General features: G+C 35.7%; 10 protein-coding genes and 1 long non-coding RNA gene across 19 annotated transcripts in view; 6 read left to right on the top strand and 5 right to left on the bottom strand.

Moving 5' to 3' along the window:
* The window catches only part of LOC130999786 (pentatricopeptide repeat-containing protein At3g22470, mitochondrial-like), a 2,801-nt gene extending 2,336 nt beyond the window's left edge, over positions 1-465 (bottom strand). Inside the window, exon 1 of the mRNA XM_057925425.1 lies at positions 1-465. This exon is cut by the window's left edge and continues 1,874 nt beyond it. Within this exon, the coding sequence (XP_057781408.1) occupies positions 1-288 (288 nt within the window). The 5' untranslated portion in view covers positions 289-465.
* A 2,192-nt stretch (positions 466-2,657) lies between these two features.
* LOC130997020 (endochitinase EP3-like) lies at positions 2,658-5,020 on the bottom strand. Its single transcript, XM_057922299.1, has 2 exons — positions 4,639-5,020; positions 2,658-3,197 (listed from the first exon to the last, which is right to left on the bottom strand). The coding sequence occupies exons 1-2, from the start codon at positions 5,018-5,020 to the stop codon at positions 2,920-2,922; spliced, it is 660 nt and encodes a 219-aa protein (XP_057778282.1). The 3' UTR covers positions 2,658-2,919.
* Positions 5,021-9,201: 4,181 nt separating this feature from the next.
* Positions 9,202-18,178, bottom strand: LOC130999792 (endochitinase A-like). 5 transcript variants are annotated; one of them, XM_057925433.1, is made up of 3 exons: positions 18,046-18,178; positions 10,011-10,332; positions 9,202-9,735 (listed from the first exon to the last, which is right to left on the bottom strand). In XM_057925433.1, exons 1-3 carry the CDS (start codon positions 18,106-18,108, stop codon positions 9,329-9,331), a joined length of 792 nt encoding a protein of 263 aa, XP_057781416.1. In that variant the 5' UTR covers positions 18,109-18,178; the 3' UTR covers positions 9,202-9,328. The 5 variants fall into 5 exon arrangements, with proteins under 5 accessions (XP_057781416.1, XP_057781417.1, XP_057781415.1 ...); XM_057925434.1 differs by having other exon boundaries at positions 10,011-10,323; positions 18,037-18,171; XM_057925432.1 differs by lacking the exon at positions 18,046-18,178 and adding an exon at positions 13,509-13,608 and having other exon boundaries at positions 10,011-10,360.
* Positions 10,577-13,056, top strand: LOC130999800 (uncharacterized). Of its 3 annotated transcripts, XR_009093588.1 has the most exons (6): positions 10,578-11,650; positions 11,998-12,116; positions 12,222-12,302; positions 12,460-12,594; positions 12,675-12,748; positions 12,871-13,056. It is a non-coding gene; the product is annotated as an uncharacterized LOC130999800 (long non-coding RNA). The 3 variants fall into 3 exon arrangements; XR_009093587.1 differs by having other exon boundaries at positions 10,577-12,116; XR_009093586.1 differs by lacking the exon at positions 12,222-12,302 and having other exon boundaries at positions 10,580-12,116.
* Positions 18,179-21,064: 2,886 nt separating the features above from the next.
* LOC130999795 (chitinase 5-like) lies at positions 21,065-22,751 on the bottom strand. Its single transcript, XM_057925440.1, has 2 exons — positions 22,277-22,751; positions 21,065-21,571 (listed from the first exon to the last, which is right to left on the bottom strand). The coding sequence occupies exons 1-2, from the start codon at positions 22,563-22,565 to the stop codon at positions 21,171-21,173; spliced, it is 690 nt and encodes a 229-aa protein (XP_057781423.1). The 5' UTR covers positions 22,566-22,751; the 3' UTR covers positions 21,065-21,170.
* Positions 22,752-26,116: 3,365 nt separating this feature from the next.
* On the top strand, positions 26,117-28,082 carry LOC130999785 (spermidine hydroxycinnamoyl transferase). The gene is made up of 2 exons (XM_057925424.1): positions 26,117-26,579; positions 27,083-28,082. Exons 1-2 carry the CDS (start codon positions 26,160-26,162, stop codon positions 28,007-28,009), a joined length of 1,347 nt encoding a protein of 448 aa, XP_057781407.1. The 5' UTR covers positions 26,117-26,159; the 3' UTR covers positions 28,010-28,082.
* Positions 28,083-29,297: 1,215 nt separating this feature from the next.
* LOC130997019 (receptor kinase-like protein Xa21) lies at positions 29,298-31,277 on the top strand. Its single transcript, XM_057922297.1, has one exon. The coding sequence runs from the start codon at positions 29,298-29,300 to the stop codon at positions 31,275-31,277; it is 1,980 nt and encodes a 659-aa protein (XP_057778280.1).
* Positions 31,278-31,363: 86 nt separating this feature from the next.
* LOC130999784 (probable LRR receptor-like serine/threonine-protein kinase At3g47570) lies at positions 31,364-33,056 on the top strand. Its single transcript, XM_057925423.1, has 2 exons — positions 31,364-31,958; positions 32,517-33,056. Exons 1-2 carry the CDS (start codon positions 31,364-31,366, stop codon positions 32,864-32,866), a joined length of 945 nt encoding a protein of 314 aa, XP_057781406.1. The 3' UTR covers positions 32,867-33,056.
* A 671-nt stretch (positions 33,057-33,727) lies between these two features.
* On the top strand, positions 33,728-38,970 carry LOC130999783 (eukaryotic translation initiation factor 2A). Of its 3 annotated transcripts, none has more exons than XR_009093585.1 (13): positions 33,728-34,272; positions 34,353-34,539; positions 35,208-35,442; positions 35,523-35,591; positions 36,060-36,161; positions 36,284-36,324; positions 36,778-36,911; positions 37,060-37,123; positions 37,202-37,298; positions 37,376-37,482; positions 38,381-38,403; positions 38,481-38,646; positions 38,719-38,970. XR_009093585.1 is itself a non-coding variant. In XM_057925421.1 (12 exons), exons 1-12 carry the CDS (start codon positions 33,881-33,883, stop codon positions 38,575-38,577), a joined length of 1,548 nt encoding a protein of 515 aa, XP_057781404.1. In that variant the 5' UTR covers positions 33,728-33,880; the 3' UTR covers positions 38,578-38,970. The 3 variants fall into 3 exon arrangements, 1 of the variants encoding a protein (XP_057781404.1); XR_009093584.1 differs by having other exon boundaries at positions 33,756-34,272; positions 38,716-38,970; XM_057925421.1 differs by having other exon boundaries at positions 38,481-38,970.
* Positions 38,971-41,044: 2,074 nt separating this feature from the next.
* Positions 41,045-46,320, top strand: LOC130999779 (putative disease resistance RPP13-like protein 1). Its single transcript, XM_057925417.1, has 2 exons — positions 41,045-44,325; positions 44,417-46,320. The coding sequence occupies exons 1-2, from the start codon at positions 41,157-41,159 to the stop codon at positions 46,240-46,242; spliced, it is 4,995 nt and encodes a 1,664-aa protein (XP_057781400.1). The 5' UTR covers positions 41,045-41,156; the 3' UTR covers positions 46,243-46,320.
* A 332-nt stretch (positions 46,321-46,652) lies between these two features.
* LOC130999782 (disease resistance protein At4g27190-like) lies at positions 46,653-56,893 on the bottom strand. The gene is made up of 3 exons (XM_057925420.1): positions 56,728-56,893; positions 47,517-50,760; positions 46,653-46,916 (listed from the first exon to the last, which is right to left on the bottom strand). The coding sequence occupies exon 2, from the start codon at positions 50,757-50,759 to the stop codon at positions 47,562-47,564; it is 3,198 nt and encodes a 1,065-aa protein (XP_057781403.1). The 5' UTR covers position 50,760; positions 56,728-56,893; the 3' UTR covers positions 46,653-46,916; positions 47,517-47,561.
* Positions 56,894-57,888: the final 995 nt, after the last annotated feature.

Below are 57,888 nucleotides of genomic sequence, written 5' to 3'. Positions count from 1 at the left end.
AAGGGCAAAAGAATACTGCTCAATCTTTGCAGTAACACTCAAAAGATTGTTGTACATTCGAACAGAAGGCTCCCGCCGCATACTCTTCATTTTTCGAAACAATTCAATAGCATCGTCAAGCTTTTTAACACAATTGAAATCGATTCCGGACTGCTTAGGTTGAAAAGCCTTGGAAGAAAAGAGAGAGAATACAGGAGAGAGAATACCCGATTTCTGCGAGGATCGATTGAGAAATCCTCTTCCATGAATGAGATCGATTGCAGAAACAGCAGCTCTTCTGCTCATCATCCTTAATCGACGGTGAGATTGGATCTGAAGAAAGGGATGAATGGAGTTTGCGATTTTACTGCAAATTTTATGCTGATTTTTTTTTGTAGTGATTCACTGCCGATTTCTTATAAGTTATAATGTGCTAAAGGCTTCCCTACAGCATTTTGGGCTTCAATAATAACCTTTGGGCTTCAAAATGTTTTGAGCTTCAATAATAAGTTGGCCCAAAGTTACTTTTAAGACCCATTTTCAAAGTTACTTTAAATTAGGGGCACAGCTTTAAGATCATGATAAATATCTTTAGGAGTATAAAATACATAAATAAATTTATGTTTGTATATTTTTAATTTGATATAAAAATTATAGTAATATAACATTTTAATTGAAGAAGTTATAATCATTCAAAGATTCTTTAATTAATTAAAGGAATTGTTGTTTTTTCATTTTCTATATTTTCTCTCAACTCACATTCATTTTTTTTATTATTATTATTAGTTTTGGTTTCTTTTCTATTTTGATTTTATTTCATTTTTAAGATTTTTATTTATATTTATTTTTATGCTTTTTAATATACCTAATTTTATAATTATGATAATTTAATGAACTAGAGTTTAGCAAATTATATTGATTCACTTTAAAACTCTTTAACCCTATACATAAAATTTCTAAAATGAAAATTAGTATTAATTCTAATATAAATTTGTAAGAATGAACAGTTTGTATGCGAATCTCAACCACTCGTCCCTCAACTCAAGAAATTGAAGAAAATAATTCAAGAAAGAAAAAAAAACATTTTCAATTTTAATTTATACAAAAAAAAACATTGGAACTATAGAGAATAGTAATTTTTTTTTTATTTTTTTTTAGAGTGCAAGAGAAAATATATTTCGATAAGAATTTAGCCCAATATAATTTGGGCTGCGCCATAATTTGTTATGTTGGAGTTAATTTTTAACTCCATAAAACTTTCCTAAAGTTTGGTTTGTTTTGCCTTCTTCACGTGTGTTTTGTAGGTATTCGACTAAGTCAAAGAGAGGACAAATGAGTCGGCTGGTTACTAGAGAAAGTGGAGATAAAGGAAGAGAAAATAGGAGGTGGTTAGTAGCTCCTACATTCAAGGAAAGAAGTTGACAAAGTGGAGCCTATACAACAAACCATCAACGGCCACTTATCCAACTACATTCCCACGACTTCAGGCCTTGGAGAACAAGATTGAAAGATCTATAAATACCAAGGAGAAGTCTCAATTCAGATGGCAGAGCTTACAAAGAGAAATCAAGCCATGTAGGGCAATTGTGTACGAGTGTGATTCTGTATGTTGGGATGACATCAGTGTCAACACTCGTTGTTTTATTTTGTAAGGTTTCGGAGTATTACTCATGAACCGAGTTTTGTTTTTTAATGAGAGTGTCGTTTGTTCAATACCTAGAGTCTTGTAAAGGTATTGAACGTGAGTTGTTCATTCTCCCTTTAGTCATTTTGCCATAAGGCATCTTCAAGTTATATATTTTATAACTTGAAGAATTTTTGTATCTCCTTGTGTCTTCTCTCCCATTTTTATTTCCACTGCAATATTTCTCTGTGTGCACAGGTGTGTTTCCTAAACACAGTGCGTCACATCAAGTTTTCCACTGCTGTTTACTCTGTGTTGTTGTGCGTGCTGTTCCAACACTCTGCACAACATTTTGATCCAGACGAAGCAACACTATCATGTTACAACAAAAGATGAGAGGTTAAATCAATATTAAAAAAAATGCATTTAATGTGCTTTAAAAAAATATTATTTGTTTACAATTGTTCTATTTTGTCTTTATTTATTACTCTGAAATATATATTCACAATCATTAAAAATGTGTAAATTAGTTAAAAATGGTAGGCCTACATTTTTTAAAGAGTTAAATTTTTTCGATTTACGAAAGCAGATAATTTATAATAGGACAATTCAAAATAGAATACGGACCGACCACTTTTAACGGACGTAGGGAGTAAAAAAAAAAAAAAAACTTTCATTCTCACCATAGGTTAGCAAATATCCTCAGCCTCAGCTCAGAATCTCATGAAAGATTGTACGGGCAGTTGCAAGAGTATAGCTTTCGCAATATCGTTTTTCATAACTTTATGTTTCAATATGGTATAATTTAATTTGCATCTAAAAACCCGAGTTTGAAATATGTATTTGGACGTCTACGAACTGTTCGACAGAACGACCAAAAGAGTTAGGAAAGGACCGCAGAGCACTATGCAGTGAACAGTGAATCATCCATACCAACTATTCGAGAAAATGTCTACATGAAAAAACAAAAAAGAGTAAAAATTAACTTCATCATTAATTTGTTGATACGAACCTCACACAACTTCGAGCCTCTGCCTACTCCTTTCACCTCAACTTTCGAGAAGAACTTGGATTATATTTTCATTCATTGAAGAATCAAACCCTAGCATACAACTCGATATTTATAAACATAAGAAAATTTATTTAGTACATGCAACACACAACACACGCACGTATATCACTTCGCGAGTGATCAAATTCACACTTAGTACATGCAAGAGACTTCCACTTATTTATAACACAACAAACCCTAACTGCAAGCAGGCTTGGTTAATAGCTCTTGCAAGAGGCCACGCTTGTGTTTCCAACAATCCCTCCTAACAAAGAAGATTAGGGCCGGGATTAACTCCAAGTTGGCTGCAGTAGCTTTTATAGTAATTAACACGAGCAGCCACGGCGGCTGGATTCGCTCCGTTGCATTCCTTGCCGTTAATAGCCCTGATCGTCGCCCCAAAACCCTTCCCCGATGTGATAGCCGTGCGCGCGTTATTGATCATCCAGAACCTCAACGCAGTCTTGAATGAGATAGCGGGATCTTTGGTCTCCACATCAAGATTTTTCAATCCATCATCAAAGCTTAAGGCTTGGCACAGGTCTGGATGGGAAACAAGTAGGAGTATGTTATATGTAACAAGACCATTTTGTATGAATGATTCTCTTTGTATATATATCACGAGTAGTTTCATACTCTAGTTCACACATTGTGTCTCATCTTGTGGTCCAAGGCCAAAGAGATAAAAAAAACTAAAATACATATTATTCCTAGAACTATTGTATCTTCACATAAAGACATCATCAATCATGATCAATTATTTGTTCTAGACAATCATAATGTAAAAATTATACAAATTAAGTGACACAAGGGGGTGTTTTAATAAATATATGAGTAAAATGTTTAAGAAAAATAATACTCCCTCCGTCCCAAGAAAGTTGGCCACATTCTTTTCGGCACGGAGATTAAGAAATAGATAGTTAGTGGAGATTAAGTGTGGTCCAATAAAATTAAAGTAACAAATTTTCTGGCTATGCGACGGCGACGTTCTTTAATCACCCCAGATTAAGTCGTTCTTTTCCGGCCGCCGGCGACGCCGCCGCCGGCGACCGCGACGCCGCCGACGACGACAATCACCCCAAATCAGACGACGACAATCAACCCAAATCAGACGGCACCAAAACCAAATCAGACCCCAATTTCCTCAAAACCAAATCAGACCCCAATCAAAACCAAATCAGACCCTGTTTCTCGCCCCAAAACCAGACGCCGCCGCCGCCGCGTACTCCTTTCTGAACCGCCGCCTACTCCCTTCCGGCTCCAGCCCTTGCTCCTAACCCCTCTTCCAACGATTTTGCCTGAGCTGAGAGGCGGCGCAGATCAGAGAGGCGGCGGCCATGGGGTCGCGGTGCAGACAGAGGGATGACGGCCATGGGGTCGCGGCGCAGACAGAGACACGGCGGCCATGGGGTCACGCCACCTCAGATCTGGGCGAACTACCCCTGAATCGCGCGAATGGGGGTAGAGAGGGAGAGGCGGCGGCGGCCATGGGGGTTGCGTCCGCCGGAGAAGAACAGAGGGGGAGAGAGGGAGAGGCGGCGGCGGCCATGGGGGTTGCGTCCGCCGGAGAAGAACAGAGGGGTAGAGAGGGAGAGGCGGCGGCGGCCATGGGGTTGCATCCGCCGGAGAATAAGAGAGAGGCGAGAGGGAGGTGCGGTGTGAGAGAGAGAAATATGAGTGATGATAGGTTAGGTTAATAGTTGTAGATTAGTTGACTAATTATAGAGTTTAATTTGGTGTAATTTTTACCCAAAAAGGAAAGTAGCCAACTTTAGTGGGACGCCCAAAAAGGAAATGTGGCCAACTTTAATGGGACGGAGGGAGTAACCAAAAACTGTTTTTATGCAAAAAAAAAAAAAAATTTAAAGATCGTCTGACGGTGAACTTAAACATGAGTACCGCTAGACCAGCACATACACAAAATAACAAAGTAATAGAGCTTTTTTATTTTTTATTTTTTATTATTATTTTTAAATACACTTACGTCCACTCTCATGCGTGACATGCGCGAAGAACGCCGCAACTTCCCGCTTAGAGTCATTGGCGGAGCCGGTGGCGCCGAATTTCGGGAACGGCCGAGTTGCCTCAAGGAAGGCGGCGCATGTGTACAATCCCTTTCCGGCGCAGCCCTCCGCCGCTTGATTAGCAATTCCGTTGAAGAAATTATCCGTCACTATGTCACCAACTTTATTTGGGTTACATGGCCCTTCCTGGCAGCCGGGCCCACAGTATTCATTGCCTTTGCCGCAGTAGCCGTATTTGCTGCAGCAGAAGTTGGCAGCGCAGCCGCAGTTTTGGCCGAAAACGAATTTTCCGGTGGCCAGAAGGAGAGCAAGAAGGGTGTAGATAGTGAGAGAGGGTTTCATCCACTAATTGTTGTCCTAGGTGAAGTGTAAATTTACACTTCACCTAGGACAACAATTAGTGGACGGAGGGAGTACAATGGATGAGTTCATTATTGACTTTAATTTGGAGTAGGATATTTAATCTAGAGTATATACTATGTGTGGGCTATAAAAAGTGGAATAGTCAAAATTTGTACAACTATTAAGAGCTAGTGAATTTAGTTTTAAATGATAACTAATTAATTGTTATCAAAGTTATCAAATGGTTTTCTATTTTTTGTTTGGATATATGACTATATATAGGGTAATTAGTCCCTCGAGTTGCACTCTACGTAATTAAATTAATAAAGTTTTCCGCTTTTGATTTATCTAAGTTTTATTTTTGTAAGTGAAATGCATTGTATTTTTGTGTTAAACTATATCTATTGCTATTTTACGAAATTATAATTTGACATGTTCGAGATAGCTATATATATTTATCAATAAATTAAGAAAACTAGATATAAAATAATCAAGGGATTATAGCCAAAAAATACACGAACTTTGATAAAAGTTGCAATTTTCACCTGAACTTTCAAATTAGCCAAAATATACATGAACTTATATTTTTTGTTGTAAATTCACTACAACAAAATTCACCTAATAGGACTCTCGTGAGTGTCCTAATATATGACCTAATAGGAGTTTCATTACTATAGGACTTTCATAAGGAGAGTCCTATTTGCGCTAGTCACAATATGCATAATAGGACACTCGCAATGATAGGACTCTCACAAGTGTCCTATTATGGGAAGCTTGAAAAACTCAATTTAGGACACTCAGGAGTGTCCTATTACAGTTTTGTGTGAAAATACACATATTTTTAGTTGATGTGCATCCTATAGCTCATCAAATTACCAGCTCCTCCACCAACAATATTATATTATCATATATAAAAGATGAAACCAACATAAAACTGAAGAATAAGTACATTATACTCTAGCCAAAATAAATCAATTAAATTAAAAATTAAAAGTGATACATCAGCCTATCTCTACTAAAGTAAACAAACAAAACATGTATTACTAAGGTCTGAACTAATAGAAATAAATTAACTAAATAAATAATAGATCATCTTCGATACATCAAGGGGAGGCAAAAGCTCGCCAAAGTGCATCTTCACTCCCCGAAAAGATTGATATCTTCAAGCGTGACTTCAGAGTCACAACAATTTTCTTTACAGTATTATAGTCCTTGAACTGCATTGATCATATGAAAAAGAATAAATTAGCTTTTGGGGGGAATTAAGAGAATTATGCAGATTCTTGGAATAGAGAAAAGTAACACATGTAACCAAATCTCTTGACTAAATATATTTTAGAGGGAGTCTCTCAACCAAAAACTGGTATATAGAGTAAAGAGACTAAGATTTAAAAGGTGCTTTGGCTTCCTTTTTCTACGCAAGACTCTGACATTTTTTATTTTCCACATGTCCCATAGCATAATACATACTCCCTCCGTCCACGAAATGAGTACCCATTTGTGGAGGGCACGGGTTTTAAGAAATGTATGGAGTGTAGTGTGAATAGTTTAAGGGTCCCACTTTTTTAGTGTATTAATTAAAGAGATGTGTGGGGTACACTTGCCAAAAAGGGAAATGGGTTCTCATTTCGTGGACGGACGAAAAAGGAAATATGGGTACTCATTTCAATTTAATTTATTTTAAGGCAGCGCAGAAATAGTATAATTCATAGTAGTGATTAGATTGGATAAGACATTTTTGAACAAGAGTCCCATTAAATATAAAATAGGACTCATAACCTGAAATAGTCCTCATATAAGCATCCCCAAAGGCTGATTTTGTTGTAGTGATTTCACCTGAACTTGCAATGATTGAACTCCGTCGAGGTGAAATTTACAACAAAAAATATAAGTTCAGGTATATTTTGGCCAATTTGAAAGTTAAGGTGAAAATTGCAACTTTTATCAAAGTTCGTGTATTTTTTTGCTATAATCCCAATAATCAATGATAATGGATGTTATTTTTATTGTCTAGCTCTTCTCATTTCTCATTTTGGTAAACACAAGTTGTTGCGCTGTGTGAATGATTTAGCTCCAAGCGATTATTATTTGTTATTCTTTTATTTTAATTATTTATAGTTTATTATTTACTATTGTTGGGTTGGGTTAAATCTGTAGACTAGACTATTATGTGTAGGAGTTATAATTAGGTATCAATCAATAATATTCATGTTTTGAGAATTTTAAGGTTTTGGTTGGCCTTGCGTGATCATGAAAATTGGATTTTTTTATTTCACGAGCTTATCATGAATTATTAATCCTATCATAAAACAAGATCGTTTTCAGTGTAATATATACACACAAGATCAAAGATTTAAACCTTCTCAAATAGAAGACAATTAAATGTATTTAATGAAAGTGGGGTTGATGAAATATGAACAAGGAAAAGCAAATGCTAGCTTAAGTATCTTCTATTTCTCAATAAATAAAACGTTCAGAAAATCGTTTTACTACAAAACCTTATAGTATAAATTAGTTATTTGGAACTAAATATATATTGTGAGATATATTGTGAGATATATTGTGAGTTATATATTGTGAGATATATTGTGAGTTAAACCAAATATATCAACAAAACCAAATATAAGGTTTTACTACAAAACCAAATACTACAAAACCAAATATATAGTTAAACCAATATATAAGGTTAAACCAAATATATAGTTAAACCAAATATAAGGTTAAACCAAATATATAGTTAAACCAAATATAAGGTTAAACCAAATACTACAAATACTACATCATTATAGTATTTGTAGTTAAACCAAATATAAGGTTAAACCAAATATATAGTTAAACCAAATACTACAAATACTACATCATTATAGTTAAACCAAATATAAGGTTTTATTACAAAACCTTATATATTGTGAGTTCATAGTATAAAAGCATTTGGAACTCATTTGGAACTCATTGTTTGTAGTCTAACCATATTCTATATATAGGATAGGGTTAATTAGTTATACTACAAAACCTTATAGTATAAATTAAAAACACTACAAAATGATGTATTTGATGTGAAGAAAATGATAAACTAAAAGAGGGAGAGAGGGAGAGAGAGAGATCTTTGACCTTTTAGAATTCTAAACTAAGACCAGGAATTGATTCAACAAATTATAATGTTGAATCAATCGTAAACTATAACATTATAATTTGTTGAATCAATTCCTGGTCTTAGTTTAGAATTCTAAAAGGTCAAAGATCTCTCTCTCTCCCTCTCTCCCTCTCTCTCTCTCTTTTAGTTTATCATTTTCTTCACATCAAATACATCATTTTGTAGTGTTTTTAATTTATACTTTAAGGTTTTGTAGTATAACTAATTAACCCTATCCTATATATAGAATATGGTTAGACTACAAACAATGAGTTCCAAATGCTTTTATACTATGAACTCACAATATATCTCACAATATATAAGGTTTTGTAGTAAAACCTTATATTTGGTTTAACTATAATGATGTAGTATTTGTAGTATTTGGTTTAACTATATATTTGGTTTAACCTTATATTTGGTTTAACTATAATGATGTAGTATTTGTAGTATTTGGTTTAACTACAAATACTATAATGATGTAGTATTTGTAGTATTTGGTTTAACCTTATATTTGGTTTAACCTTGTATTTGGTTTAACTATATATTTGGTTTAACCTTATATTTGGTTTAACTATATATTTGGTTTAAACTTATATTTGGTTTAACTATATATTTGGTTTAACCTTATATTTGGTTTAACTATATATTTGGTTTTGTAGTATTTGGTTTTGTAGTAAAACCTTATATTTGGTTTTGTAGATATATTTGGTTTTGTAGTAAAACCTTATATTTGGTTTTGTAGATATATTTGGTTTAACTCACAATATATCTCACAATTAATATATAACTCACAATATATCTCACAATATATATTTAGTTCCAAATAACTAATTTATACTATAAGGTTTTGTAGTAAAACGATGAACTCACAATATATCTCTTCACTATCTATGAGTTCCAAATGCTTTTTAAATTATATTTTAAAATGAGTTTATATTTATATAATCCCTATATATAAAACTATTTTTACGTCATCGATCGGTAACATTTAACTAGTTATGTGAGATTTGTCTATAATTTATTTATAAATTAAATGGTGCAAACTCCCTTACTTCAAACACATGTCATAATTATCATTAGCATCGATCAAACATAATTTATTCCAGCAGCCCTGTTTCATTTATTAATCAGCTCATGCAAGAGGCCACATTGATTTATTCTATAATGAATCCCTCCTAACAGCGAAGATTAGGCCCGGGATCGACTCCGAGTTGGCTACAATAGCTTGTATAGTAATTAACACGAGCAGTCACGGCGGTAGGATTCGCCCCATTGCATTCGATGCTGTTGATAGCCCTAATCGTCGCCCCAAAACCCTGACCCGATGTGATAATCGAGTGCACGTTGTTCATCCAAAACCACAATGCGGTTTTGAATGAGATAGCGGGATTTGTGGCCACGATATCGGGGTTGTTCAATCCATCAAAGCCTATTGCTTGGCCCGCCGGGCCGTAGTTGTAGTTATACGATATTTGCAATGGGCCGCGGCCGAAGTATTTTTGGCCCGGTGTACATGGCCACTGTGTATTGGTACTATCGCAATAGCTGTTAGCTTGATTTATCTCTCTTGTGTAGCATAAGTCTGCATGGAAAAAAAAAAGAATTTCATAAGTAAAATGTTATTATTATTATTATTATTATTATTATTATTATTATTATTATTATTATTATTATTATTATTATTATTATTATTAAGTTGGTAAGGGTATGTATTACCAAGTACTAAATGAGGAGCTAATTGTTAAAACAGGACCATAACTTTTAGTGTTTTTCAAAAAAATGACTATATGTTACAGAATTTGAAATTATTACGTAATTTATAAAATTATTTGTTCAACAACAAAAAAAAAAACTTACGTCCAGTCTCATGCGTGACATGCGCGAAGAACGCCGCGATCTCTTGCTTAGAATAGGCGGCGGTGCCGAATGTCGGGTACGGCTGAATCGCTTGGAGGAAGGCGGCGCGTGTGTAGAATCCCTTTCCGGCGCAGCCCGCCGGCGCCTGATTAGCAATTCCATTGAAGAAATTATCCGTCACTATACTAGCAACTGTATTCCCTCCCGACGAACCGGTGCACGGCCCCGAACGGCAGCCGGGCCCACAATAATCGTTGGTGGTGCCGCAGTAGCCGTATTGGCTGCAGCATAGGTTGGGAGCGCAGCCGCAGTTCTGGCCGGAAACGTAGTTTCCGGTGGCCAGAAGGAGACACTACAAGAATTGGTCACATAGACAACACAAAATAGACAATATATTTGGACAAATGTGTTGTTAAATATTATATAGACAACTATAATGGCTAAATCTGTTGTCTATGACCATAGAAAAATGTGGTCATAGACAACAGTGTTTGAAACATGTTGTCTATGAACGCTACTAGACAACATGACTTAATTTCTGTTGTCTATTAATAAAATAAACAATAGATTTTCCTAGTTTGTTGTCTTTATTCAAAGCATATAGACAAGTATTTTAAAAATCTATTGTCTATTACTATTACCTCATTACGCAAACACTTGTGAATTTTAATCAAAAAAGAAAAAGATAAAATGTGATGCATTGTAACCAAGAAAAAAAAAGTTAGTTTCTACTTTCTAAAACTACATTCAATTTCTGTCGCTCCTCCTTCTCCCTCCGCGGCTCCGCCGCTGCGCCTACCACCACCGGCTGCCGTCGCCATCAAATCACTCCAGCCTGACGCCGCCTCCTTCACCAGCTCAACGCCGCCCGATGCCCCTACCTAACCCACTGCGTGCACACCAGCCCTGAATCTCTCTCTTTCTCTCCTTCGGCGAACGGTTGCTCGGCGGGAACTCATTGTCATCACTCCCTCTACCACCGTCGCCCTTCCTCGCCGAAACGCAGCGGCAGATCCGTCGACATCTCCTCCATCGACGCCTTTCAACTGGCCCATCATCATAGCAAACCCTAGGTGCAATTGAGCTTTATGCAGCGCTCGATTGTGTGCGAATTTGGGATGAAGAAGGCGGATTCAATGGCAAAGAAGGCTCACCAATCGGAGAAGAGGCGGAACAAGGCCAAGAAGTTAGGACTCGGATAAAAAAGGTTTGTTCGTGATTTAAGGTTCACTATCTCAATTCATGAATTTAACATCTCTCAATATTTGTTAATCTTTTTAATTGCATTATTCAAATGGAATATGAGGATGTCTGGCAAATTATCTCTTGTGATTAAATTTGTTTTGGTGGATTTGCAGAATTTGGGTTTATTGCTGAATTTTTCAAGTACTTTGGACTAAATTTAGGATATAGTCATTTAGCTTCAAGGGAAAATTTGTGATGTAGTGGAGTTTGCAGCATAAGTTGTCAATGTCATGAGTTTTATCTGTTCATGATAAATGATTATGTTGCCTTCCCTCCTATAAAGAGGACTGATTCTTAGCATTCAACCTCACCATTAACTCTAGCTGGTTCAAGCTTCCCCACACATGTTCCTCTTGTTACCCGATCCTCTGTGTTCTCTTGAAAAGTTACACAAGGTATGTTTTCTTTCTTTCTAATTTCTGAATTCAAAGTATGTCATTTTGTTTAAATTGTTTGAAGATATGAAGTTGTTGTTAGTCTAGGAAAATTTGATGGTATGTTTCTTCGTGGTTTACTCCAAGCCTGCCCTAGCAACTTGCTTCTTCGTTCCTCTGTTTTCTGTGTATTGTATTCTGATTTAATGAATGTATATTTATGTATATGTTTAAGAATTAGTTCACGGATAAGTCGAATACCTCTATATCTGGCTGTTTCAAAAATTTAGTTGTCTTAACTTTTGTTGTTTGTTGTGACTGTTTCCAATGAATACTAATAATATTTTTTATATTTTATCTACTTAAAGAATGGCAAAAGGCATCATCACTATAGCTGGTTGGCTGAGTTTATTGATTTTTTCACTTGTTGTGATGAATGCTCAAGGCCCCGTTACTATTCGAGACGATGCCATCCCTAGAGGAGCAGGTTAGATATTATCTCTTAAATACTAATATATTTTTGCTTTGAAGTATGTATATATGTATGTGTATATTGACTAAATATAACTAGTTATTTCATTTGTTGTTATAGTTTGCTTTGATGGGAGTGCACTAGCGTACTCTTACGTTGAGGGATCTAGAGACAACTGATAGTTGGATTGTGTATCTGCAAGTAGACCATCTTTAACATTACTTCGAAAAAAAAATCATTACTATAAGCTCTAAATAAATCTTTATGTGCATGCTATGCTATCTTCTTATTCTTAAGCTTACATTTTCCATCTTTTATATTTAATGGATAAAAATATTTTCTTTTTTTTTATTTTAAGGTGGTGGATGGTGTTACAACTCTATCTGATTTATAACAGATCACGTACATATTCTTGGGGAGTAGTCACCTTATTGATTCTCAAACCAACTTCTTAGCGTTACTGGATTTAAATTGCACATATGATCTCATCTGGGTATAATATACATGTCCCTTTCAACTGATATTTGATCTTCATTTTATTGGATGATAATCTAATTTCTTATTCTTATATAGGTTTCTGCAGTTGGTAGAAGGTTTATATTAACTATCGTGATGACTCATCATTTATGTTAGATATATTGGACACGGTAAGTGTATGGTCATTTCTTAGTTTTTTATTTTTTTTAAGTTTAGAGATAGAAATCTTGACCAAATTTTGTATTTGACTTAGCTTGTTTATGCTACTAACACATTGATTTTTCTATTTTAGAAGACAAACATCTCCTTTCGAAGTGCAAGGATTTTCAGTAATACGATGGAAGAAATGATTACTAAAGGAATGGGACATGTTTGTTGGATAATTGAATTTGTTGGATGATTGGTGGTGAATGTTAATGGTTGAAGATTGTATTAGAAGTTTTTTTAGGAGAAGTTTATTTGAATGTTGAAGGCATAGTTAGAGACAATACAATTGTGGATGTAATATCTTTTGATGAAATACTAAATACGATGTTTGACTTTTATGATATTAATCGAGTTTTTATTTATGCCTTTTTAGTATTATTTGGTTATTTGATGTTTAAGTATTTTAATTTTGTTATAATATATTGGTATTATAAAATAGGGATCTAAATATATTATAAAAAAAAATATTTTGTCATAGAATAGACAATAGATATTTCATGTTGTCTATAACCATATAATATTTGTTGTCTATGATTAAATAGACAACGGATAATATTTGTTGTTTATTACCTTCCGTTTGTTGTCTATGTTTAAATTGACAACAAATAATATATGTTGTCTATTAGCACCCCAGAATAGACAACATCAGCCTCAACAACAGATGTTTTCCACATAGACAACACTAAATATCTGTTGTCTATGTGCTAAATTCTTGTAGTGAGAGCAAGAAGGGTGTAGATAGTGAGAGAGTGCTTCATGTTTGGAGATGAGAGAGGAAATGTTGTGTTGGTGTGGAGATTAAGGCAAGGATTTATGGGGTATTTATAGAGTAAATCAAGATAATGTGAAGCTAGGAACGTTGGAAATTTGTTACAATGGATGAGTAGATTAATTGACTTTTAGGGTCTGGGCAATAATGTTATATCAGAGTACCTTACAATATTAGGTATTTAGGTATTTGTTGAATTTAATGTGATAAAAATTTTATCTTATTTTGCGTTGGCTTTCAAAGTTGGAATTAGTCAAAATAGAGTTACACCACCCTAGGTGAATATTATCGATGTGTAATAATTTACAAATCACATAATGTAAATCTTATTAAGAAATTCCGGTGAAATTAATCTGTAATAATTTGCAAATCACGTTAATGAGACCTAGCTATGTCAAATGATAAAGCTGAAATACCCAAATACTCTCATTTATGAAAGGTTTTGGAGGTCATCGCCTGCTTGCGGGTGACTTATTTGATTATATAATGGATTACCACTTGTAAAAAAAATAAAAAAAATTTGCAAATCACATAATGTAAATCTTACTAAGAAATTCGAGTGAAATTAAATATGCTCGGTCAATATATGCATATCCACGAGATCAAGATTTAAACCCTTTCAAATAAAAGGCAAACGTATTTATGAAATAAGAGAAAAAAACATATACTAGCTTAATTCTATAGTCAAAAATAGTTAGTTCTAATTCTATATCTCAACAATAAGAAAATGAAAAATAATTAACCCATTTTAGTGCAAATATAATTCAGTTGACGTGGTCATGGTCAAGCCTAACAATTGACAAACACATGCCGCAATTCTTCAAAACCACACAATCACTCCTCCACAGATGTGGAGTTATTCCATAAAAGGGTTGCTCCAAATCTACAATCATCAGATGACTCCACATCAATTTACTCCTTTCACATCTCGAAAAGTAAATCGTCATCGAGCGTTCATCCTTTGCAAGAATCTCATCTTCTTCTTTTAGGAATTGCGAATAATAACTAGTGTTATGATTCACCATTGTGACAGCACGAAACACTTCATTCTTCATGTCAAAGGTTAGTATAATTACCTTATCATCTTTTTCTCGCGCTAGCCAGTGCGCAAAGTGGCCATTCTTGCACGACGACTTTATGGGCTTAACGATCTCCAATAGCTGAGCAAGCACGCCGCCGCCGCCCAAATCCCTCCAAGAATCCGTCGCTCTCGAATACAGCTGGGCGTGGAACTGGAGGTAGCTGTGTTCGGTGTAATACATCAGCTCCACCACTTTGTAATCTTCGTCGAAACCAATCCCGACGTCGCGCCTGACAAATAATCGGCATGATGGGGAAAGAAAAGATGGAGAAGTAACGAAAGGCGTTGTTGTACGACTCCAATGACTTCCCGTTGTCTAGGAGCTTTACTGATAGTTTCGGATCTGGATCATCGCGAAAAGGATAAGAAAATTGTAGATATACGGCGTCGTCTTTGTTGTTGTTGTTGTTGTTTTTGTTGGTATGCAATTTTCTGAAATATGGGGAATCGATGAGGTGACGCCAGAATTTGCAGACAGATCTGAATCTCAAGAGGGATTGAACGGATAGAAGCAAGAGTATTTGTGTCACGACGTCGTTGTCGGGTGGAATAGAAGCAGTCATTGCTATGTGTTTCAATAATCAATGACAAGGGTATTTATATGATAGGGTTTTATTGATGGAAGATATATGTAGGATTAATTTTGGCCTCATCATAAACATATATTTTTTTCTTATAAGCTTGGATATTAGCCTAAAACAAATTGGGCTTAATATATATCATAAACATAATTCTTTTTAGTTCATAGCCTTTTATTGTATTCTCCATAGCCTAACATAAATTGGGCTTAATATATATCATAAACATATTTCTTTTTAGTTCATGGCCTTTTTCTGTGTTCTCCATGGCAAAAAATAAATTGGGCTTAAAATATATAATAAACATACCGTATAGTTTGGGTGATTCTATTCACAGTCTCATTTTACTTTGTATAGCCCTCTATTTAAAAGATGCAATGATTATTGATCCAAAAAACCATTGTTAGTAGGTGTGTAAAATGGCGTTGAAACTGGTGTCATACAGTTTTTTGGCAGAAGTTTAATATGCATAAACATGTTTCTTTATCATATTATGATAAAGGGCTATAAATATTTTAAGATAAAACGATATAAATATTTTCAGATTATTACAATTGAGAGTTACACATATTTATTCTTTCATATTTATTTAAATGAAATTGTTAATTTATTATAAATTTAATTTAATTTGGGAACTATGAAGTATAGGATAAAAATATAAATTTATAATTATTATTCAAGATAGGAGGCTATAGAAAGTAAAATAGGGGCTATGAATAGAACCACCCCTATAGCTACTGTATTACCAGAAAATGAAACCTAAAATTATAAAAAAGTAGTAATAAACAAAAATGTAAAATAATACTATGAAAAGCGCATTTTTAACTGTGTCTATAATGCTTTAGACATCGTAATGTCATGCAACGATTTTACGATGCAATATTTTCAAGAATTCTTGTATATAACATTTTCCAGACCTTTTTAGTTATATATAAATAAATTTTAACTGACAATTTTTGTATCAAGCAATTAAGTATGTTCAAAGTGTTGGAAATCTGCTATGCTGGCGAAAACGTTCAGCAGAATTGACGCCTACAAAGTGCTCGACAGAACGACTGAAAGAGTTAAAAGGAAGGGCTGCAGAAATCTTCACACCAACTGTTTGGGAAAATGCCTTGAATAGAAAAAGGACTGCAAAAGTGGAGAAGCTGAACCGTTGAGAATACCCATTTCTATAAATGGTGGAAACTTCAATTCAAATACATTATTATCACCCTTAATGATCAAACATCATTAATTTATTCCATGCATGCTAATTAACTCTCCTAACAACGAAGATAAATGGTGGAAACTTCAATTCAAATACATTATTATCACCCTTAATGATCAAACATCATTAATTTATTCCATGCATGTTAATTAGCTCTCCTAACAACGAAGATTAGGTCCAGGGTTAACTCCGAATTGGTTACAATAACTCGTATAATAATTAACACGAGCAGTCACGGCGGCCGGCCTCCCGCCGTCGCATTCCCCGCCGTGAATAGCCCTAATCGTGGCCCCAAAACCCCGCCCCGATGTAATAGCTGTGTGCACCCTATTCATCCAGAACCACAGCGCGGCCTTGAATGAGATGGCGGGGTCCCGGGCCACGATATCGGGGTTGTTCAATCCATCAAAATTTAGGGCTTGGCCCGCCGGGCCGTAGTTGTAGTTCCACGTCAGCTGTAGCGGGCCTCTGCCGTAGTACCTCTGGCCCGGCGTGCACGGCCACTGTTTGTTGCTATTGCAATAGATCGCCTTGTTTATCTCTCGTGTGTAGCACATGTCTGCATGGGAAAGAAAATTATCAGATCGTCTGATGGGTCAAGATTCGTCACATATATTCATTAATAATATTAATCTTTGGTTTATGGTTGTGTTCGGATATAGACATTGAATTAATTTATGGATTCTGACTACCGTCTGACATGATATTATTTCCCTAGTTCAATATTGATTTCAACTCATATAAGTTGTGAGACAGAGAATCTCATCGAATTATCAATATTTTGTGTGAAGCATTGTACAATAGCGCTTCTAAAACCAAATTAAATAGTAAAAAATTTGTCTTTCGAAATCTCAAACTCAATACATGTGTGCAAGATGATTAATGCCCAAGGCCTGAAGTGCTAAATTTGATTCTACCGTGGCACGATTTTTAATTTATTTATTTAGTTGTGTAATTTATCAAAAAAAATTGTTTTGAATTTTTTTTTGAAAAAGATAGCTCCTAAGTGAGAGTAACAAAGTTAACAATTAAAAAGAAATGTGATTATATATAAAATTAAAATCTTTTAAAAAGTAAAATAAAAAATAAATAAATAAGAAAACTTAGTCCAATCTAATGTGTGACATGCGCGAAGAACGCCATGACCTCACGCTCCGATTCGTCGGTGGACACGAGTTTCGAGAAAATTTAATTATATCTTTGGTGAATGCAAAAAGGGTTCATACTTTAGAAAAAAATAGTGAGTGAATTTATGTGAGTCCATTAGTGATAATGCGTGTAAATATATGGTAATTTTAATTGTAATAATTAGTAACAATATGTTCGAAAATAGAGTAGGAGGATATTTTATGGAGGAATCAAAAAAGAAAATTAGGAAAATATTTCGTGGACTTACGCCCGGTCTCGTGCGTGACATGAGCGAAGAACGCTGCGATCTCACGCTTCGAGTCGTCGGCGGACCCCACCGTGCCGAAGTTGGGGTACAGCTGAATCGCTTGTAGGAAGGCGGCGCGTGTGTAGAATCCCTTCCCGGCGCAGCCCCGCCCCGCCTGATTAGCAATGCCGTTGAAGAAACTATCTGTCACCACGCCGCTGACATTGCCTCCGTTGTTTTGGCCGGAGACGTATTTTCCGGTGGCTAGGAGGAGAGCGAGAAGGGCGTAGATAGTGAGGGAATGGTTCATTTTGGAGATAGCTAAGAGTAGTGAGAAAATATTGTGTTGGTGTTGAGAAATAATGTGGGGATTTATGGGTATTTAAAGAGGGAAATAAATATATACTCCATTATTTTATTTTATCTTTAGAAGGATAATGGGAAGAGGAAGATATCTTGAAGCTAGGAAGATTGGAAGTTTGTTACAAATGGATTAATTAGTATATTATTGACTTTTGGAATGCCTTATAGTATATGATACTATTTGATTTTATTGTGGTGGAAATTTGTGTTGGATTTTCCAAAGTGGAGTAGGTAAACTTGACTTACTATTAAGAGTCAACTCATAATATTTACACCATAACTAGTTACTTGTAATCTAATTATATGCTAAAGGATATTGTTCACTACAAATTATACTTATAAGTTCAAATGAGAAGGTATATAATGTACTATAAATTAAAAATTATTTCAGTACTGAAAATGTGAAGATTTACTGTGAATTCATCACTTTGCTGAATGAACTCATAATTCATGGTTCATACTGAATTTAAATCTTAAAGGTGTTGAAAATTCATTTTCTTTTAATTCATTACTTTTCACAATGAATTCATAATAATTCATATATGAGATGTTTGATTTGAGCGATAAGTATGACTGATAAACAAGCCCAACTTAACTAAACATTTGGTTTGTATGATTCGACTCGTAATATAATTTGGCCCGTAATTTAATCATATAATAAAATGATCATTTATCACTTTAAAATTGAGTTGATTATATATAACTATATCCGACATTATAAACAATGAGACCAAATATATAAAGACTCCGAAATAAAAATAAAAAAACCACGAAAGTGTTTAATAAAAATGAAATAAAAGAAGAATATGAAAAACCAACATACTAGTGAGTCACATGATTCTCTAGAGTCTTTGGTCAATTCTATATCTCAATACATTAAAAATAATAAATATTATAGTCCAAACTTAGGGGGTGTATTAGTTCAATATTTATGTAGATTTTAAAAATCCGTGGATTTTAAAAGTCCATAGAATTCTCACAGATTCTTCATGATTTTGAATGAATTCTTGGTCGGATTTTTAATGAATTAGCAAGAATTTGACGTGATATTTTCGGACTTGAAATCCACAAACCCAATGAGCGCGGGAATTGAACCAGCGCTAGACCTACTTTCAGCGGCCGCTAGGGGCCCATGAGCGCTGGATACCTAGCGAGCGCTGGGTTCCAACGAGCGCTCAAACCATATATCACATCATTGGATTTGGTTGGTGCCTAAAATTTTACCGGTGGTGCACATATATTCCCAACTTTCACACTGTTATATATATTATCATATAGTATTTCAAACATGCATATGCGCCTCCCAATAACTGGATTTATGATTATTATTTTGACTACACTGGTTCTATTTCTATGTAATCGGCGCTATTTAATTTTAGTGGGTAACTATTATTCGCATGCATTCCCATTATTATATATATATCTCTATCCACTAAGCAATTTAATTTCCTAATGGATAATATGGTGATGGGAGCTTCCCGAAGAAAATCATGGCACCACGAGCGCTGAAGAAACTTGACCTCTGGAATCATTGGCAACGACCGCTGGCTTCTTGGCCGCGGGCGCTGGCACCCAGCGAGCGCGGGGATTTTGCAGGATTTGTGAATTCTCGTGGTCTGTGTTCGGATTTGTTCATGCTTATTTTTTCAACGAAATTAATGAAAGTCATTTCAATTTAAAGTCCATAAATTATCGAATACATCCAGATTTTTATAGACTTTTAAAAGTCTTGAACGAATACACCTAGATTTTCATAGACTTTTAAAAGTCTTGAACGAATACACCTAGATTTTCATAGACTTTTAAAAGTCTTGAACGAATACACCTAGATTTTCATAGACTTTTAAAAGTCTTGAACTAATACACCTAACCTTTAAAAGTCTGCAGAAATCTATTAAAGTCTTAAACTAATACACCCCCCTTAATTGGTTCACGTGATCATGGTCCCCATATGTAATACCGACCTAATTTTCCACATTCTCTTTCTTCTCTTTTTTTTTTTTTTTTCTTTTTTTCTTCTAGTAACATTTTTGTATTCTCATCCCTTCTTGTTTATACCACATATAACAAATACTCCCTCCGTCCCACTGTAAGTGAGACTTTTTTTTGGGCACGGGAATTAAGAAAGGTGTATTTTGTGTGTAAGTGAAAAAGTGAAAAGGTGTTTAAAGGGAAAAACTTTTACCTAAAAAGGAAAGAGTCTCACTTACAATGGGACGCCCAAAATAGAAAGAGTCTCAGATACAGTGGGACGGAGGGAGTATCTCATTGATTTAATCTATTTCAATTTTTTTTAAAAGGTTGTGAGCATATTAAAATTTTATTTTTATTTTTTCATGGATTAATGTTTGATTGCGAGAGAAAACTTTAATCAATATTTTGAATATAAATTTATATTCGGTAAACAAAATTCGGGATTCGATGCGATACTAAACAAATCAAACTTGAGCACACCAGTATTCAATTCGACTCGGTTCGATTATACCCCTATGTATTCCCAGAAAATGAAACCTTTTACCAAAAAGTACAAAGATGTAAAATAATAGTGTGAAAAGCGCATTTTCAACTGTCTGTAATGCTTTAGACATCGTATGTCATGCAACGATTTTACGATGCAATATTTTCAAGAATTCTTGAAATTCACTGTATCCAGCTTGGATCCATAACATTTTTCAGACCTTTTTAGTTATATATACATTTTTAACTGACAATCTTTGTATCAAGTAAATATGTTCAAACTGTTGGAAATCTGCTATGCTATGCTGGAGAAATCGTTCAGCAGAATAGACGCCTACAAAGTGCTCGACAGAACGACTGAAAGAGTTAAAAGAAAGGGCTGCAGAAATCTTCACACCAACTGGTTGGGAAAATGCCTTGAATAGAAAAAGGACTGCAAAAGTGGAGAAGCTGAACCGTTGAGAATACCCATTTCTAATGCTGCAAACTTCAATTCAAATACACTAATGATCAAACATCATTAATTTATTCCATGCATGTTAATTAGCTCTCCTAACAACGAAGATTAGGTCCGGGATTAACTCCGAATTGGTTACAATAACTCGTATAATAATTAACACGAGCAGTCACGGCGGCCGGCCTCCCTCCATCGCATTCTCCGCCGTTAATAGCCCTAATCGTGGCCCCAAAACCCCGCCCCGATGTAATAGCCGTGTGCACGCTATTCATCCAGAACCACAGCGCGGCCTTGAATGAGATGGCGGGGTCCCGGGCCACGATATCGGGGTTGTTCAATCCATCAAAATTTAGGGCTTGGCCCGCCGGGCCGTAGTTGTAGTTCCACGTCAGCTGTAGCGGGCCTCTGCCGTAGTAGCTCTGGCCCGGCGTGCACGGCCACTGTTTGTTGCTACTGCAATAGACCGCCTTGTTTATCTCTCGTGTGTAGCACATGTCTGCATGGGAAAGAAAATTATCAGATCGTCTGATGGGTCAAGATTCGTCACATATATTCATTAATAATATTAATCTTTGGTTTATGGTTGTGTTCGGATATAGACATTGAATTAATTTATGGATTTTGACTCGTCATACCGTCTGATATGATATTATTTCCCTAGTTCGATATTGATTTCAACTCATATAAGTTGTGAGACAGAGAATCTCATCGAATTATCAATATTTTGTGTGAAGCATTGTACAATAACTTCTAAAACCTAATTAAATAGTAAAAAATTTGTCTTCCCGAAATCTCAAACTCAATACATGTGTGCAAGATGATTAATGCCCAAGGCCTAAGGTGCTGAATTTGATTCCACTGTGGCAGGATTTTTAATTAATTTATTTGTGTAATTTATCAAAAAATAGAAAAATATAGCTCCTAAGTGAGAGTAACAAAGTTAACAATTAAAAAGAAATGTGATTATATATAAAATTATAATCTTTTAAAAAGTAAAATAAAAATAAATAAATAAATAAGAAAACTTAGTCCAATCTAATGTGTGACATGCCATGACCTCACGCTCCGATTCGTCGGTGGACACGAGTTTCGAGAAAATTTAATTATATATAATTAGTACCAATATGTTCGAAAATAGAATAGGAAAATATTTTATGGAGGAATCAAAAAAGAAAATTAGGAAAATATTTCGTGGACTTACGCCCGGTCTCGTGCGTGACATGAGCGAAGAACGCCGCGATCTCACGCTTCGAGTCGTCGGCGGACCCCACCATGCCGAAGTTGGGGTACAGCTGAATCGCTTGTAGGAAGGCGGCGCGTGTGTAGAATCCCTTCCCAGCGCAGCCCGCCCCCGCCTGATTAGCAATGCCGTTGAAGAAACTATCTGTCACCACGCCGCCGACATTGCCTCCGTTGTTTTGGCCGGAGACGTATTTTCCGGTGGCTAGGAGGAGAGCGAGAAGGGCGTAGATAGTGAGGGAATGGTTCATTTTGGAGATAGCTAAGAGTAGTGAGAAAATGTTGTGTTGGTGTGGAGAAATAATGTGGGGATTTATGGGTATTTAAAGAGTGAAATAAATATATACTCCATTTTTTTATTTTATTTTTAGAAGGATAATGGGAAGAGGAAGATATCTTGAAGCTAGGAAGATTGGAAGTTTGTTACAAATGGATTAGTATATTATTGACTTTTGGAATGCCTTATAGTATAAGGTACTATTTGATTTTATTGTGGTGGAAATTTGTGTTGGATTTTCCAAAGTGGAGTAGGTAAACTTGACTTACTATTAAGAGTCAACTCATAATATTTACACCATATATAACTAGTTTCTTATAATCTAATTATATGCTAAAGGATATTGTTCACTACAAACTATACTTATAAGTTCAAATGAGAAGGTATATAATGTACTATAAATTAAAAATTATTTCAATACTGAAAATGTGAAGATTTACTGTGAATTCATCACTTTGCTGAACGAACTCATAATTCATGGTTCATACTGAATTTAAATCTTAAAGGTGTTGAAAATTCATTTTCTTTTAATTCATTACTTTTCACAATGAATTCATAATAATTCATATATGAGATGTTTGATTTGAGTGATAAGCATGACTGATAAACAAGTCCAACTTAACTAAACATTTGGTTTGTATGATTCGACTCGTAATATAATTTTGGCCCGTAATTTAATCATATAATAAAATGATCATTTATCACTTTAAAATTGAGTTGATTATATATAACTCTATCCGACATTATAAACAATGAGACCAAATATATAAAGACTCCAAAATAAAAATAAAAAAACCACGAAAGTGTTTAATAAAAATGAAATAAAAGAAGAATATGACAAACCAACATACTAGTGAGTCACATGATTCTCTAGAGTCCTAGCTTGGTCAATTCTATATCTCAATACATTAAAAATAATAAATATTACCGACTCATTATAGTCCAAATTAATTGGTTCACGTGATCATATTGGTCCCCATATGTAATACCGACCTAATTTTCCACATTCTCTTTCTTCTCTTTTTTTTTCTTCTTCTTCTAGTAACATTTTTGTATTCTCATCCCTTCCTTGTTTATACCACATATAACAAATATCTCATTGATTTAATCTATTTCAATTTTTTTTTAAAGATATTTCCTAAATATAACCTACCCCAATTAACATTAGCTAAGAGTTAAATATTAAAAAAGAGGGGGAAAATGCCTTAAAATACACAAAGTTTGGACGAATTCTGATTTTACACACAACTTTTGAAATTTGAAAAAAAAAATACAACAAATTTTAATTTTTATTTATTTTTTCGTAAATTTAAAAATACCCTAAAATTAGAAACATAAAAGTTGCTACTACAACCCAACACAGCAAGCTCATAACTAGGGATGGCAGTGGATCTTGGACCCGGTCCAGATCCGTGGATCCAGATCTGTTTTTATAGATCTGGATCTCAATTTTTTGGACCCGACGGATCTGGATCTGGATCTCAGTTTTGAAAACGGATCTGGATCTGGATCTTAAAATTTTAGATCCGGATCCGGCCCAAATCCGACCCGTGGATCCGTTTTATTTCATATATATTTTTTATATTTTATATTTAGTTTACTAATAATATTAACTAAATTAAAAATAATAAATACATTATATTCAAAAGAATAAAAACTAAAAGTAATTAGATAAAAGTATTTTGTGTTATATTTTTCATGATGGAAATTAGATGTTGTTGATTTTGTGAATTTTTTTAATTTAATTTAAAAATAGTAGATCCATGGATCTTGACCCATGGACCCGCGGATCTGGATCTCGATCCAAAATTTTCAGATCCACGGATCTGGATCTGGATCTGGTATATGAAAACGGATCTAGATCTGGTATTGGCCAGACCCGATCCAAATCCGGCCTGTTGCCATCCCTACTTATAACCCGTACATATAATGTATTTAATGAGCTTCGCAATTCAACATGAAAATAAAGCTTTCTCTCCCAATCAAACATTAACTCACAAGAAAATGAAAATAAATTGTAGCAGTTTAAAATTTAATGTATTTCATTTCAAATCTCAAAGGTTGTGAGCATATTAAAATTTTATTTTTATTTTTTCGTGGATTAATGTTTGATTGCGAGAGAAAACTTTATTTTCATATTAAATTACGAAGTTTAAATTTAGGAAATTTTAATTTGGGGAAGAATCTGAAAAATTAAAATTTAGCATATTTTATTTTAAATTTCAAAGATTGTTTACAAAACTAGAATTCATTCAAATTTTATGTATTTTATGGTAATTTTTCCTTAAAAAAAATAGTCGAGAATTTCAAGTACCCATAAACGAGAAGGGCCGCATGAGCCCAAATATTCGGCCTCTAAACCTCAACAAAAGTTAATTGAATCATAGGCTTATGAAGTCCAAATACGGGAAATCGGCCCACATCATTTATAAAAACAAATACACAAACGCGGCAAGATATGTTTTAAATAAAAACAAATAAATGAGGTTTTATCAAATAAAATCACGAACTAATTCGAGATCTCAAATTTAACGTGATTTTTGAAGTGCGAGGAATTAAATCATCATTTTTTTCAATTTTTGCAGTTCCGTCCACCTAATTTTTTTCGGTCGTCGGAGCGCTGAATTGGAGCTTAGGTGAATTTAGTAAAGAATATGTTTTTGTGAGGTCTAAGTGATGCCGTTCATACAATTTCAATTAAATTGTTTTCTCAAATTATAATGGGATTGTATCCTGTCTCTGCACCTTAATTTTCAATAATTAGCAATTTTATTGCAAACAACGTTGTAGCATAAATATTATGATGCGAACTGATCCACGTAAACTCCAACTCAATGATTCGACGATTAAAAAAAATTGGGGGTGGGGGGAGGGGGGATTACAAAAATTGAAAAGATGGTAATTTAATTCGTCACTTTTCAAAAGCCACGTTAAAATTGCAATCTCGAACTAGTTCTTGATTTTATTTACCAAAATCTCTAAATAAATACATAAATAGCAATATATTTTTTAAATAATTTATTTTAGATACATCTCATGCACACACCCACACATTTTAGTTACTCGAACTTTCAAGCTATTTTTTAATAAAAGTTATTAAGCCTTGTATCGTATGGACTGCAACGAGCCATAGAATTTAAATTCAACTATTTTTTCTGCTCAATATAAAATAATATTCCTTCTATCCCAAAGTCATAATAATTTTCTTCTATCCCAGTTGACTTGACTTTTTTTTTTTTTTTGACGCAATTATTTACAAGAGTAAGATTGTAATGCAAGATATACAAGCATATATATTTAATATAGTGCAAAATAATTATAGGCCAAATCAAATGTTATATTGTTGAATTACTTATTAAAACGGTTATATTTTTCATTGAACCAAGAATTCAAAACTCCCACAAACCATACTATTTTCATGATCACTATTTTATGGAGGTCAAAAGCCCCAAAAAAAGGAGGCACATTCTATCATCCTAATATAACATATATAAATCGAATGGTAACCTCACCATATATATATATTCTCGTAGCCTCACCATATATTATAATTATATATATATAAAATATGAAAGTAACCATAACTCGTAGTTGCACGGTTCAGCCAGACGGACCATGTTTCAATGGTTCGATGCCGCTAACCGAATCCGACCAAACCGGTATTCTAACTCATGTCCCAACGATCTACTTTTACAAGCCACACTCCCAAAATTGGCTCACAACAAAACACACCATTTTCACAACCCTCCAAACTTCACTAGCCAAGGCCCTGGCCCACTTTTACCCGCTAGCCGGCCGTCTGCGCTGGCTAGATGGGGCTCGGCTCGAGCTCGACTGCAATAGCAGCGGGGCCCACCTCATCGAAGCTGACTCCGATGCCACGTTCAGTGACCTCGGGGACTTCACTCCGTCTCCCGATTTTGTTCACCTGGTCCCTCGGATCAACTACTCTTTGCCCATCGAAGAAATCCCACTACTAGCCATGCAGGTAGGGATGTAAACGAGTCGAATCGAAGCGAATATTATTGTATTTGATTCGTTTTCGTAAAATGTTTTATATTATCGAATTTCTTCGTACACTGATTCGCGAGTATTCAAATTGAATCAAATATTTGTTTATATTTTTTTTAGTGTATTCTATAAATAATATAGTAATTCGTATATTCGATTTAAAATTTCCCACTATTTGATAAGGAGAAAATTTTTAAAATAATATTTTAAATTATATCTATTATCTTTGTTAAGCTTTGACTATTATTTTACTTTTTCCATATTTCTTTTTATTTAAGTAAATGTTATTTTCTTTTCTTTATTTTACTTTATAACTATTTGTGTCTTTTACTTCTTATTTATGTAAATATTCTTTTTTTTATATTTATCTAAGTTTTAAATTATATTTGATAACTAATCGAATAGAAAAAGTATTTATGTTTATATCTTATAAAATTTCGAATTCGAATATCAAAAATTCGGAGTGATTCCTACATGCAGGTGACCAACTTTCGATGCCGCGGAGTCACCCTCGGCTACTCTGTATCCCATGCCGTTGTCGACGGCCAGAGCGCGCTCCACTTCATCTCCGAGTGGGCTAATCTCGCGCGTGGCGCCCCGTTAGGCGCTTCGCCTTCCCTAGACAGGAGACTCCTCCGCGCCGGAGATCCTCCGTCGGAGGCCCGGTCGCGGTTCGAGCACCCGCAGTTCGACCCTCCTCCCTTTCTGGTAGGGCGGTCGAACAATAAAGAAGAGAGAGAGAAAGAAACAGTAGTAAGTATGCTGAAGCTGTCGAGAAGCCAAGTCCAACTGCTCAAGACCGAAGCCAACAGAGGCACGGCGCGCGCCTACACGCGCTACGAAGCCATAGCGGGGCATATATGGAGGAGCGCGTGCCGAGCGCGTGGACACGCGCCCGAGCAGCCGACGGCGCTCGGGATTTGCGTGGACGTGCGGGGGCGCGTGAGGCCGCCGCTGCCGCCGAAGTTCTTCGGCAATGCGATAATCGACGTGATCGCCCGGGGGCGGTCGGGGGAGCTGGCGGACCGGCCGCTCGGCTACGCCGCCGGCAAAATAAGGGAGGCGATCGACGGCGTGACGAGCGAGTACGTGCATTCGGTCATCGATTTCCTTAAAAACCTCGATGATTTCTCGAGGTTGCAAGACATACACGCGTTGAGAACCGAGGGTGGGTCGTTTTACGGCAACCCTAACATCGGCGTGGTGAGTTGGATGTGTCTGCCTCTGCACGGCCTTGATTTCGGATGGGGGAAGGAGTTTTTCATGGCGCCGGGATCTCACGACTGCGACGGCGATTCCTTGATCTTGCCGGCGTGCGGCGGCGATGCCGGCGATTTGCTTGTTGCGCTGTGTCTGCAGGTTGAGTGCATGGAAGATTTCAAGAAATTCTTCTACCAAGAAATTTAGGACATGGGAATGGATCCTCTTCGGTTCAACTCTATTTATGACTTCCCCAGTTAATGAGCTCAATTAGCCATATTTAATTTAAGGTCAATTGTGTAATTTAATATATTATACATATAATATATCTATAAATATATTATGGTTCATCCTTTATGTTTTAATAGTTATTTAAGTAGTAGTTTCCATTAGGACTGATCTTCATCATATAAGTTACTATTTTTTATTATATAATTTTAATAATTTAGAATTAAAAAATACAAAGAATTACAATTTTAATTTTGCTAGAATCTTTGGAATTAAAATTAATTAAGAAGAAACCTATAAAATAAATATGAAGAAAAAATTAAGTGATGTTTAATTAAATAAAATTAAATTTTTATTTTAATTTTATTAGTTCTATAACATTATACTTTTCAAATATTAATCAATAATTGATTCAAAAAATACATTAAAATGATAGATATTGCTATAAAATAAAATAAAATATAAATTTACACCCATAACAATTTCTTCATTGAAATAATTCTTTTTTACGTGCGAACGCACGTCATCTCTGCTAGTATATCTAAATGAATTAACCTTTAAGCAAAGTCGTACGTTCTCAATAAAAAAAATTCCACAAACACCACTAGCTAGATGATTTTCTTTTTCGAGGTAACCACTAACTAGATATTGTCCCAAGGCTTTATAAAAGTCGCTGGCAACAAATTTCTAACACCTAAATTGTGAAGAAGAGTTCTATACAAAGTATGATTTCAGTGAGATTTTTATTTTTGGTGAGAAATAGTAATAATAAATAAATTAATGTAATTTACGAATAGTCGTATCCAGATAATATGGTGAAAAATCTCATTCCCTTCAGAATTCAAACTCATACGAGAATGCCTATTCATGGGTTACATTTACTTATTCGTAGAAATATAATCGCATCTGTTCGCACACATTCTCAATTCTCAACACATTTAAGACTTGTTTTGCTACGTAGTATGAGATAATGCATGATATATTTGACTATGATGTTTATTAATTTATTGAATATTAACACCATGTTTAGTAAGATGTTATATATGTTATCGCACTCTCACGTGTGATACAGAATCAACAATATATGGATAGTACGTAGATAACATACCGTTAATTTATAAAGAATTTTAACCTTTGAAGCAAACAACGTATTAGTGTGCAATATATATCTATCTATCATACTCTTATCATACATAACAAACGAGACCTAAACATTTGTTTCCTATATAAAGCTATATATTGTCTCAAGACTCTCAACTAGCAACGTATGGCAAATCTCATCACTCTCCTCCCTCTCTTCATATTTTTCTCTCTTATCATCTCACCACCACCAGCAACATCCTTCAACAACCACACCGATTTTCTCTCGCTGCTCGCCTTCAAATCCGCCATCGATCTCGACCCACTCGGAGCTCTAGCTTCATGGAACCAGACGACGCATTTCTGCGAGTGGAACGGGATCCGATGCGGCCGGAGACATCCCGACCGAGTGGTGGGGATAAACTTGATGTCCCAAGCACTGGTTGGCTCCCTCTCACCCCACATAGGTAACCTCTCTCTCCTCAAATCCATCTCACTCCACAACAACTCTTTCCATGGCACCATCCCTCAACAACTCGGCCACCTCCGGAAGCTCCGGAACCTCGGCTTGAGCAACAACTCCTTCAATGGTCCAATACACCAAAATTTGTCAAGATGCTCGGATCTTGTGTACCTTGACTTATACAACAACGCCCTCTCCGGATACATACCACCAGAGCTCGAGCTTCTGCAGAAGCTCGAGCTCCTGGCGCTGTCCATGAACCGCCTCTCTGGCCCATTCCCACCATCACTAGGGAATTTGACATCTCTAGAGAAAATCTCTTTAGCTGTGTGCCAATTTCATGGTGAAATCCCAGAATCATTCACCAGGCTCAAGAGCTTGAAATTCCTCCAGTTTGCTGCAAACAATCTCACTGGCACCATTCCCATTGGCCTATTCAATATGTCTCAACTTTTCCATTTTGCAGTTGATACTAATCATCTTCAAGGAACAATCCCCTCCTACATAGGATATACTCTGCCTAAACTCCAGTATCTCATTTTGGCACAAAACAGATTCGCTGGCCCTCTTCCTCTCTCCCTCTCAAACCTTTCCAACTTGATATACCTCGAAATGCCCATTAATGGCTTCACGGGAAGAATCCCACAACTTGGGAGATGTTCAAATCTTGTAAGCTTCAGTCTCGGATACAATCTTCTTCGAGATGACGCCTCTTTCATTTCATCATTCACAAACTGCACAAACCTAGAGATACTGGTAGTTATTTCCAACATGATAACCGGTTCATTGCCCAACTCCATTTCCAATCTTTCCACTCACCTTAGCCTCCTACATCTCGGGGACAACGAAATTCACGGCGACATTCCTCCGGCTATCGAAAACCTCGTCGGCCTCAACGCCATTTATCTTCATCGCAATTATCTAGAGGGCCCGATTCCTGAGGGTATTGGGAAGCTTAGTAACTTGTTTGTGTTTCATGTATATCTAAACAGACTCACCAAGGCTCTGCCGCATTCAATAGGAAACCTCACTTCCTTAACTGTGTTGTTCTTGGATCATAACAACTTTTTGGGGAACTTACCTTTGAGCCTTGCCAACCTCACCAATTTGATAGATCTTGATCTCTCCTACAACGATTTCAGTGGTGTCATACCTCCGCAAATCGTGGAGAGCCTCGCCTCCGTTGCTATCACGCTTGATCTCAACAACAATCACTTTGAAGGGTCGATTCCACAGGAAGTTGGTTCTCTGACAAACCTCGCCTTGCTGGCGTTGTCCGAGAACAGATTCTCCGGTCAGATTCCGCTCTCATTGGCCAGATGTGCAGTATTGCAGCGCCTCTACCTGCAGGGGAATCTATTACAAGGAGAGATTCCCTCGGCATTGTCTGCTTTGGCGGCTCTACAAGACTTGGATCTTTCGCGGAATAATCTCTCCGGTTCAATCCCGAGATCCCTCGAGAAGTTGAAGCTCGGATACTTGAACCTCTCGTTCAATGCGCTGGCGGGGGAGGTCCCAAGAGCCGGGGCTTTCGCGAACCAGACCGCGGTTTTCCTCGATGGAAACCCGCGGTTGTGTGGCGGCGTGCGCGAGCTGAATCTTCCGCCCTGCCCTCGGGTGGAATCCAGTCGAAAAAACAAGAATCATCGCTCTACTCTGGTGATAAAACTCCTGATCCCGCTGCTGGCGGGTCAGGAGTTTTAGGTTTTTCCCTTCTCGGGTTTTTCTTGTACAAGAGAAGGAAACCGGACCGGAGGGATCTTACCCCTCCGTTTCCCGGTGTCCGGTTCATGAGACTCTCCTACGCGGATCTCCTGAACGCCACCGCCGGATTCTCTGAGCAGAACTTGCTCGGAGCCGGGCGGTTCGGGTCCGTCTACAAGGGGATCCTCGGCGTTGAACACGATCAAACCCCCGTCGCGGTCAAGGTTCTTCACTTGCTCGTTAAAGGGGCCTCCAAGAGCTTCGCGGCGGAATGCGACGCGCTAAGAGGCGCGAGACATAGAAATCTGCTGAAGATATTGAGCGTCTGCGAGAGCATAGACTTTCAAGGGAATGATTTCAAGGCGTTGGTGTATGAGTTCAAGTCCAATGGAAGCCTAGAACAATGGTTGCACCGTTGTGATGGAGGCAGCAAGCTTAGTGTGATGCAAAGGCTCAACATTGCAGTTGATATTGCTCAGGCGATCAAGTACCTTCATTTGGGAACTGATTCTGTGATCATCCATGGTGATTTGAAGCCGAGTAACATTCTTTTGGATGAGGATATGAGTGCTTGTGTGGGTGACTTTGGATTAGCAAAGATCGTATCCAACATGGTTTTATCACATGACAGCAGCAGCAGCTCCACGATGATCAGAGGTACCATAGGTTATGTCCCTCCAGGTATGAATTTAATTCCAAATTTTATCTTGAATTACTTTTACAATTTACTCCATATACTTTTATATTCAAGACACTGTTTCAAAAAATATTGGGTTAATATATAACGTTTCTATATCTGGAACTTTCAACATTTTCCATAAAATCAATGATCGAAACTTTCATTCTCTACCCAAAATTTTCAGATTTTCAGCACTTTTACATAAAATGTCCCGCTGTCCAAAATTTGGTGATGGAAAGACGATTTATCTCTCCGCATGGATATTTTAGGAACCATCATATATTGTTGGAAAACCATATGGAGAAGCACTATTTTCGGGATTTTTTTGTCACCGAATTCTGTATAGTGCATGGGGCATTTTATGAAAAACGTTGAAAGTTAAAGAGTTTTTTAGTAGAAAATGAAAGTTTGAGACATTTTATGAAAAACACTGAAAGTTGATGATATAAAACAATATTAACCCAAAATATTCACTTATATTTAATTAAGAAATTCAATTTTACTAATTTTGTAGGGTTTTTTTTTTTTTTTTTTACGTTTGCTTGGTTTTGCATATGCAGAATATGGCATGTCCAATTCAATTTCAACACAAGGGGATGTTTATAGCTTCGGGATTGTTCTCTTGGAGATGTTCGTGAACAAAAAACCAACTGATGATTTATTTCAAGATGGTTCCAATCTCCACGACTTTGTTGCTGCATCCTTGCCTGATCGAGTCATGGAAATTGTCGATCCATCGCTATTTCCAGCAGGATTTGAGATCACGAATGAGCAGATGAACTACGTGGCTTCTATTCTAACCGTCGGATTGTCGTGTTCGAAGGAGATGCCTAAAGATAGGACGTCGATTGTAGATGTTGTTAACGAATTGTCTATGATACACAAGTTGTTTTCTACACGAAGAAGATAGACAGAGACGGAGCCAAGCTTTAGATTTGACTAGGCCTGTCTTATCGATCTTTTTTTCAATTACCTAGCTATATTTAACTTGTATTTTATAATTTTTTTAAAAAAAATTGAATATAAAATTGTAATTTCATTTATTCAAACTTATATTATTAAATACTAGCTTCTGAGCTCCTGAACTTGTGTATGTTCTTGTATGGACTGGTATCGAATGCAGTGAGTTTTGCCCATATTTATAAATTCAATATATGATTGATGGAAAAACGTGGCTGAGAACACAAGATATGGACGTGACATGTGGAGTTTTATTCAAGTAAAAGTGTGCTCGTTGGTTAAACAAAATAACCAACATTACTAAAAAGTAGGAAGACTAAGTCTATAGTTTTTAATCCTTCTTTTCTCTTCTTCTAATATACGGTCATATATTTGACAGAATCTTTGAATCCTCTCCTCCAAGAATTGTGGTTTTTAAAAATTAAATAAATATTAATTCTCTTAAATTGATATTAATGAAGAAAATAAAATTAAAGTTTATTCATAAAATAAATAAATAAATAATTATTAGAGTTAAAATCCCCTCCCCCCAAAAAAAATTATTAGAGTTAAAATAACTCTTACTATATTTTCAAAAATAATTAGTACTCCCTCCGTCCCGCGAAGCGTGACCCACTTTCCTTTTTGGGTTGTCCCACGAAGCTTGATCTGTTTCTAAAAATAGCAAAAAATTTACCCTTTATTCACATTTTCACTTTTTCACCTACCACACTTAACACATAAAATATCAATTTCTTAATTCCCGTGCCGAAAAGAAATGAGTCACGCTTCATGGGACGGAGGGAGTATTAAAATATTTTACTAAATGAGTCTTGACTCCACACTCCACACTATTCAACACTAAAAATTGAGTCTTGAAGGGTTTCAACGAAAAAAATTGAGTCTTGAATTTTCTCAAAAAAAAAAAATCGAGTCTTGAAAGAACTGTTAAACCCTAATTGCAGAGAAGCTTTCACAGTCATCAATGGCGGTTGCAAATCCTCCATCGCTAGACATCTTAGTGAGAGATCATGGGGGTTTTACTATCTGGAGCGGCCCCCCTTTCAGCAATGGGGAGCCCAAAATTAAGCTCGATAAAGTTCCCTGCAACTCCACAAAATTCAGCGACGATGGATCCAAGCTCATGGCTATTCGGTCCGATTCCTTAATTACCGTCTACGATGCCAAGAATTTGGTGGAAATTAGGGGTTTTCAAGTCCCCAATCTTCTCGCTGCCAGCATATCGCCGTGTGGGACATATGTGCAGACGTTTCAAAAATCATCCACGCCGCAGGTGAAGAACGTGGTGCTGTGGAAGACGGAGACTGGCGAATCGGTTTATCAAGCGTTCCAGAAGAATATGACGAAGGCGACATGGTAAATTGCTGTGATTTGGTTTTGTAATCGTGGGATTCTCAGTTTCAGTAATGTTAGGGCTTTTCGTGCTGTTTCTTTAGGCCGTCAATTCGATTTAGCTCCGATGAAGCTGTGGCGTGTCGTCTGGCGACGAATGAAGTACAGTTCTTTGATGCTGGAGATTTCTCGAAAGGTGTTGTTCATCGGCTTAGAGTGCAGGGAATTGCTGCATTTGAGCTATCGAAGAGCCCTGGCTCGTATGTGGCCGTATTCGTTCCTGAATCGAAGGTTTTTGCCTTACAACTCTGGTGTTATATTTGAAGTTGTGGAGTTGATGCTGCAAGTTAGCTCTTTATTGCTTTGTCTGTTGATTTTGTTTTGTTTTACTTCAGTCTTTGTTTGTGTCGATGATTTCTTAAGTTTGATTGGACGTGCTTGCATTTGTACTTGTCATCTATTCTTTGAGAATACGAAATTTTATGGAATCCTGAATTTTTTAAGTACTTGACGAAGAAGCTCTGCTCAGCTCAATTGGTGAGACGAAATTTTATGGAATCCTGAATTTTTTAAGTACTTGACGAAGAAGCTCTGCTCAGCTCAATTGGTGAGATGCTTTCCTTTTAACCGTTAGGTTGAATGTTCGAGTCATCATGGGGGAAGTGGGAACCATTATTGATCCTCTTTCAAGAAAAAAAGAAGGAAATTGCAGTTGACGAGTATGTAGTGTTTTGATTGAGAGTCTCAGGATATTTAGCAAGTCTCGTTTTTAGAAGGGAAATTACATAAATATTGAGGGACGCATTGGAAATTGGATGTTGTTAAGAAGTGTTATAAGCCCGTTTTATTGTGATGAAAACGTTTGCATGCCAACCATCTTTGTTGGCATTATCCACTGCTTTAAACATCCCACTATGCACACATGGACTTAAGTGTAATTTTTATCTTGTTCTCTGTAGGGGATGCCAGCCAATGTTCAAATATTTTCTTGTGCAAAGGAGTCACAGAGTCAGCCTGTTGCCCGTAAAAGTTTCTTTAGGTGTTCCTCGGTGCAATTGCATTGGAACCATGGCTCCAAGGGGCTCTTAATTGTTGTGCAGTCAGATGTTGATAAAACAAATCAAAGTTATTATGGAGAGACAAAGCTAAACTATTTGACTACGGATGGAACTTATGAGGGATTAGTGCCACTCCGTAAGTGTTATCTTCCATTCTCTTTACCAGCTGACAAAATGTGCTTCGTATTCGGCAATTAATCTTGAATACTTTGGCAGGTAAGGAGGGGCCTGTACACGATGTTCAGTGGTCGTCCTCTGGTAAAGAATTCGCAGCTGTTTATGGATGTATCCTTAGTTTCTTCTGATGTTTAATTTCTTGGGTTAGGTGTTAGATATCAGATGCAGTCCTCTTTTGGTAGAACTGAAAGGTAGTGATAGCAATCGCTTATACTATTTGCTTATATAGTATCATATTTTCCTTCTTTTTTTTTATGTTACCTATTTTTCTGGTATCGGAGATTGTTAAATTCTAAATACAGAAAAGGTGACATGTATGACAAGATAAGGTGGGGATGTTTTTCTTGAAGCAAAATGGGAGTTTCTGCCTGGGATTGTTCTAATTATAAACAAAAAAGAGAAAAAGAAGAAAAATGTATTTTTTTTGCTATCAGTCTACATATATTTATAGCTGTATCCCTGGATTTAATATTTTAATTTAAGATTTTATAGTTCTATACTGTATTAGTAGCTTTTATATATGTTCTTCTATTCTTGCCCTGTTTGTTTTCTTTTTTCTTCCTTGACCCAGTTCAGTTATGCCTGCAATGGCAACAATATTTGATGCAAAGTGCAATCCTCTGCTAGAGCTTGGGACAGGCCCATACAATACTGTTAGATGGAATCCTAAAGGAAAGTGTATCCTTGTACATATCATATGGCTTCTGCTTCGTTTCGTCACTCGTGTCTCTTTTTCCCTCTCTCGTTGTTTCTTCATAAAGTTGCGTATGTTCATTTGTATCCTTAAGTCCACCATACAGTTATATGTTTGGCAGGCTTTGGTAACTTACCTGGTGACATGGTACGTTCTTCCAAACGATCAATTTACTTCTGTTAGGTGATGTTAATCATTATGGAATTTTAATAGTTCTTAGTGACACCAACAGTTTCCTTTTCCACTTGTTGTCTATTTCTAAAGTTCTTATGTGCCATTAGCTTGATTGTGATGTAGTGTCCTTGCCCTTCATTAGAATAGTTGTCTCTGCATAGTGTTTCAGCCATCATTATTAGCTGTGAAACTCCATAATTCCATCACCTTTTAAAGCTCATTCAGCAGTATCTTTTCCATATTGAATTGGTTTGATTTCCTTGCCTCTTTTCTCGTTTGTCACTGCACTTAGTGCATTGTGTTTTGTGTGTGGCTGATGTATTAGTTCTTTTTGAAGTGGCTATTGAACTTCTTAATGCTAAAGTTGCTTTTACATATGATTGTCAATCTATGCCATGCTTAGGTCAATTTTCCTTTCTGGTTTAGGCATTTTGGGATTATTCGGAAAAGAAAAAACTGGGAGCTACAAAAGCCGAATTATCAGTGACAAGTGAGTGGTCCCCAGACGGACGGTATTTTATGACTGCAACAACAGCTCCGAGACTGCAGGTTGACAACGGGTACGGACTTTTTAGTGCTCAATACTTTTCCTATCTTGAAGTACAGATTAGTTGATTTTGCAAGTTGTGGTTTTTTACCTCTCAGTGGTTTGTGAAATGATTTGATGGCTATTTTTTTCCTTTTCGTCTAATTACTCTCTTTCTGAAGGATCAAAATCTTCCACCACAACGGTTCGTTGTTTTTCAAGAGGATGTATGACAAGTTGTTTCAGGTTAGTACGTCTGGTTTTCTGTACTTCCTCCGAAAAAAATTCTCTTTCTTACCGGGATTTTTGTCATTGATCATACAGGTAGACTGGAAACCAGAGTCATCCGATAAGTTTGGTGATATTGAAGAAGTTTTGAAGTCTGTTGGCTCGTTGAAATTGGAAGATACAACTAAACAAGGTCTTTCTTTTTTCGCTCACACACTAATCTGATTTATTAGAAATGTACGAGATACTAAAATGAGACTAATATATCAGGACAAGGGTCGAAATCCGTTCAGCCCAACTCAAAACCCGCTGCTCCACAAAAACCTGCTGCCTATCGCCCGCCTAGTGCTAAAGCAGCGGCTGCAGTTCAAGCGGAGGTAATTTAAAATAATCCAAAACTGATTCAGATGGTCTATTGAATGATATTTATGGCTTCATGCTTGCAGAAAGCTTTTACTCACTAATCTGTATCATGTAAATTGTCGCTTAATGTGTTTAATGTTTGCGGTAGAACTTCTTGTTCGATCTAAGTCAAATCACTAGAAGTCTAGAAACTGATCTGTTGGTTTGACGAGATAGATGAGATACTGAGTAGCACACATGTTATTTAACATAGTAATAGTACTCTCTTAGGATGGTCTTTCGACTCTTTCCTAAGTCGTAGTTGATGGGTATGAGAAATGGGCAAGCAACGTGGACAACACCTCGAGCGTGAGCCAACAAGCATTAGTATGAATCATATACCCTCATTTAGAATGCTCGATAGGATTTCAAGTTAGATGAATTTAGCACCTATCGACAAGCATTTGTTAGAATATATATCTATGACTTTGCATTTCTTGAAAAACATAGTATTTAAATTTTCTTAGTGGTAATTCTCCACAACCAAATTTAGAGACCAGTCATATACTCCCTCCGTCCACGAAAGAACTTCCTATCTTTCCTTTTTGGGACGTCCACGAAAAAACTTTCTACCTATTTTTGGACTATACCCCACAACTTATAATTACTCTTACTTTCACTTTTTCACTAACTCCCAATATTAATTATAATATCTTTTCACCACTCCCAATACACTCAATAACTTTTTTCTCCACTTTTAATACACTCAATAATATTTTTCTTAAAACGTGTGCCACTTCCTCTTAGGAAGTTCTTTCATGGACGGAGGAAGTATTAAAATATCTGCTCAAAATCTGTAATTTCTTGGGTTTAGTTTTTTTTTCTTTTCCTCTATTAGATTTACATACTGATTCGGTAAATTCTCACGTGCAGCTATTCGGAGAAAGTCCTACCGGGTAAGTGTGTTGGAGTTTCTTCTGCTCGAAGCCGTTTTAATTTTGCTTCTGACGTTTCCTCTGTGTATCGACTTCAGAGAACTGAGCAAGAATGCACTGAAAAACAAGAAAAAAAGGGAAAAACAAAGGGAGAAGAAGGCTGCAGAAGCCGGCTCTGGTGCCAGTGGAACTTGATTGTTTTTTCGTCTCAGACGAGCCATTTTCAAGGGTTCTTGAGCTATGCCATTTGCAGGGAGGCTTAAGGTATTTGCAACGTTTGTTTCGACGTATTCAACTGCTTCCTGGTTTGCTGCTACTACATTTTTGTTTCAGTAGAGGTGGTGGCGGTGGTCTGAGTTTCATCATAATTGCCAGTTGAATTTAAAAGCCATAAGAATGGAAGTGGAGCTGAACTTAGAGAGAGAAACAACGGCCTTCCCCTCTTTCTCTGCTGTCAATGGGAGCTTTTCGGTTGATTTCAGGGACTTGTGTAGTTCGATCTTTCATCATTTTCCAACCTGATAGAGAAAAAGAATATATTATTATATAAATAGTAATAGTAATATCTATTTGGTTTTCAGTTTTGAACCGGAAATTGTAGGGGTTATGACAAAAAAATACATGAACTTTGAAAAAAGTTGCAATTTTCACCTCAACTTTCAATTGAGTCTCAAAATACATGAATTGATATTTTTGTTGCAATTTTCACCAAAGTTTGACTTTCAACGAAATTAGAGCTTAATTGACAGTCGAAAATTCACCTGATGTTGATCTAACTTATAATGATAATGAGTATTTAGAAGCTCGGGGGTCTAAGAAGGCAAAAATTAATATATTTGACTTGATTTCAATTGTCAATTAAGCTCTAATTTCGTTGAAAGTCAAATTTATTTGAAAATTACAACAAGAATATAAGTTCATGTATTTTGGAGCTTAATTGAAAGTAGAGATGAAAATTACAACCTTTTTTTTAAAGTTCGTGTATTTTTTTGTCATAACCCGAAATTGTACTTGGTTTTGGTATATACTGTGAAACACTCTGCATCTCACTAAAAATAAAGTTATATTTGTAAAATCAAATCAAAATGCTCCCACCACCCTTAATCTATTGATAATCAGATTAATTATATTATAATAGATAGTCATAATCACTACAATATAGTAATTTTGAGGGTACAAATTGTACACATATATAAGATTTTGTTTCATATTTTATTTACTTCTTTACAGGTGCTTGCAAATTTTTATTGGAATTGATAATTAATAGTATTATAATTTTTTATCTTTAAATATATATTATTATTATTTTGAAAAAAATAAATCGTATTAAATACCAAGTAATACGCTCTACTAGTTTATATAAGTATTTTAATTTTAATACGCTTACCACACTGTTAAAATATCAACTAAATACTGTATTACATTTACAGTTTTTTATATTAATACTGCCCACCGAATCATTCACGAGCTAACTATTCAAAGTCAAAGTATTAAAAAAAAAGTGTCGGCAAAGATTGAAATATATAAAATGAAAAAAGAAAACGATATCTAAGACCATCTCCAATGGTATACCAAATTCTATTTTGGTGTACCAAAACCTCTCCAATGATAAATTAAACTCAAACCCAAAATGGGTTTGGAGCCACCATTTGAATAGTATTACACCAAATTTGGTGTGATACTATTCACTACACCAAAACACTTTATAGAATTTAAGAATTGCAAACTAACCCCTCTTCTCGCTAGATATTGAGAATCCGTCCAATAATAATAATAATAATAATAATAATAATAATAATAATAATAATAATAAAATTAATTTGGTTGAGAATAATTTAGTTGAAAATAGAGTTTTAATTTGCAACAATAAAATAGATTAATTTTTAATTACATGACATATTAAAATGTATAATACAAGAATAATTAAAATAATATTAATAATATAATTAATACCACATGGCATAAAAACAACATAATTAAAATTACACAACATAATTCGAAAATCAAGCAGACGCAAATAAATAAACTACACAAGAAATACGAAATTAATCTAATAATCTGGTAGACCAGAACCACATCCTCCAATATTATTGAAATATGAAGAATATGTTTCAACTTCAAAAGGATTCGATTGACCTTGTTGTTGAGCTCTTTTCTGTAAAATAAAATGCGTCTTGAATTGAACATTTGTGGGAAGAATATACTAATTCCGTGTCTTGAATTTTATGTCGATGTTTGTTGTATTTTATTTTTCAAGTTATGTAATATTTAATGAATTTTATTTTAAATATTAGTTTTTTTTCTTATTTAATAATAATAAAAAAATTAATTTCCGTATAATATTTATTTTAATAGTATGAAATTATTAATTAAGAAATTGGGGTAAATGTATAATTTAAAAGAAATACATAGATATGATTAAAGAAGTATAAAAAATAAGTGGAAAGAGAATATTTAAAGAATATTATTTTGAATTTGAGTTTGATGTAAATGGTTGGAGAAGAATTACGTCACGTATATGTAAAATGAGTTTGAGTGTGGTCTAAGTTATCATCATCACTCATCCATTTTTATTCCTTATCTATCTCTCTCACTCAATTTCTCTCTCTCTCTCTCTCTAAATTATCATCACTCATCCATTTTCTATTCCTTAGCTCTCTCTCACTCAATTTCTCTCTTTCTCTCTCTAAGTTATCATCACTCTTCCATCTTCCATTTCTATTCCTTAGCTATCTCTCTCACTCAATTTCTCCCTTTCTCTCTCATCACAAAGAATGGAAGGAGAAGCTGCTGCTGCCGTCCTTCAAACTCTAGTTCAAAACCTCATCGACCTCTCCAAGAAAGAGATCTCTCAGATCCGAGGTCTCCGCAAAGATGCAGAAAAGCTAACTAAGAGTCTCAAAACCATCCAGAAATTCTTGAACGACGCGGAGACGCGTGACATCACCAGCGGAGCTGTGAAGGACTGGCTGAAGAAGCTTGAAGACGTGGCGTTCGATGCTGACAATGTTTTGGATGAAGTCAACTATCATATTCTCTCCAAACAAATAAAGGCCACCAAACCCATGAAGGCGAAGGTACTATCACCCTTCTCATCATCCTTCAATTCTATTGCGCGTCCGAGAAAAATGGCTGTTAGAATCCAAGAAATCAATGAGAAGTTGGCATCCATTAACGAAGAAGCCACCGCGCTTGGCCTAAGAGAGAAGCTTGACAATGAGCCTGCTTTGGTTATTGCTGCTTTGGAAACTGATTCATACACTCTTGATCCAATTTTTATTGGAAGAGATGATGTTGAGTCGGAAATAGTTGAGATGATTACCAGTAGCATCACAACTGAACAAGCAGTTTTCATCCTTCCCATTGTCGGGATGGGGGGATTGGGGAAGACGACATTGACTAGGAAAGTTTTCAATCATGTAAAGATGGAGGGTCGATTTGGATCGCGTATTTGGGTGGATGTTTCTCTTGATTTTGATCCAATCATTCTTTTCAAGAAAATTCTCAAAGAGTTGACTTATTTTGATCAAGTTGAGAGTAAGCAAGATATTCTTTCAAAGCTTAAAGAAGCTTTGAAAGATAAAACTTATCTTCTTGTTCTCGATGATGTATGGAATCAAGATAGTTTGAAATGGGAAGATTTTATGAATTCTTTGTTGGGAGTTAGTTGTGACAAAGGAAACGCCATTGTTATTACTACCAGAATTATGGAGGTGGCTTCAATTATGAATACAATTCATATACATGAGTTGAAAGGCTTATTGGAGGAAGAGTGTTGGTCAATAATCAGAGAAAAAGCCTTCGGAAAAAAAGATGTTCCATCACAATTTGAGGCCATTGGGAGAAAGATTGCAAGAAGGTGTCAAGGTTTGCCATTAGCTGCCAACATAGTTGGGGGAGTGCTGCACGATAAATCTGAGGATAAATGGCGTTCAATCGAGGAGAAATGGCTTTCACCAAATGAAGGCGGAGATAATATCACAGAAATATTAAGATTGAGCTTTGATAATTTGTCTCCGCCATTCCTTAAGAAGTGCTTCGCATACTGTGCGATGTTTCCTAAAGGCTCCGAAATCATCAAACAGGAACTGATTGAGATGTGGATGGCAGAAGGTTTTCTTCAAGCTGATGGAAGGGATGACATGGAGTCCATGGGCGAACTATTTATCAACATTCTTCTGCACAACTCTTTACTGCAAGTTTTATGGGGAGATTATTACGGCATGCATGATCTTGTGCACGATTTCGCTTGTTTTGTTTCAGGTGGTAGCAGCCGAGTTCGGTACATGACTCTCGGAGACAACTATTGTGGAGAGGAATCAAGTGGTATCCCAAAAGAAATGGCAAAATCTTTGCGTACATTACTAATAACATCGGAAGCTGATATTTCTGATATCAACTTCTCAGACTTGGAAAGTTTGCATGTTTTACGTCTTGACTCTGAAGTTAAAGAGCTGCCAAGTTCGATTCAAAAGTTGATACATTTGAGAGATTTTGACATTTCAAATACAAGAATTGAAGTTTTGCCGGATTGGATTGGTGAATTCTTTCACTTGCAGACGTTGAGAGTAGACTCATCAGATTTCAGAATTAGGAGAAAACTGCCAAGTACGATTAAGTACTTGATTAACTTGAGGCATCTTTATATTGACTGGAGGGTAGAGTTGCCTATGGGAATTGGGAGATTAACTTCTCTCCAAACGCTAACCCACTTTCCAGTGGGCGACGAGAATGGCTGCAAAATTGAAGAGCTCGGAAGTTTAATTAATCTTAAAGGGGAGGTACAGATTCAGAATCTAGAAAGGGTTCATGACAAGGAAGAGGCTGGGAAAGCCGATTTAATCAAAAAGTCAAAAATATTGAACTTGTGTTTGAACTGGAATACATATGGCACAAGAGAAGGTGAAACAAATGATGAGGATGTATTGGAAGGCCTTCAACCTCACTCAGATCTGAGGGAGTTAGAGATTTGGGGATTCAATGGCAGGAGGTTTCCATTATGGACTCAGAAGATGTCAGTTCGAGATGCGCCTCAAGGCTCTTGGGTGCTACTTAACAACTTAATGTCGTTATCACTTTCATATTGCGGAGAATGTGAAGAGATCCCAATGTTGGGGCACTTACCCAATCTCAAGTCCCTTTGGTTGGATGGATTGTTCAATTTGAAGTGTATAAATTCTTCATTCTACGGAATGGTGAACAAGGACACACGCATTGTTTTTCCAGCTCTTGAGAGGTTCGAATTGTCATTCATGGATAAGCTGGCAGAGTGGGCAGAAATAGAAATTTCAGATGAAAGTGAAGTGAAGCTATTTCCTCGCCTCAAATATTTGAAAATTGAGTATTGCTATCGATTGAAGAGTGTTCCGAGTTTGGGGCAGTTGCCCAATCTCATGACCCTTGAGTTGGCAGCATTGTACAATTTGAAGTGTATAAATTCATCATTCTACGGAATGGTGAACAAAGACACACACATTGTTTTTCCAGCTCTCGAGAAGTTCAAATTGCATCACATGCCTAAGCTGGCAGAGTGGGCAGAAATAGAAATTTCGGATGTAAGTGAAGTGAAGCTATTTCCTCGCCTCCAACATTTGCAAATTATTGATTGCCCGCAATTGATGAGTGTTCCAAGTCATGTCTCGTCATGCCTTAAAAGTATGGCGATTGATAAGATCGGTGTGGAATGTCTGCCAGCTGATTGGATATTCAGTAACAACCAGACTCTCTCTTATTTGGTTATAAGAGAGTGCCCCAATTTGAGAGAAATATCAGATAGGTGGGGAGAAGAAGAATCACAAGGAAGAAGCTTCACAATCACATCCCTCCCTAAATTCCCTCGTCTAACACATTTGACAATTGTAGGCGTTCCTAAGTTAAGTTTGGAGACTGTGGATGCAATGCGGCGCCTCCAAATTCATGGCAACAAACACATTAACCCTGACGGTGAGTATCAATATCTTTTGCTAGAAACAGTTGTGTGTGTGTTTTATTTGAAAAAGAAATTCTAATTATTTTATGGTGTTTCTAACTGTAGGCGTTCCTAAGTTACGTTTGTCAAGTTTGGAGACTACGGCGCGCCTCACAATTGATGAGTGTGATCAGTGGTCAAGCTCGACAGAAGTCGAGTTGCAGAAGGAAAATGTTGCCGCCACTCCTGTAGAAAATCAAGGAAGCGAACCACCATCCACTTCAGATAGTACTCCGGTGCCTGATGCGGTGGTTCCAAAGACTTTCCCAGTCGACTCAAGCTCTTCTTCCCTTTCAATCGAAATCAAAGATAGTGAAGCAAAGATTTCTGTGAAGCACCAGAGAGAAATTCAGGAAGTGGATGAACCTACTTCTTCATCAAATGCAAAAAGAAGTATGCATCACCAGGAGAGCATTGCAAGCCCTATTTATTTTCAAGAGGAGGGACATTATTTGGTTGTTCTAAAGGATAAGCATCTGCGGCTAGAATTGATCAATAACCAGAGTTTCTTGATTGGTGATTCTCCATCTGCGGTGAAGCCGATGCTAAGTTTGGTAGAGAAAGACTTGCACGAGCTACCTGAGAAGCCAAACTACCCGAATTCGTTGATTTTACTCCTACAGAGAAACAAGCGTCTAAGCCTCATTCATCGATCATTCTTCGACACCATGCCAGATTTGAGTTTTCTGGACATGTCCGACACCAAAATCAGGAACTTACCTAGTTCGCTCTTCGAGCTCTCGAAGCTTAAAGTGTTGCTGTTGAGAAATTGTATTTGTCTCGAAGAGCTCCCCCATGAAATAGGAAAACTCAGGCGTATGGAGGCGTTGGATCTTTCGGGTACTGAACTTTATGAACTTCCCGATGAAATCAGTGAGCTTACACTTATGAGGAGCTTGCAGCTGTCTTTTTATGGACCTGATGATGAAAGTGAATACGATGATTTGCCATCTCGATTGGTTTCTCCCAGTTTTTTATCAGAGCTCAAAGGAATAGAAGCACTAAGCGTTAGCGTGCACCCTGAAGATCAACGATGGACAAAAACGGTTGCAGACATGATAAAGGATGTCAGCAGATTGGAGAGGTTGAGTTATCTTCACTTCTACTTTCCTCAAGTAGAAACGTTTGAGAGTTTCATTCAAACGAGCCCTGCGTGGAAGAAGCAGAGCTTAAGGAAGTTTGAATTGACTGTCGGCCAAAATGTGAAGCGAATTGCCTCCCGAGTCCCAGATGAAGTGGAATCTTTGTTCAGTCGAGAAGAGAGATGCTTGAGGTATGTTAATGGCGATAAGGTATTGCCATTGATTAAATCCGCACTCACTCATGTCACGTCATTCTACTTGGATCATCACACTGAAACCAGAAGCTTGTCTGAATTCGATAATTCTAACTTTGATGGATTGAAATTCTGTCTCGTGAGAGAGTGTCCGAAAATGCAGGCGATTTTGGACGAGGAAAATGCAGGAAGTGCATTTCCATGTCTAGAATATTTGGGAATCTACTTCCTGTGGGAGCTGAAGCAAGTTTGGAAGCCGGCCCCACAAGCGGGGCGAGTGAAGAGAATCTTTAAGACGCCTACGCCTTTGAGAAGCTTTGAAGCTCTTAGGTTTCTCATTATCAGCACATGTCCTAAGCTATGCTTTATACTTCGGGAATCCATGCTTCAGTGTTTTGCCAAGCTAGAGGAGCTTATTGTTGAAGACTGCGAACGCGTGGAGGAGATAATCAAAAAGGAAAACGAGAAGGTGAAGTACGAAAACAACGCTCTTCCCAGTTTAAGGAAGCTCGAGCTTCGCTATCTGCCCGAGCTGGTTGGTCTTGGCTGTGGTATTCGTTTGTCCAAAGAAGAAATCAGTGTTTATGGTTGTCCTAAGTTGATTCCTAACTCTTAGCTTGTGATGTAGTTTTTTGGTTCCTGATACTTATTATTGTTGATTTTCAATGTATCTGTATATGCAAGTTTTTATCGACGTGATCAAATTCAAGAATTTCTTGCATTTATCATTAATGTCCGACCCTCAAACTATGCAACAACAACAAAAATCCCGACTTTTCCAACATTTTTTTGGTTGCATGAGCTGAAATAACTTTTGGTAACCAGCAAAGATGAGAAGTTGATTTTAAATGTATAAAAGTTGAGCCTCATTAAAATCTATCCTTACAAAAATCCAATGGAAAATAAACATTAGAACAGAGAAAAAATAGTGTTACTATTAGAAACTCCAAACAACAGGAAAACCAAAAGCATCCCAGAGAAAAACACTAAACAAAGTGCAAATGACTTGGACAGTTATAATTATGGTGACAATGAATCGCCACTTAATTGGTAAGACGTTTCCCTGTAATTATTAGATTGTGGTTCGAGTCACCACATAGAGGAAATAGAGAACCATTAAAGAAAAGGAAAAAGGTGCGGGAAACGCCCGAGCCTACATGGGAGCGGATCCTCTACTGTGCTTAGAAATGTTGTGCAACCAACCGCGTCGTTGCAGTTAGAAATCCATCAAGCTCATCGTGGGAAGACGATAAATGAAATTGACAGCATGTCTTCTGCATCAGAAAGGGCCTAAAACACAAGATTCATTAGATTCACAGTAATGGAATCTGAGACTTTCTGATTTACAAACCAAAAAGGCAAAGAAATCAGCATCTAAGTTTTCTCTCCTTTGAGAAAATAATATGATGAAATTACCCAAACATATTTCAAATTTTACTGCTAATTTAAAAAAGGAGCTGTCTACCATAAATTAGAGGCTAACTCAGATATGGACTTAGGTAAACAAATTAGATTCAACTAGCAGATTACAGACTTACAGTCATGAATGATCATATTTCTATTTAGGTTCAAGTTTAAACCTTTTCATCTTCAAAACACCAAAAAGGGAAAGACATCAACATCTAAGTTTCTCTCCTTTGAGCAAATAATATGATGAAATCACCCTAACAGATTTCAAATTTTATTGCTAATTTCAGCAAGGAGCTGTCCACCATAAATTAGAGGTCAAATGTTGACAACTCAGGTATAGACTTAGATAGGTTAAGACTAACATCAAATTATAGTCATGAATTAATGATCATATTTTTATTTAGGTTCAAAATTTAAACCTTTGGTTTCTAAAGCAAGATGCTCAACATCAAGAATTTGTAGCAGAAAAGTAATACTAACCTTTTACTTGCCATCAATCAACAATCTCTGTCTAGATAAATGTCACTAATGAGAGGATATTGAATTATCCACCGGAAGGGATGACGATGCTTCTGTGTTTAGTGGAGTGTTGGTGTTCTTTGGCTTATGAGAAACAGGCTCTTTGCCGTGTGATGATGATGGTGATGCCACAAGATCAGTTGATCTTCCATGTAAAGATGACTCTCCTTCGTGATAGACTCCACTGGCTGATGTTTGTTCCAAAAGAAACTTGCAATGAGGAAGGAAACGTTGTTTTTCTTCCTCTGGCAAGTGAAGTGCATTCCACCAACTCTCTTCACATCCAACCGTTTCCAACTTCTCCGCGTTTCTCAAACTCAAATGAATATCTCTCAATCTGTTGCAACTTGCTATGACAATTGTCATCAGTGACTTCCAATTCATGGAGCCATCTTTGCATATGCTTCTTAGCATTGGCAAGTTTACCAGTTCGACAGTCTTCACCTTGTTTAAGATATAAGATAGATCAACATGCTCTGGTATATTGCGGATTTCTTCATTGATGATCTCCACAACCTTGGAGCAATTCTCAACCTTTATATGTTCTAAGCTTGAAAGAGCTCTCACTAGTTCATGATTGAGAACCGTAGTTAATTCCGTGCAACCAAACAATGTAAGATCCTTCAAGTTTGCAAGGCTTCCTGAGGAAACAGGCCCTCTCCAAATAGAGTCCAGTTTTTGAAGATCAAATAAATGCAGTTTCTCCAAACACTGAAGTACAGCACAGTCTGTTTCTTCCAAGATTTCCGTCTGCATCTCATCGATTTTACGGCCATCCACAAGACTCGTCATATTTGTACAATGCCCAACCACACAAACTTTCAATGTTCCAGCATTTTTTAAGTCGAATTCACTCAAGCTCTCTACACCAGAGTGACCAACTAATTCAAATGAGGTGGCTTGCCTTAGCACTTCTTTCACCGAGGAAATTTCTTTAATCTTGGAGAATCTCAGCCGTCTCTCTTGTGAGACTCGAGAGATTTCTAAACCATATGGAAGTTTCATCTCACAACAACCAACAGAAATATTGAAGGACCTTAAAGTATTTGGACCCCAGTGTGTCTCTGTATTCAGCAGTGATCGGCTCTCAGCAGCGAATTTTTCAAGACTACTCACTTTTGGGAAGTGAAAATTAAGAGTACTCAGCTTTTCCAAACTTGCAAGCTCGATGACTATGTGATCAGCAATATCATTCCAGCCTCGACTACAGCAGCCTGCCTCAATGGTCAGCTCTTCCAGCTGATGAAGACTACTGATCATATCAAGAGGAATCCTCATTGCCACTTCTGTAGAAGCCACATCGCGTCTGCACTCCGTTTTGCTAAATGAGATTCGCAAACACCTCAATTTAGCCATTTCACTCATTCCATCTGGCAATGAACGGATTGAAGTTCCCCGAATATCAAGGAGTTCGAGCTCCTTCAACATTTTTACTCCCGGTGGTAACGCCTCAAGTAGAGGACAACCATTCAGATATAAACATCTTAGCTTAACCAAGTAAGAGATAGAATTTGGAAGAGATTCTATCTTTGTGTTGTGCAGGTCCAAAATGAGAAGCATATTCATTTCGCGAAAGCACTCATCTTCAAATGACACCAAGCCACGATTGTGTTGCATCAACAATGTTGAGATGCTGTTACATTTTAGATCATTTGGTAGATTGGACTTACTACCTATCAACTGCATCCTCTCACGTGGGCCATCGTTTTCACCTACACATTCTTGCTGAGCAGCCACTTTTCTGAAGAATTCTGGCATCTTAACATGTTTGTCCGAGTGATTTTCCACTAGATATCGATCTGTTAGCTCCCTCAACGTCGTTGCTCCACGATCTCGTGCACTTCTAAGTAGTGGATCAACTTCGAGAAAGCGCTCAGCATTCCAACATTCCACAAGATAATCTTTGTATATTTTGTAGTTACTTTTGAACAAGGCCACAAAAAGCAGACACTTCTTGCAACTGTCGTCTAACTTATCATATGCTAGCTTGTAAGCATGTCCGACGCCTTGCAAATTCTGCAATTTGGCTTTAGTTTCGGATTGCAAAAGGCTCTTCACATCACTCCACTCATCTTCATTTCTCTGCCCTTTTAAATGATAAGCTACCAACTTGATCACCAACGGCAGCCCTCCACACGACCTTACTATGCACTCAGCAAAGAATTCAATGCGCGTGTCATCGATTGTGCCAAAAATTTGTTTGAAGAGGCCGAACGCCTCATTCTCCGACAGCGGCTGGATTTCAACATGCTCATCAATCATCGGTGCGATAACTTTCCTGTTACTTGATGCGACCACAACTCTGCCATGTTTGTGGCCTTTATGAATTCCCACTTCGTCTAAATTGATGGTTGATGAGACTTGATCGATCAACAGAATGTATTTCTTATCCCAAAGGAACTTCGAAATCATTTCTGCATTTTGTTCTGCACTGTTTGCTTTCTCTAGCTTCAGTCTCCCCATGATCTCATCTTGAATCAGGTCTTTTGCATCCCGTTGTTTATCACAATCTATCCAAATGACATACTCAAACTTCATCTTCATTGATGAATTTTTGAGTTGATTATTCAACGTTTTGAGGATAGTTGTTTTTCCTACTCCAATGGCCCCCAAGATACCAATTGATCTGATGCCGTCTTCACTGAGATACCTCAAGATTCTTTCTACATATCCAGTGGACGAAGGAAGATCAATATCGTCGTGTTTCACTTGAACCGACTCAATCTTCTTGTCGCGCAACACATCCTCTTGTTTCATTTTGTCAGTGACATCTGAGATGTCAGCAAGCAGCTCACTTACCTTTCTACTGAGCTTTGCAAGCTTGAAGAACTTGCGCGTCAAGATGGTTGGCTTTCTCTCCTGCAGAGCCTTGATCACGTCTGTTGCACTTGAGACGTCGTGAGCCTCAAAATTCGGGAGATCATTGTGGCAGAGTCGTCGGTAGTTATTGATATACTCGAAAGATCTTTTCTCCAAGACTTCAAACTGCGTGATCCTAACATTGTATAGATCACTTCTTTCTTTAGACACACTTTCTTCAAGTGTTTGATCAATTTGGCGCTTCCTAGAATAAAAGTTAGCCAACTCTGCAACGATCTTTGTTAAATTGTCTTCTAATTTTTTAACATATTTTGCCTTGCCCTTCATGTATGAAACCCCGTCTTTAACAGGCTGGTACAACGTTTGCAAAATTTGCCACACCATCCTAATAAAATAGATGTTAGCTTGTGAGATTCGATCATTGATAGACACAACACAATAAATGAATGTAGATAAAGTTTTGCAAATGTACATAAACCTATGAGAAGCACTTACATGAGCGCCGGCTTATTTCTGCGCGCAGTATGTGAGCGCGGGTCTAGGTCGGGTCGGGTCGGACCCGAGATCCGGCTCCAATTTATATTTAAAAAAAAAAATTGCAATGACTTTATTACTAGTTTTATACAATGTGAATGAAATTATTAACAATTGAGGAGGTAGCGCAGTGGTTTGGGCGGCTGGGCCTATGTGTAGGCACTGGGTTGAGGGTTCGAATCCCAGCTCCCTACACATTATTTTTAATATTTTCATTCTTTGTTTTGAAGTGTTTTTTACTAATAAAAATAGTGTCAATGTTATAGTATTTTTAAAGTGTTTTTTATTAATAAAAATAGTGTCAATGTTATAGTGTAATTTCTTTTCGACAAACATGATTTTTAATATTTTTATTCTTTGTGTTTAAAGTATTTTTTACATATTAATGGTGTCATTTACCAAGAAAAATAGTATCATTTAGATATATTAAAAGTGTCCTTTAGATATAAATATAGTGTCTTCTTCTTTTTTCTTTTTGGTTTCAATTTTTTAATTATTATTTTTTTATTTTATTTCTATAGTTTCTTTCTTTTAAGTATATAGTTTCTTTCTTTTTACTTGTAGTTTCTTTCTTTTATAAGTTTCTATAGTTTCTTTCTTTTAAGTATGTAGTTTTTTATCTTTTAAGACTTGTAGTTTCTTTCTTTTAAGTATGTAGTGTTTTTCTTTTTTCTAATACTTGTAGTTTCTTTCTTTTAAGTATGTAGTTTCTTTCTTCATTTAACATTTTCTCACTTTTTTGACATATATATGCGCATTTTTTCTCTTTCTTTTTGTTTTTTCAGATTTAAATTATATAGTTTCTTTATTTTTATCATTTCATTTCTATAGTTTCTTTATTTTTTTTCTATAGTTTCTTTCTTTTAAATATATAGTTTCTTTCTTTTTACTTGTAGTTTCTTTCTTCTATAAGTTTCTATAGTTTCTTTCTTTGAAGTATGTAGTTTTTTTTTCTTTTAATACTTGTAGTTTCTTTCTTTTAAGTATGTAGTATATAAATGACACTACAAGATTTCAAATGACACTACGACATTTCAAATGACACTACGACCTTTTAAATGACACTACAAGATTTCAAATGACACTATGATATTTCATGACATTTCAAATGACACTATGACATTTAAATGACACTACGATATTTCAAATGACACTATGACCTTTTAAATGACACTACAAGATTTCAAATGACCTTTCAAAAGACACTACGAGATTTCAAATGACACTATGACATTCCGAATGACATTACAAACTTGCAAATCACACTACGATATTTCAAATGACACTATTACATTTTAAATGACACTATGACATTTCAAATGACACTATGACATTTCGAATGATACTACAAGATTTCAAATAACACTATGTCATTTTAAATGACACTTCAACAATTCAAATGACACTAGAAGATTTCAAATGATATTACAAGATTTCAAATGACACTATAACATTTTGAATGACACTTCAACACTTCAAATGACACTCAAAGAATTCAAATGACACTTCAACACTTAAAATGACACTTTGAAATTTTGAATGACACTTCAACACTTAAAATGACACTTTAACATTTTATATGACACTCGAAGACTTCAAATGACACTTCAACACTTAAAATGACACTTCAATAATTCAAATGACACTACAATAATTTAAATGACACTTCAACAATTGAAATGACACTTGAAGAATAGAAACGACACTACAACAATTCAAATGATGCTTCAAGAATTCAAACGACACTTCAACAATTCAAATGACACTCGAAGAATTGAAACGACACTACAAGAATTTAAATGACACCAAATGATTCCAAATCACACTTTGACATTTTAAATGACACTATATGATTTCAATTGACACTACATGATTTCAAATGATACTACAATAATTCAAATGACATTTGAAGAATTAAAATGACACTTCAACACTTCAAAAGACAATTGAAGATTTCAAATGATACTATGACATTTGAAATGACACTACAAGAACTTAAACAACACTTCAACAATTCAAATGACACTACAATAATTCAAATGAGACTTCAACAATTGAAATGACACTTGAAGAATTGAAATGTTATAGTGTTAGTGTCATTTGAAATGAAACTACAAGATTTCAAATGACACTTTAACATTTCAAATGTTATAGTGTCTTTTGAAATGTTAAAGTGCTTTTTGAAATCTTGTAGTGTCATTTTTTTATCGGAGTTGTGTCTTTCAAATGTTATAGTATTAATTATTATAAGTAGTGTTATTTACATCTTCGAATAGTGTCAATTATAGAAAAGTGTCATTTACAATATTATAGTATCAATTCGATGTTTTAATTAATAGTGTTACTTAACAAGTAACATAGTGTCATTTACTGTTTTTAAGAATATATGTAAATGAAACTATATCTAAAGTGTTATTATACTTAAGAATAATATCATCTACAAGTAAAATAGTGTCATTTTCTATTATTAAATGTGTCAATTCTTCAAGTGTCATTTGAAGTGTTGAAGTGTCATTCTAAATTTCAAAGTGTCATTTTAAGTGTCATTTCAAATGACAATTACAATCTAATAGTGTCATTTAAAATGTTATAGTGTCAATTTCAACCTTATAATGTCAATTGTACGAATTGTCATTTAAAATGTTATAGTGTTATTTGTATATGAGAATAATGTCATTTAAAATATTATAATATCATTTAAAATATTATAGTGCCATTTACAATCTTATAGTGTTATTTAAAATATTATAGTGTCATTTGTATATGAGAATAATGTCATTTAAAATGTTATAGTGTCATTTACAATCTTATAGTGTTATTTAAAATGTTATAGTGTCATTTAAAATTGTATAGTGTCATTTACAATCTTATAGTGTCCTTTAAAATGTTATAGCGTCAATTACAATCTTATTGTGTCATTTGCATATCCAAATAGTGTCAATTTCAACCTTATAGTGTCAATTATACCAAATATCATTTAAAATGTTATCATGTCAATTTCAATATTATAGTGTCAATTAAATATATATATTAAAAGTGCCATTTAAATATAAATACAGTAGTATTTATTAACGCAAATGATGTCATTTATTGAGAAAAAAAAAATGTTATCTACCAAGAAAGAAAAATGGTGTCATTTAGATATATTAAAAGTGTCTTTTACTAAGCTAAACAGTGTCATTTTTGTTTACTAAGAAGCATTCTTTTCACACTCATCTGAATCTTTGCTTCCATTGACACTCTCTTCTGCACTTGGAGTTCAAGATACGCATGCATGAGCAAAAATAGTAAATGACACTTGAAATATTTGTAAATGACATTATTGAACTTAATAAATAACACTATTTATTCAACTTTTTATTCATTGAGACATTTTAACAAACACCTTGACCACAATCCACAGTGACATGCTTAAGCTATATATAGAACAGTGGAGCACCCTTAAATTTGAGCTAGTCATTTCAAGAGAAAATATAATAATAGTCACAAATTCTCTATTCACTAAGATCAACCTGCATAAGATAAAGAGAGTACTTAGTTGTATTTAGGTTGAAAAGTGTCATTTCCTAAGACAAATAGTATTCATTGAATTTTTGACTGGGAAAGGGATTCGCGCGCATTCTGTGAGCGCAACTTTTAGGCGGCGCTCATTTAAGTTTTTGTGTAAACCTATTACTTTAGATTCTATCGACAACACATGTGTTGAAAGATTGTACTATTTGGAACCACAAAATCTATGAAAACTATATTTGATATGAGTTTGAGAGTAAAATTCTCACAGCTAAATGGCGCTAATAATCTTCATTGATTACTAAAGATCATTTTACTAGTCAAAACTTGCAAGATAGGGTCAAATATTCAAATTCAAGTCTATGATATATCAAAAGATAAAAGATACTATGCAAAACTAATAAGAGAGAAAAAAAAAATAGCTTGTGACTTCTTACTTTTAATAAAATTATACTTTTAATATGCATATCAAATTTAAAATCATGATACGAGCTTTAATTTGATATATTTTACGTAAATATTTGATTTAAAATGTAAAAGGTAGTATTATTTATTTAAAAATTAAATTTTTTAAAAAATCTCTTTCCTCTCTCATATTTTTTTGAACAAATCTAATTTTTTTTTTATATATTTTTATTAGTTAACTATTATTTTGCTTTTTCATAATATCAATTTTTATTACTACGAATTTTTCTTTATTTTTATATTCAATTCAAATATAATAGGCCCAGTCTAAAATTAGAAATAATTAGGGACTTCTTAATTCTTATTTTATTTTATTTTTAAAAAATAAAAAGTTACAAAAAATAATTATAATGTGGACAAATACAATAAAATAATTATTTTTCGTAAAATAAAATCCTTTCTTAAAATAAAAAATAAAAGTGGATAATTTTTCTTAAAATAAAATCCTAACGAAAAATAAATAATTATTTTTACTAAAATGAGATAAGGGAAGCAACTAGGAAGCACCAGTACGTTTTTCAGCCTAGCGTCCGAGTATTAATACCCTTAAAATACCAATACAAAAAAATACGCCTAAAATACGTATTTAATACGTTTTTTTTCGTATTTTTTGTTTAACTTACTTTTAGGGTTGGGAAATACGTATTTAATACGTTTCGGAGACGTTTTTTGACCCAAAAATACGTTTGACCAGATTTAAAAAAAAAAAAAGAAACAGAAAACCCTAACCTGCGTAAACCTTCACCCTCACTCTCATTTCTCTTGCAACCCTTCACCCACCCTGCGCAAGAAGACAAGGCAGCGCCTTTCTCCGCCACCGGTCTGGACCGCCGCCGCCGCCGCCTTCTGGACTGCCGTGAACCGCCGCGCCGCCGCTGCTCTAGGACCAATTCGTGGTATGTTTAGTTAGAAACTTAGAATTGCTCAGATTATCCAATTTGTGGTATTTTTTGGGGATTGAATCTTTGATTTGTGTGAGGTTGGGTGAGTGGGTTAATTAATAATTGATTGTTTATTGGTATTGGGGTATATTGGCGGTGGGTTTGATATTGGGCTGGTTGACAGATGCCCTAATTAGGCTAATATATATATATACTAATATTATTTATAAAAAAATTAAAAAAACTAAAACGTATTTTTAACGTATTCGTATTGTGATTTTTGGGATATTGACGTATTTTCGTACTCGTCTCGTATCGTATTCGCATTTCGTATTCGTACCGGTGCTTCCTAGGGAAGCAAAGGTAATTAACAAAAATTAGGGATGTACTTAAAAGCTTAAAATTGCATGAATCACACCATTTATCCATCAAAAAAGTGAGTTTCTTAATCTCCGTGCCGAAAAGAACTGAGTCTATTGGACTGTGACGAAGAGAGTACTATAGAATATTGGTTTCATTGATGTTTACAGATCTTAGAGTGTAACAGATCTTGACTCCTTAGACCGCTTTACAGAAGATTTTCTGGCTCATTAACCATTTTATAATCAGACTCTTGAGGATAATAGCAGAATATCCAAATATTTCAAGCCAAAAAAATTTGGCTTGGAAATTTCACATCACATTCTACTACTGTAACTGTAACTGCATTTTTAATAGACATAGATGAAACCAGTAAAGTATCTCGATTATATCAGCTTAATTTCTTACCTAATTAAACAAAATAAAAGATAAAAAAGCATATTAGAAAATAGATGGTTACAGCAGCATGAATTCCTAACAATACTATTCCAAATGCTTAACAAAATAAAACAAGGTTGTGTATATAATGTGTACTGAAGAAACGAAAACTTATTTGGTTTCGGAAAATAAATCGAATCATGAAGAAAAAGATAAAATGATACCTTAACTTCTCAGAACTAAGAAGGAAATCTTTCAGATTCCGCGCGCAAAATGCCCTATTTTGTCGGGGATCTCGACAGAGAGAGCATTTTCAGAAGTGATGAAAAGTTTTAGGATTTTTTGAGATGCAAAGTTGAGTCAATGGGCGAAGGTCGCTCTCCACAGTCCACACCCACCACCCATTTTGATTTATCCATCCCAATTTGTTTTTATTTTTTTTTTTAAATACAAGAAAACAATTTCATTAATTAAGGAATGAATATTTCAAAGTCATATATTCCTTATTCCTTAAGCACTACAAAAAAAAAAATTGAATCACCGGCGGTAATTCCCGCCGCTAAAAATGAGGCGGCAGCCGGCGATGGAATTAGCGGCGTTGTTTCGCAATTATTTTGTCGGAGATGTGATTTTCGACGGCAAAATGAAGCCGTCGGCGATTACCGGCTGCGCACGCCGCCTGTAATTAGCGGCGGCAATGATACCGCCGGTAATTAGCGGCGGCAGTGGTGCCGCCGGCAACTTTGACCGGTCGCCGATGTCGGACCTTGGCCCGACGATTACCGACGGCCTACTGCTGTCGCCGCTAATTCTATAATTTCATTTTTAATTATTTAATTAATTATTTATTTATATTACAAGTATTTTCGTATTTATACAGTATTTCAAACCTTAGACGAACTTCTCAGTGGGTCACCATTTTAGTTGTGCTTTAAGTCAAGCACGCTTAACTACATAGAGTAGCGAAGAAACAAAATATTATTTGTTATCGGAAATTAAATTCGAATCGTGAAGAAAAAGATAAAATGGTACCTTAACTTCTCAGAAGTGAGAAGAAGTCTGTAAGATTCCGCGCTAATGGAGGTGAAGATTATTTGGAACTTACGGTTCCCTAAAGACAGATTTTACTTTATCTTCATTTTTTGTGATTAAAATTAATTAATCAATTTTAATTTTTAAAAATGATCTATTATGTGGTGGGTCCTATTCTCCATACAGTATAATTAAATTTATTGTTTATAAAGACTATTTTTTAAGCATGGTCATTTCTCCACTCACAATACAATAATCATTTTTATTAAAACTCGTAATGTCCCTTACTATAACTATTTTTAATGGACGGAGGTGGATATTTTTTATTTATATACAATATTTTTGCAGATCAC

Source organism: Salvia miltiorrhiza, chromosome 8 (genome assembly GCF_028751815.1).
Source record: "Salvia miltiorrhiza cultivar Shanhuang (shh) chromosome 8, IMPLAD_Smil_shh, whole genome shotgun sequence".
NCBI classification, from domain to species: Eukaryota; Viridiplantae; Streptophyta; class Magnoliopsida; order Lamiales; family Lamiaceae; genus Salvia; species Salvia miltiorrhiza.
The sequence above is the reverse complement of the archived record's forward strand: the minus strand, read 5'-3'. Positions and strand labels throughout refer to the sequence as shown.

Coding starts and splice junctions, on each gene's coding strand:
- LOC130999783 (XM_057925421.1), top strand. CDS start 33,881: ATGGCGGTTGCAAATCCTCCATCGCTAGACATCTTAGTGAGAGATCAT. Junction 34,273..34,352: donor AATATGACGAAGGCGACATG/GTAAATTGCTGT, acceptor CTGTTTCTTTAG/GCCGTCAATTCGATTTAGCT. Junction 36,162..36,283: donor ATGGAATCCTAAAGGAAAGT/GTATCCTTGTAC, acceptor TCCACCATACAG/TTATATGTTTGGCAGGCTTT.
- LOC130999795 (XM_057925440.1), bottom strand. CDS start 22,565: ATGAACCATTCCCTCACTATCTACGCCCTTCTCGCTCTCCTCCTAGCC. Junction 21,572..22,276: donor TGTCACGCACGAGACCGGGC/GTAAGTCCACGA, acceptor TTTCCCATGCAG/ACATGTGCTACACACGAGAG.
- LOC130997020 (XM_057922299.1), bottom strand. CDS start 5,020: ATGAAACCCTCTCTCACTATCTACACCCTTCTTGCTCTCCTTCTGGCC. Junction 3,198..4,638: donor TGTCACGCATGAGAGTGGAC/GTAAGTGTATTT, acceptor TTTCCCATCCAG/ACCTGTGCCAAGCCTTAAGC.
- LOC130999792 (XM_057925433.1), bottom strand. CDS start 18,108: ATGAACCATTCCCTCACTATCTACGCCCTTCTCGCTCTCCTCCTAGCC. Junction 10,333..18,045: donor TAGCCACCGGAAAATACGTC/TCCGGCCAAAAC, acceptor GGAAACTACGTT/TCCGGCCAGAACTGCGGCTG. Junction 9,736..10,010: donor TGTCACGCATGAGACTGGAC/GTAAGTTTTTTT, acceptor TTTTCCATGCAG/ACTTATGCTACACAAGAGAG.
- LOC130999785 (XM_057925424.1), top strand. CDS start 26,160: ATGAAAGTAACCATAACTCGTAGTTGCACGGTTCAGCCAGACGGACCA. Junction 26,580..27,082: donor TCCCACTACTAGCCATGCAG/GTAGGGATGTAA, acceptor TCCTACATGCAG/GTGACCAACTTTCGATGCCG.
- LOC130999784 (XM_057925423.1), top strand. CDS start 31,364: ATGAGACTCTCCTACGCGGATCTCCTGAACGCCACCGCCGGATTCTCT. Junction 31,959..32,516: donor CATAGGTTATGTCCCTCCAG/GTATGAATTTAA, acceptor TTGCATATGCAG/AATATGGCATGTCCAATTCA.
- LOC130999779 (XM_057925417.1), top strand. CDS start 41,157: ATGGAAGGAGAAGCTGCTGCTGCCGTCCTTCAAACTCTAGTTCAAAAC. Junction 44,326..44,416: donor CAAACACATTAACCCTGACG/GTGAGTATCAAT, acceptor TTCTAACTGTAG/GCGTTCCTAAGTTACGTTTG.
- LOC130997019 (XM_057922297.1), top strand. CDS start 29,298: ATGGCAAATCTCATCACTCTCCTCCCTCTCTTCATATTTTTCTCTCTT.
- LOC130999782 (XM_057925420.1), bottom strand. CDS start 50,759: ATGGTGTGGCAAATTTTGCAAACGTTGTACCAGCCTGTTAAAGACGGG.